This window comes from Salmo salar, chromosome 03 (genome assembly GCF_965601325.2).
Source record: "Salmo salar chromosome 03, fSalSal1, whole genome shotgun sequence".
NCBI classification, from domain to species: Eukaryota; Metazoa; Chordata; class Actinopteri; order Salmoniformes; family Salmonidae; genus Salmo; species Salmo salar.
Window position 1 is genome coordinate 59,883,205 of NC_138293.1, and position 69,296 is coordinate 59,952,500.

At 41.2% G+C, this 69,296-nt stretch overlaps 6 protein-coding genes and 2 long non-coding RNA genes across 18 annotated transcripts in view; 2 read left to right on the top strand and 6 right to left on the bottom strand.

Annotated features, from left to right (window-relative positions):
• Positions 1-2,589: 2,589 nt before the first annotated feature.
• Positions 2,590-5,400, bottom strand: LOC106600836 (homeobox protein Hox-B2a). Its single transcript, XM_014192545.3, has 2 exons — positions 4,789-5,400; positions 2,590-3,850 (listed from the first exon to the last, which is right to left on the bottom strand). The coding sequence occupies exons 1-2, from the start codon at positions 5,207-5,209 to the stop codon at positions 3,441-3,443; spliced, it is 831 nt and encodes a 276-aa protein (XP_014048020.2). The 5' UTR covers positions 5,210-5,400; the 3' UTR covers positions 2,590-3,440.
• A 2,747-nt stretch (positions 5,401-8,147) lies between these two features.
• Positions 8,148-50,143, bottom strand: hoxb3a (homeobox B3a). Of its 11 annotated transcripts, none has more exons than XM_014192395.3 (5): positions 50,014-50,143; positions 33,083-33,286; positions 17,550-17,616; positions 11,195-11,795; positions 8,148-10,409 (listed from the first exon to the last, which is right to left on the bottom strand). In XM_014192395.3, exons 4-5 carry the CDS (start codon positions 11,685-11,687, stop codon positions 9,646-9,648), a joined length of 1,257 nt encoding a protein of 418 aa, XP_014047870.1. In that variant the 5' UTR covers positions 11,688-11,795; positions 17,550-17,616; positions 33,083-33,286; positions 50,014-50,143; the 3' UTR covers positions 8,148-9,645. The 11 variants fall into 11 exon arrangements, with proteins under 11 accessions (XP_014047870.1, XP_014047869.1, XP_014047882.1 ...); XM_014192394.3 differs by lacking the exon at positions 50,014-50,143 and adding an exon at positions 41,740-41,875; XM_014192407.3 differs by lacking the exon at positions 50,014-50,143 and having other exon boundaries at positions 8,148-10,406; positions 33,083-34,650.
• Positions 15,341-17,382, top strand: LOC106600838 (uncharacterized). The gene is made up of 2 exons (XR_001327905.3): positions 15,341-16,910; positions 17,002-17,382. It is a non-coding gene; the product is annotated as an uncharacterized LOC106600838 (long non-coding RNA).
• On the bottom strand, positions 35,824-38,109 carry hoxb4aa (homeobox protein HoxB4aa). Its single transcript, NM_001141908.1, is given in 2 exon segments — positions 35,824-36,502; positions 37,490-38,109. Coding segments are annotated over 2 exon segments (753 nt in total). The 5' UTR covers positions 37,914-38,109; the 3' UTR covers positions 35,824-36,173.
• A 230-nt stretch (positions 50,144-50,373) lies between the features above and the next one.
• On the top strand, positions 50,374-60,705 carry LOC106600839 (uncharacterized). Its single transcript, XR_001327906.3, has 2 exons — positions 50,374-50,510; positions 60,019-60,705. It is a non-coding gene; the product is annotated as an uncharacterized LOC106600839 (long non-coding RNA).
• Positions 51,779-53,763, bottom strand: hoxb5aa (homeobox protein HoxB5aa). The gene is given in 2 exon segments (NM_001141673.1): positions 51,779-52,178; positions 52,862-53,763. Coding segments are annotated over 2 exon segments (831 nt in total). The 5' UTR covers positions 53,445-53,763; the 3' UTR covers positions 51,779-51,930.
• Positions 56,208-58,935, bottom strand: hoxb6aa (homeobox protein HoxB6aa). Its single transcript, NM_001139575.1, is given in 2 exon segments — positions 56,208-56,714; positions 58,074-58,935. Coding segments are annotated over 2 exon segments (684 nt in total). The 5' UTR covers positions 58,501-58,935; the 3' UTR covers positions 56,208-56,457.
• A 6,540-nt stretch (positions 60,706-67,245) lies between the features above and the next one.
• hxb7a (Homeobox protein Hox-B7a) overlaps positions 67,246-69,296 on the bottom strand; it is a 5,457-nt gene continuing 3,406 nt past the window's right edge. The window contains exon 2 of the mRNA NM_001140910.1: positions 67,246-68,121. Within this exon, the coding sequence (NP_001134382.1) occupies positions 67,862-68,121 (260 nt within the window). The 3' untranslated portion in view covers positions 67,246-67,861. The remainder of the gene's footprint in view (positions 68,122-69,296) is intronic.

Consider the following 69,296-nt stretch of genomic DNA (forward strand, 5'->3'; position numbering starts at 1 on the left):
CCTGTGTTTACTGATCTAGTAAGGGCTTCGGGGCGTGACTTTTGTTGTCTAAACAATGGCCGGCGTCTTCCTTGTGCTTATGTCCAGGTTTTGGTCTGGTCCCAGGTAGAGTGGACTAGATGTTTCACATGAGAAGCTGAATGAACATGTCCATTCCCATAGCGACTCACTTCAGGAGATTGGGGAGTGCTAGCTTGAGCTAGCTGAAGTTGAGCCAAGAAGTGACTCTCTGCTGAGATGCGGCACTGAGGATACAAGTTTCGACAGTTTAGATGGGCTTTCTTTTGGTCGATAAGACACCCCAGTTGCCCTTTTCAACCTTAAACTTGACATTAATCGTAATTCTTCACCTTCCACTAATGCTAATGTTACGTTTACTAATGCTAATTTTGTTAACATCTCACTTTGTCACAACCCATGTTTCCATAGCCTTCACGATGTATGTTGATCAGCTGATATATCCTGGAAGGATCAAGTGATACACACCCTTGTCAAATATGAACACACACCACCTCAGTCCCACTCTCCTCTATCTCCGCCACATACACACACACACACACACACACACACACACACACACACACACACACACACACACACACACACACACACACACACACACACACACACAAACACTCACACCAAGGTACACCAGTGAACTGAACTGACCCCATTCATTCCATTGGTTATTTGAACGTTCAATTGATTCATACCTGTCACTGCTAGGGTCCCAGGGTTGTGAGTGTGCTCTGCCATTGACGAGGCGGATAGGGGCCTCTGAAGTTGGGATCGATCAGGTGTCTTTGTCTTTCATGGGGGGGGGGGGACGATTCCTGCCACACACACTAGTCTTGGCTGAACCCTGTCTGGACCACTCCACTGTTTTTCCTGAAGGCCCCCTGAGTCTGATGACTCCAAAGGTCTGTGACCCGGTTCTAGTTCTCAGTTTCCTCTCCTTAAACTTGATTCCATGCACACTAGGAATCCATTCTGGGTCTAGCTGGTGCACACTATACATTTGGTTTCCCCACCAGGAGCTCAATGTAAGGGCCATTACTTTGGCAGAGACACAGTAGGCTAAGTAATTGCAGTATGAAATAATGATAGTATTCATGTTTGATATAGGAACTTAATATCAATGTCTTTAATAAAATAACTCCCTCTAAGTACCATCATAAAAGGGAATATTGGACTAGCTAGTGAGTTATGTAGTGATGGCATAGTAATACTGCTTTATAAGATAACATGTATGTGTGTAGACTATGTGATTATGGAGAGGCGGGTAGACAGGCAGTGGTAAAGTTGACAAGGAGGAGAGTGCTTATTGGAACACAGATCCAGGAGATGCATTTTAAATAGGTACAGTAGACAGGCTGAGTCAGAGAAGAGCTTAATTTATGTCTTAGGAATACACATTATTCATTGTGAATTTTAGGCCTACTATAATGCATGATTATTAGGCATATTAGGCCTACATAAACAATGCAGTACTGCACATAATAATTATTAGTATTATTATTATAATTTGTATTATTATAATCATTCTTATTCATATTATTCTTATTATTATGTTATTATTTTGGTTCTGACCATGTTAATAATTGAGGTATAAACCAAACATAGGTATAAATAGTCAGTAGTGCTAAATACTCCAGGCCTATCTCATTAACATAAGGTACGGTTCAATTACATAACTGGTTTATTTTGATCAATTTGGCTATAGGCCTATGTATTACCCAGTTATCATTGAAAGTGTTGCAGGATGCTGGGCTGTGAAGCCACATACCCCAAATGTCCTATAATGGCTGCCGCATTATTGTTCATATCGCCCATTGTGTTCTCAGCGCCATTTTGCATCAGCATGACAGCAGCCATGAGCGCCGTTAGCTCAGTCATTCCATCATGCTACAATGCTAGCTAAAGTAAGCTAAGCTAGGTCGGCTAGCCTACCATGCACCACAAATTCCCACCAGGCTAGGCTAGACAAAAACAATAACTTGGCCAACACATTGTGTTCTGTATCAGCTATGATTATGAGGATTTATCTTGGCTAACGTCTTTACCAAAACAGTTGTATTATATGTGTTGTGTTTATATTTGCACAGAATTAATTCACAATAATGCATTTGCACCAGCAATATCTTATTGGAAGATAATAATTAAAACATTTCAATAATATTTAAAATAGCAAATGATTCGTTTTTGTTTCTTTAATACCCCAAAATCTGAAACCAACGAGCTATACAAGCTTTGGAGATTTCATGTGTTGCCATATAATAGATGAAACCATCACAACATAATTGTGTGGAAATAATATTAACGACAATAATAATATTACTTATTATTATTAATATTATTAGAATTATTATAACTTGCTGCATTTTGAACATATCAACTGTGCAATAGCAAATTATGCATTTGCCAAGACCAGTGACAGATATTTGATAAACCAATACATCTCAAACAATCTCTATTTGCAATATTTCTATATGTTTCTTATCTGAAATAATTGTTTCAATTATCATCTATCAAAAATAATTGCACTTTCCATTTACTTGTAACTACATAATCAAAAACACTTAGGCCACATTATAAAAGTTTGTTTTTATTTCAACTATGAAAATAATGTACAATAAATAATTTGAAATTTACTATTAAAGAATCTCAATAAATAAACTAGTTCTAAACCTCATCAACAGGATCAACGCCCGTCTCGAGAGAATTTCTAAACGCAGTTCAACTATCCTTTAGGCTTATATATCTGATAGGCCTACATTTCCTGAGAATTCAAAGATTGAGCTGCACTGAACAGTTTTGAAACATTAAGGAGACAGTGTAGTCTATTACTGTAACTGCCAATTAATACTGTCAGAAAACAAGAAGGCAATAAATACCTGACATTTGAACAAGGGGAAATCCGTATGTGATTTTGATGGATTAAACCAAAATTATAATGCCAGGGAAGGACATAATAGCTCCTTTGCTATCTCAGGTTCTATGTTATCTTCAAAATAAACCCAAGAATCTTTTTCATAAATGTGTTTCAGGACTGTTGCCGAGAAGCATTCATACCATTGTAAGACGGTGGGACATTCTCCTTAATTCGATTGTTCTGTACTATTCTTGTTAGAACTGTAAATGTTGTAAATCTATTGTACAAAGTGTGCTCGTAAATAAGTCAAAGTCCGCCTCGGAGAAATCTACCGGGCTGTCGAGCGAGCTCTGCAAGCTGGGCGATAAAGCGTCAGAAATCTGGAGGCAGGAATCAGCAGAAAAGAAATTCAAATCGGGCAGGGAGGAGGCGTCCTGCTGCTCTGAAAAAGAATGATCCGGGCCAGATGCGCCACCGTCGCCCATTGTTGCGGGGTTATCTGCAGTGGGCGTTGGGAACGGGGTCGACCGCACAGTTGTGTCAGAGACTGATGCGGGCTCCTGGCAGCTCAGCTGGCCCCCTCAGGCGTGGGCTGGTTATTGTCACTGCTGTTCGTGTAGGAGGCTGCCGAGTTACACGTCTCCTCCTCGGACGCAGCCGAGCCCGAGGCTTCCAGTGGCTGGCTCGAGTAAGGCGAGGAAGCATCGGCACCTTCCAGGGGCTCGAACCCACCGGGGTCGCCTTCTTGGCCTTCACTGTGGTGTGTCGTTTGCCGCTTGTGCTTCATCCTCCGGTTCTGGAACCACACTTTGACCTGTCTCTCGGTTAGATCCAGAAGGGCAGCTATCTCCACTCGCCGGGGCCGACAGAGATATTTGTTGAAGTGGAACTCCTTCTCCAGCTCCAGTAGCTGCGTGTTGGTGTAGGCAGTCCTCAGCCTCCGGGATCCGCTTCCGCTGTCCAGTCCACCCTGCGCCTCTGCAAGAGCCCAGACATAGAACATAAATAAGTCCAAAATAGCAAGCTAATGGGGTTGAGCCTAGACATTTGGCACGCAGCTACTGAAAACCATAAAAATGAACGAGGCGTATCAAAATCCCAATAGGCCTACCACACGTGCATTGTTTTCAAATGACTGCAGTGCTTCTCTGATGTCAGTGTATCAGGTTTGCAGAGAACACGCGTTATTCATCTAAGCCCCATATTTTGTTTTGTCCCATTGCCTCCACGTTATATACTGACATCCAACATGGCTACCCCAAACCTCGAGACATGGTTATGAATATATATCATTAAGACGGCACAGACACTGACTGCGATTAAATCGTTATTCTAGGACAAGATTTGCAATCTGTATCTTGAGAAATGCAACTTTATCAGCAAGAATACACACACACACACACATCCGCATTATGCATAGAATATCTGACACATACAGGCATTACAAAGACTTTGCAATATAGCTAACATATAGCCGATTATGTGTAGGCTATATCAATGTTTATATGCCTGACATCAAATCACGCAATGCAAGATATGGATATGTTACAGTGAAATACAATCGAAAGTTGTGTAATAGATTAGTAATAGATTAGTAATAATAAGGATTATGACGGGAAATAGCTCATGCAAAGCAACACTGCAGCATAATGCAGGTCTCTGTGACTCCTCCATACACACAACAGAATGCCACTCATATTTCAGAAATAAATGCATGGTTCTTGTCCTTTTATTAACATCAACGTGAGAAAAATGCCCTGCAACAATAATATGAGAAAGATTAGGCTTTCATATCTGTTTCTATGGGGTGCAGTATAGACCAACATGCAATGGAACCATGCAAATAAAGAAAAAATGGAAAAGAAAAGAAACGGCACATCAAATGTATAGCCTTGTCTTTTACATCATGTACCGACCTGTCGGTGATTCAAGTCCTGCAGTGGCGTACCCGGAGGATGCCGGAGAGGGAGAAGAGGAGGCTACCGTGGCATTCCCAGATTTGGGTCCCTTTTTCGAGGATTTCTTCTCTTTCATCCAGGGGAACTCGTGTGCCAGCGGGCCAGCCGCGCTTGCCGGCGGGGCTGGGCCCTGTTGCGGCTGTGGCGTCCGAAGCTGGAGGCCATTGGAGGTTCGCTTTTGGTTCCTCGGTCGCGCCTGGCTGCTTGTGCAGGGACTCAGGCTGGGGATGGTGTGCTCGAAAGGAGGAGGAATTACTGTCGAGTCCTTGATTGATGAAGTTTGAAATGACTCCAGGACAGCGGGAAAAGACGTCAGGCACTCTGCAAGGGAAGGCTGGCTGTTTATGAACCCAATCTCCCTCTCAAATTCAAAATTCATAGCTTGTCCTGGTCCACAGGCGGACGGCGAGATCAAAACGAGCAAAATAAAAACAAAAACGCGTGAATATTAGCTCCCCGCTATCCCGTATTTGCGGGCTTTAATAATTGTGTATATTGGTGATATTACTAGCGTATGGGGACCTTGGTCTACTAAACTGAAGACTATGGGCGAAATTGCAGCCAATTCCTGGTCACATGACAAGATTCAACCAATGGAAAGCCGGGGCCTGGTGGCTAAAGAAAGCATTATTTTTCAGCAAATGCTCAAAAATACCATAAGATATTGGTTTGTGTTAGCAGGGGGTATTATTTTCGAGAAGAAAAAAAAAAGTGTTCGGTTGCCAACTGTCTCACCTCGCTGTTTCGAGTGGGAGGTTATGTGAGGGCCTTCATGTCAAACAATGGAGATTTGCATGCAGAGATTCTGCCTGGACCCTGGTGATGTAATCCAGTAAAATTTGGTTGTTGTTAAGAGCACATTTACAATATGGCAAACGGCGTGTTTATACAAAAGAAGCCCATTAATCTTAAAAGTTTGACAGGAGGAGCAGACTTAAGGTAAAAATAACTCCACCCAACCTAGATGGGAGATGTCTCAACAAGAGGCTGAGATTCGCTTGGCAAAATACTGAAAAACGGTTTCCTAGAGCCTAGCATGGTAGACTGCTATATTTTTGTTTTCATAAAGGGAAGCTACAGAGTGAAGAGCCAGGTCGGTGTGTGTAAGTGTATAATTATATTATGTTATCTTTCTATAACTGCTAGCCTAGCTCTTTATCACCTTGGAGAGAGATATGCTACTAAATGGTGTGTGTGTGTGTGTGTGTGTGTGTGTGTGTGTGTGTGTGTGTGTGTGTGTGTGTGTGTGTGTGTGTGTGTGTGTGTGTGTGTGTGTGTGTGTGTGTGTGTGTGTGTGTGTGTGTGTGTGTGTGTGTGTGAGTGAAAGAAATGGTCCTAAAAATATGCAGCACAGCAAGGCCTTCCACTGACTGCTAGCTTGGAGTTTTCTCTCACAGTGTAAAAAATGGACGGCTTGTTTACTGAGCCGACTGACTAAAGTTCACAGCGAGGTCGCGTGTACAACTGGGAATCCTAGCTTCTTAAAAACTGAAAACGAGGTCTGTGTTTACACTACGAATTTGTTGTTATCGATAAGCAAGAACGTAGTATATTGCCTATAGGGCTAGGTTACATGTATTGATTTGAAGGATATTGTAGAAGTTTAACACGGATAGTAGCCTAGCTGCTAGGATATTTTTGGAAACGAAGAATTAGTGAAAAAAAAGAACTGCGGTGATCAATCTTTTCCCAGGCAAAGCGCTTGACAGCAACCAGCCTCAAGAATTCTTCTCTTTCCTTCAAGATCGCAACAAAGAAACGCTCTTTCTATCCCCCAGAATCTAGGCCTATTGATTTTAACGCAAAAGCAAGTAGTCTAACAACCCAAACGCAGGCCTAATAATTGTTTTCCATTGCGCATAAAACCCTGTTGCTGAAATAAGCTTCAGCATTATCTCAAAATAGACGAAAAGGGCCAAGATTGCAGTGCACTATTCAAATCCGTTTGACTTTTAAAAACAACGACGGGAGAAATGTGCGTGGGTGTTTGGCCCATTTAAAGCTAAATACAAGGCAGTGAGTAGGCCGCGTTTCTCCCATACATGCAGGCTGTCGAATATGGAAAGGAGGTCAGCTCTTTGCTTATATTGGAGCTGACTGTGCAAAAACTGGGACAACTGGGGAGTATTTCTCACCATCAGGAATTGTATTCCCATTTTTAATGACTATTTGTTTGGACTTTTTATGTGTTTGAGAAGCTCTGCGTTTTGACATGTGGTTTGTTTGTGCCACAAAAATCTTTACGCTTGACAGAACATGGACTTGCAACGTTATTTGTTTACTTATATATTTATTTATTGGGAATCTGCTCTTTTATATTTGGAGTGTGGTGGGAGTGTGCTCTTTTTACATTTTTTTTTTTTTTTACAGCTAAGCAAACAATTCGATAAACGATTAACATTTTTTAACTACTGTTTAACAGACTATTAGCTAGGCTATATGTTGTCTTTTTATTATTCATGTTGGGTGATTAGTGTTTTCACACATTTACAATTAGGTGTAAGTAGATTTGATCATTTTAAGACAAGGCAAATGTGTTTTGAAGTAGAAGCATAGCATAAACCGTGTATTTTATTACTTATTATTATTACTATTCCGTCAGTGTTATTTGTGTTAGTACTGCTATATTAATCAACTTCCTCAGTTGCAGTTAGTTTTAGTAAGAGTATTAGTCTTGATGGCTGACTTTCAATATTTAACAGCATCTGAAAGGGAACTTAATTGCATTTTCAACGATAATGAGTATTTTCGGTAGCAATCCAAGCTATTAAACTATATTTTCTTGGATTTCGGTATAGGCATATTCCAACATCTGTGATCTGCTCCTTTGCTTATTTGCCAATAAATGTTGATTTCTATTCAAATAAATGTTATTTTCTATACTTTGATTGTCTTCATACAGTAGGCCTACTCTCGTTAAAATAGGATTCAGGATATGAGGCGATCTATGTGTAAATGATGTACTAAACTATTTAGCTTTTTGGCAAAGATTGTGTTGCCTTGGACCACGTGACCAACCCAAGCGCATACCCGAGGGCTCTTTCAGTGGTCTTGCACTATACCACAAGGAAAGATGTTCCCAAGAAGCTGTGTGCGTGCTTGCGCGCGCGTGCGTGTGTGTGTGTGTGTGTGTGTGTGTGTGTGTGTGTGTGTGTGTGTGGCTGAAAGAGAGAGAGGGGAATAGAGCCAGCGAGGAAGCAATAGAGTTTGTGCACATGTCTTGTGCACATGAATTAATACCTCTGCGTTTTTTAACAACTTTAAAAGTATGGACCTCGTTTTGCCTTAGGTGAAAACTTGAAATGACCAGATAGAACTGAATAACATAACATTTTATTAAAGAATTGTTCAACAGACAACTCTTAACAATGAAATAAAAGGAGCTACAAAGGACAAAGGAAGTTCTCCAAAAGGGTTTAGCTATATTTCGTCTAATTCTCGACTATGCAGGAACGGTCTGATTCCGTCCTCGCGCCCCCTGTACAAGTCAAGACATTATTTATGTACAAGGGTAACATTAAACTATTTATTTCTAAAATACAATAACTAAAATTAATTCCTTACAATGACAAGAACACAACGTCTTTATAACAGGTAAATACTAAAAAAAAGTACATTTTTTTTCTTGATATAAATACATGGGGGATAAATAATACAAAAAGAAAGTATTTAAACTGGCTATAACAAATAAATATATATTTATGAATGTTCACTTGAACATACATTGAGAAAGACGCTGATTGGAGGTCTTCCGTTTCCGAAATAAGATGTATTTTTTCCTTAACCATCAAAATGTAAACTCTAAGTGCAACAATGATGCCCAGACGAGAAAGCTATAGTGTAAACCTACACTTCAGCTTGGTTCCCGGACATGCATTTTGTTCAAATATACCCTGTTTCCACGTTAAGTCAAGACATGAGAAAATGTGAGCCTTTCGCATTAGTCTTGGCTAATGTAAGTGAACCATATCGATTGAAAGAGAGAGTAGGGAGAGCGAGAGTAGGGAGTGATAGAAAAAAGAGAGAGAGTAGGGAGGGAGGGAGGGAGGAGAGAGAGAGGGGATGAGGGGGAAATGAGCCTATCATAGTTTTCAAGAGTTTTCAACTCCTTTTTACCCTGTGACGATGATATAACAACATAACAAATACCTATTTTATGTCCTCCTGTGTGTGTTTGTGGATGTTAGCTAGCATAGCATAGCAATGTGAACCCAAACACCATAAACCCAGTGGGGGTGTAGGCCTACTATGCATCTGTGTGATGCTGAAGGGGCTCTTCCCTTGAAGCCACAATGTTTGGCGAGGACATGTAAAAAAAAATGTCACTGGACAGTGGGTTAGTGAGACATTTCCAAAGAGAGGTAATATGAATAAGGGAAGTAATCTAAAACAATCCAGTGGTTTGCTTGCACCAATTGAAGAATGCATATTGACGTCAGTCAAGCTTAGCCATTTGTGCTGACTGCAGGGAAGCAGGCTAAGCATAATTCCTTGTTGACATAACATGTGTTCCATCGAGTCAAAAAGGTCTGACAGTAATACATCTCCCACCTTGTTAGCTGTCCATTAAGCCCAACTATTACTATTTAATTACTTGTTTTCGAGGGGAGGGCTCCATATTCAAGGAAGTAAACCGTTAATCAAAACGCAATTCAAGTGAATGTTACTAATACGCACAATGATAAAGACAACAGACAATACTTTTTTGGCCATGGCAAGAAACCACTGGATCATATTTTTTTTCAACCCCATTGCAGCGTCCCATGGGTTAGTTATTTGTAGTTGTAATTTAGTTTTTTTCCCCCAAACCTGCTACTACAGATGAGTTAACTTGGGAGCTTCCTGGATTCTACCCTGAGAAGGATGGTGCGCTGCCAACTCTGTGTATGTCGGGTGGGGGTCGCACGGTCCGTGGTGTTGGCTTGCTGACATCTGCGTGGCACCGTTGTAGTCCATGTTCCCAGCCTGGTGGTGTGGTAGATGATTGAGGCCGTACATGGACGGCCCAGAGGTGGGCATCGACTCCACGTAGTTTCCTCCCACATACACGGGGCTGCCCTGCATGTTGGGAGTCCCATAGTTGCCACTGTTACCCTGTAGCCCGTGCGGGTCGTATTCTGGTGCTGTGTTGGCATACTTCTGTTGGGAGGGGCAGTTTTTCATGGGGTTTTGGTAGGCTGAGGACATGGCATATGCGTTTTGATGGGACTTGTTAAAAGATGGCGGGGAGGGGGCATCGTAGTTGCCTGCCATTGAATGCATGGAGTTCATGAAGCCAGCTGAGGACTGCATGGGTAGGGGTGGGCTTCCGGTGGGAGAGGGCCCCCCTGATGACGAGCCCAGCCCTTTACATTTCTGATCCTTTTTGTACTTCATACGCCGGTTCTGGAACCAAATCTTGATCTGGCGCTCGCTGAGGTTGAGCAAGTTGGCCATTTCCACGCGGCGAGGCCTACACAGGTAACGGTTGAAATGGAACTCCTTTTCTAGCTCCACCAGCTGCGCGCTCGTGTACGCGGTGCGCGCTCTCTTGGAGGCTGCGGAACCCGGGGGGCTTTTTTCACCTCCGCTGCTCTCTGCTGGGGTGGGAATGAAATAAAACATAATTACTACACACGGAAATTGAATGCATCATTTCCTAATAAAGCAGAGGCCAGGAAACAAAACGTATCCCCTAGATATTAGTTGTCAACACTTCCTAACTTTGTCATTTATTAAGAGATTGGAGACCCTACATTGACCGTGTACGTAAATTGCATCATAGACAAAGCCCAGAACTGTAGCCTACTATATTTGAAGGAGCTGCACGTTAACTGTTTTCACTTGAATTGTGTCACACATATCTGAGGTTCAATGAATGTACATAAATTGGTGTGTGTTTGTGTGTGCGTGCATGGGTGCCTGTGTGTGTTTGTGTGTCAATATGTTCATATCAATAATATTTGACAACCTACAGTTTAGATTAAGCATTCCTCTTATCTACAAATAAACAAGAACATTGGGATTCCAAACGTATCCTCTCTGTCTGATGAAAAGATACACAGTGTATGCCAAACACTGCCATGTTCTAATGCAATTGTGTCAAATGCTCATCAATAAAGAGAATGACTGCTTCTATTTTCTGTGAGTCCAATTAATAGAGGTCTCACTTACCAAATGAATGTGATTATGACTAGAGGGCTTTTCCTAACGACCTAAACTAGGAAAAAACCCAGGTTTTAAATATAGAAATAATAAGTTAGGTTATTAGATACAAATCCATGATTATGTATTGTAACTGTGCTGTAGTCAAGCTATCCAGCTTTGAATGTGTATATAAGGGGCATGAACAAGGTGACGGGCATTGGGGAGGGGGGGCACACACCGTTAGCTGAGCTTGCGCTTGGAGAGGTGTTTTTTTGCTTAGTATTCTGCCTCGACTCTTTCATCCAGGGGAAGATCTGCTTGTTGAGGGTGGGGTTGTTGGACAGAGTGTACGTCTTGGGCGCTGATTTGGCGGCCCCACCGCTGCCTCCCGGCTGCTGCGCGGTGGCACTGCTGCTGGTGGCGGTGGCACTGCTGCTGGTGGCGTTGGCGGGGTTGACCGGAGGGGACACCTGGGGTGGTGGTTGGTGTTCAGGTGGCAGGCTGGGCCGCATGCAGCTGCCATTCAGCTCTTTCGTCTTGGCATGCTGCTGGGGAGGAGCGCTGTTGCCACCGAGGGACTGCAGCGAGCAGGCCGACCTCTGGTAGTCGCCTTCGAGGTGAGCCGTGGACTGGAAGGCCGGTTGAGGAGCATCATAGCCAAAGCCGTTGGCCCCTTGGTACGAGTAACCTCCGAAAAGCGTCGAGTTGTCGTAGTAGGTCGTTTTCTGCATTTCCAAAAGTGGAGTTACCGGCTACCAGGGTCCTGACGACCTTCTGGAAGAACATTGGCACCAGATGTCACGTGACGGTCTCTTTCCAAAGGCCTCTTGGAAGCTGACCTGAAAGGTTATAAGAAGCACATAATAAGAGAGGCGCAAAATAAATCCATCTTCTGCCGCTGAAAGGCGCCATGACATGAATAGCGCTTTCCCACAGCACGGCTTGCAGATGCCATGTCAGGCCACAGTGCACTGGGCCTACTCTATCTCACTATGAGCAGCACTCCCCCTCTCCCAACTCTCTCTCTCTGTCTCTTTCTCCTTCTCACACACACACACACACACATACACACAACAAACAACATCCACCCAGTCACTCTGCACTCGCACCTGGGAGCACGGACACGATTGTCTTCAAGATGTTGTCCTTGAATAAATAACGAATATAACCTCACAAATATGTGGTGATTGCATTATTTGGGTAGGTATATCCCATTACTTGTGCATATTGTCCGGATTTTCACATTATAACATTCTGAATAATGTTTCAGCGTTGGCCTTTGTTATTTCTACGATAATAAAACGTGTTTTTGTTATCATTCTTTTTTCATACATTGAAAGTCGTTTGAATTGCGATAGAGCGATGTGTTCGTTTTCATACGCAAGGTTGTTTGTATTAAAATACTATCTTAACATGTCTTGTGTTATGGTTGTAATAGAAAAGTCATATTTATTTGCACATTTGAAAGATAAAGACCTGCGTAAAGACGGTGCATTTCGGTGTTAAAAACAAGCTAGGCTATATAGTGGCTTGTATTCTCGTTTGTCTTAATGAATGAAAACGAGCAATATACAATTAGGGATGTTTAAAAAATAAAAATAAAAAAAAATGCTGTCTGTAAAATGCTATCTAGCCTGTTCAGAATGCTAGGAAGGGGTCTTTGCCATGTTGTTGGGGGAAATCAGTGCATATGTCGCTCTTAGCTCCATTTCCTGCCAGGTTTTCTCAGGTTACACAACATTGTATTTGGGCAACATTAAAACCCAGAAAAAACGGCACTTGAGACTCCGTTGTGAACGTTGTTGCACGTCTCCATAGAAGGAGAATGAGATAGCGTCCCGGAAGCTTCAGGCGAGTTTGATTCATAACGGTCGCTCGGCCAAAGAGGACTATAGCCCTAAAAAAAGCTCGAGACCTTATATGTGCTAACTACTGGGGTGGCCAAGAGGGCAGTGTGCGTGGCCCCTGCCAAGCACCTTAACGCACCTGGGATTAATTTCGTTTGGACGCTTGACAACCGAGATAAAACGTTGGAAAATAGATTTGAAAAGACCACGGAAGCTTTGAGGAATAGTATATTTTTTTGTTGTTGTAGCAGGCAGCCTTCAGTTGGAAAGCCAACTAGCAGGTTCACTTACATATAAGTCAAAACAAAAACACATGCTTTGTGTTTGTGGTTACACTTGGTATTATGGTGGCAAATTCACCCAAATAAACAAAGTCAAACAGTGAATATAGTTATATCAATGAAATGGTTCTATTATTAGGCTTTTTGCATAATAATATTGACATATTTAATGTTATTGCCTATTAATATTTACTATAAATAACCCAATAGCCTACAATTACATAAATGGTAGACGGAAATTGAAATTATATAATCACTAGAAAATCCATGGACAACAATAAAACAATACCATTGCCTAAAAATAAAAAAGACAATCTGAATAATCCAAAGAATAACGATTATACACGTTAAGGCTAAAATCAATTATCCATAAAAACAAGATCATTCTTACACATGCTATTCCAAGAAAATACAACGCTTGTGTTCATAAATAAATAATGAATCTTATTTTAGGTATATCCGTTGTGAGACTTATAGCTCATCTTAATAATATAGGCCTACCCACTAAAACGACAAAACAAAATGGAAAATGGAGACATTCTCCAATTTGAATAAAAATGTGTGTAAGAGGTAAGGATTAGGTCAAATGAGATGAGAGCAGTGCTATGTCTGAGAGAAGGAAGGGGATCCTGGGCTACAGCTTTAGGACACCAACTCTCACCACGTCACAAATGTCGCTCATTTATCTTTCCAGTAGACGGCTGGAATCCTAATTATTTTCTCTAAGGAATTGTTCGAGGGAGAGACAGAGAAAGAAGGGGGGGGGGGGGGGGGAAATGGCTACAGGAATAATATATATTAAATCATATCGCAATGCCATTAAATGGAACACGTAATGTCCTGGCCTGCTTGTAACACTAACACGATAACTAACTTTCCTATAGATTCGCTCTAATACAATTATGGGGTCCAGAGCGAATGGGGGCTGGATAAAAAGCGATCCCATACAAGGACGTCAACAACAACACGGAGACGAGCTGGACACCAGTTTGGATGTCCAATTTGTAGTTTAGCATGGATAAAATTACAAATGGCGCCTGAAATACACACACATAAAGACATTATATATTGAGACATGTGTTAGCCCATTTACAGATTGAGAAATGGCAATTATTGCATCAAAACAACAAACGAGTAGTGCAACGGTCTCTCATGTCGAGCCGTCTTCATTCGCTCCTTGCCTTCGTTCAATTAAAAACAATAGGCCTTGGACGTCTGAATGGCATGTCAAACGAAAAACACCTTATCAAAACATTTAGAAATATGGCCAGATAGAATACAAATGGAGATTAGTTTAGCACGGCATTCCAATAACATGAGGATCCATGCCTCGGTACGAGCTGAAAATAAACGCGTACCCATGTCTGAACATCAAAGCCCACGAAAACAGATAGCCCAACAATGATTTCCCCGTTGCTTTGTAAATAAATATAAGAGGGAAAAATGAATCTGTTGGAGAGAGATTCTAAAGGGAAAAAGGGGGGGGGGGGGGGGTACGAGCGTGGAAGGAAGCTTAAAGCATTGTGAACTCTTCTTGAACCGCGATTGGAGTCATATGGTCATAAATCACCGGGACACACTCCGCCATTCACAAACTGATAGCCTATTTCAGACCAGCTTACCTTAGCCTCTGACGAAGGAAGCACGGGCAGGCATCATATATTTTTCACATTCGGCCTCGATGCAATCAATAAAACGAGAGCTCTCCGCTTCCCTTCAAAAACTCGCAGCGAATGTAAATCCGCCGGTATCTCGAGGACTGCTGCCCCGAGCCTGAATCCGGGCGCTCCTGCACGGATCCCCTCGGCTTGGGAAGGGGGGAGACGGTCTGGCATGAAAGATCTGAGGAATGCTAGGGGGGCTGCGAATGGACAGGCAGCAAGTGCCTGGCTGCCCTGTCGACTGGTACGCCCTGCTCGCTGATAACAATGGCCTCAGATTTCCCTTTCTCTCACAGCGCAAACCTTAACATCATAATCCGAGCAGAGCCGGGGCTCGCCGCGAAATTTCCCCCATTGCATTTCCCCCCCATGCGTGTGTTTCTCTCGGTGGTTATTCTCGCTCCTCGTAGCTCTTTCGGTGGGTTATTGTATTGTCAACACAAGGCCTTGGTGCAGCTATTCGGATATAGCGGGGTTGACTTGGAGCGCCAGTCGCGGCTGTTAATCCCCATCAAACAACGTCACCAGTGAAAAATTATGCTAATTGCAGACGTGCTGGACAGGACAGGGGCCTACAAGCGGAGAGACAGCGCTAGTACTTTTTGATGATTCACGTGTTTCCTGGTTAGGTGTCAAGCCATGGTAATATTGTTAAGTATATGAGAGGAGCCTCTGTTTTTTTACCTCCACTGGTGTAGCCTATATTAAATTACCAGGAAGTGGGTTTCCACAGCCGGCTCCCGCTTGGCTCGAGGCAGAAACCGAGTTCTCCCTGTATTGTTAATGTTTCAACACATCTCTCCCAACACACACAACTAGTGTAATAACAAATGGACAAAATGAAAAAGGGAGGCTGGTGGGGGGCTCAGGGAACAGACAACAGGCGCACTTGAAAAACAAGGGAGGGGTGTAAAAACAAATCAGTAAAAGGGGAATAAGAAGAGAATCTGTGGTATTTAACAGCTAGGACAAGCCGGTGCCACACAAACTTCTTAGAAAAACGTCGATAGCGAGTCCGTGTTAAAAAATAGAAGAAAGGACTTCCTGTGTTTTTACTGTAGGCTATGTAGGACTTTAACACCCAACGGGAAGAGAAAAGTAAATCAACAAGAAGAAAAACTGAGAAGGAAACGAGGAGAAATGAAAACACGAAAACACGAAGCCGAAGGTGTTTTACAGGTTTTATATTCTCTCTTCACTACCTCTCACCATCTCTCCCTCCCTCCCTCTCTCTCTATTTTTTATTATTCAGGACACTACCCCCCTTCGTTTATGGCTACGTAAGATTTATGACTTCTACCACACAGGACTAGCTGTAAACAGCTACTTTAAAAAGATGCATTTCGTGTGGGAACTTGAATAGAGAGGATCACCAACCGTGTAGGAAGAAGGTAGGAGACAAAAATGTAGGTGTCTGCAACTTTATCTGCCTGACATTGTTCTGGATTTGCAACTACTGCTAAATGGACAAATGCAACCCACTTAAAATATTACTAATTAACTAAAAACCCAAACACTCCAGTCTTTTGTATCTACAACTGGTTTTTTTTTCACGACTAAGTACATACCGGGAGAAGACAAGTTCTTTTTTTCTGTTAGTTATGGCAAGAGAAGAGTCTTTACCAACATGATTTTTGGGATTACAACATGCCGGTGCTTGTTAGAAGATTGAGGAAGAGTATTTTCGTTATTTTCATAGGATGACAAGAGATGCATCGTCTTCCTGATATATTGGAGTTGACTGAGTCATGGATATACTATTTCAACGGTGGAATATATGGACAGATTTGGGGTGCCAAGGTTTTCCTTTTTCCTGCAATGAACATTGCAACCAACATATTACATAAAGAGACTACAAACTCCAATGAGAAATTTCGTTGGGATTTCCTATTTTGTTAAATGAGAAGGAAAGCTTTTTAGGGGGAAAGTGTTTTGAATGTTGTGTATTTTTTTTTTTTTCAAGGGTAAATGCTTGTGATTGTGTGGTGAATATGCCATTGAGTGTGAATATATTGCATTTAAAATGTATTCAGCAATTGTCTACTGTATTCATATGACAGACCCCTTACATTGAAAGACATAGCCTATCTATTTATATATATTGAAAGTGTTCGTTTTCTATTTTGGACAATAGGACATTGCCACCTCTGTGCCTATTTGACTATGTGAGTTACCCTATGATTTTATTGCATGGCTAATCTACATAATGCTACACGCCCATACCTTCATCATCCATAATGTTTTTTTTCTCTCCAGATATTACACTATGGCATTCATTGAATCATCGAAAGAAGAGAGCACAAGCAAGCACAAGGACACACACACACACACACCACATGCACCACCATTTTGACAATGATTTTGATTCATCTGTGGTGCTTTATGCACATAGGCAAAGAGATGTTTATTATTTTATTTTTTTAAAAGCTCATACTTATATTCCACTGCCTCAAAAATATATCACAAGCCATTCTCACAGGCTACATGCATGCCATACTAGAGAATATTAGAATAAACACTCTTGGCATAGGAAATGTTTACCGACTATGTGAATGTCATATGCAGACCAAATCATCATTGTTGAATGTATGCGATGTATGCATACTTCATTCCAATAAAAACATATTTACTTTCAAATATGTAAAAGTATGTTTTCTTATGTTCAAAAAGATTATTTCAATGGGATAATGAAGCTATTAATTGAAGAGATTGCATTCAATCACACATCCGTTTTTCATTCATATTCATAATAACGAGCAAATAGTCATTTGCAATGCTTATATACTTGTCATAGGGTGACTTACCGGGATTATGTTGTTTCTTATCACTGGATTTTATGCAAGAATACAGCTTCCTGAAGGCTTGAGGGAACTGCAGGGGGGGGGGGGGGGGGGGGGGGAGAAAGATGCAATCAAAGGAGGTCATAAAAAATCCAATACAGTGCATATGACCTCTTGTCTACAAATCGAACACACAGGCAACCTGAGAGTTTACCACAGGTGACAGATATCGTTAACCTTAAATTAATCCCGTGGAATCACGGAATAAATGCAAAGCCAAAGGATAGAATCCAGTGTGTTCTCATGAGCCCACTGTATTGATTTCAATTATCTATCAGATTACATATCATATTTCTCATTATTTGTTTTTGAGATTCTGTAATCTCGCGCAGTAGACCTACATATGGAGCAAGTCAATCAATCCACACGGCAGTGAGGTTCATGTTGAATAAATAAATATAAAATGTAAAGGAAATTGTGTGGATACTGATGTAATCATGTTATAATCATCCATAATAGTAGGCTAGTTGTTGCTATGTTGACATTGACTCGTTACTATTAATTTAGCAATTAATAATAGCCTACCAATCAAGGCAGTAGGGATCAAAATATTTTCTAATGACAATCATATTCTAATAGACTAATAAGAACAACAACAATAATATCCACAGGCGAATAATAAGGAAAATAATGAACACAATAATAATAGGGAAAAAATGATAATTATTACAATAAAGATAGCTATAAAGGTGAGAAATAGCTTACAAAGTCCCAATAAACGGAACAGTTCAACGAATGAAATCGAAAATAAACGAAAGTGTAGCGCCCACTGAGAAACACGGTAAATAAAAGCCCCACCATTCTGGGAAAATAATCCCAAAGTCTAGGTAAATGTTGCACTATATCCAGTTTCAGAGTAAAAGTAGACAGAAAATGGCTTTATCCAGAGACAGGGCCGGAGCAGAAATGAAATCAAATGGCCATGATGGTCTGCATAGTAGCTCTTATTAAAAATGGAATAAAAACGTTGGACGCTCTCGTTCGCCGGCTCCTGACAGCTACCCCAAACACATAAATCAAAACGAGGATTCCCCGACCTCCCCGACTTTGCGGCCTATAGCGATATAAAGTTATTTATTGCATCCCCGCACTCACGCACAGCATTGGCTCGCTTCCATCCCCGTTGCCCCGGTTTTTACTCCACTGCTACCCTGGTAGTTTTGAAGATTTTCAGCACCGATAGCTCGCTCGACCCGGAGACCTACTGGACTAACGTAAAGTTACCTACAAAGTGCAGGGTGCTACAGCCCCCGCAGCTAGCAACGCTGCACGCTCAGAACAAAGGGAGGAGGCAGCTACAAGCAGAAGAGCTGATGAGCCAAAAAAAAAATTGTGGAAAAAGGTTGAAAGGAGCCAGGGAGCAAGGAAATTCAGAAGAAATGACGACTAACCAAGGACTAATTCAACGAAAATCATCCAAAAAGCCTGGCATTTGCAAAGGGCTATCGGAATAACGGAGACAAACAACATAGGGATTTGGCTGGTTCGTTTCTGCACGGGTTGCAACAAAGGGCTCCTGAATAATTTATCAAAATGCATATTAAGTGGATGCACAGGCATTAGGGGAATGGGGAATGCTTGCCTGCTTGGAAATTTTCTATGAAATCTACGCCAATGATCAGATCCCACAGCCCTGTAGCTCCACACTAGAGCCCTGGTACACAAACAGTTTCTGTCCAACTTTATTATCAAGCCCCCCCCCCCCCCCCCAACACTCCGTTAGCTGTCCGTTCACCAGCCTGCGTCTGGCCATGTTTCCCTCACACCCTCCGTAGCCATTCGTTTACCGAAAAACGGTTCTCCACCATCACAACTTCACCATGTTTATGAACACGAGCTGGGTGCAAAACACGCGAAATTAACAAGCATGCAGCGGGGCTACATCTCGATGTGACGGATTGGCGTTCGGTTTTCCAAGTGACCTTTGCGTTGAAGAGCAATAACTCACCAGATTAATGATCAATCAACGGAAGAAGTCTACTTTGCAGTCCTCTCTTAATGTATTATATTTATGTATTAATCCGGGCCTTGCTGTCTAAGGCTTTCAAAGAGGCCGCATGGGCTTCTGGAAGTCAGCGAAACGCCGAAATCCCATTTGTTGTGTAATTACCAGGCAGTTGTTAACAGCAGAGTTAGTGACTGGGCGAAAACACAGCCAGCAAGCAACAATATAAGGTCCTTTCCAAATCCAAAATAATGCCCCGGTATCATGCGCTCACGTGATGCGCGTACGTCAACATACTCTGGTTTTGATAGAATTGTGGCTACTCTTCCCCCTTGTTTGATGCCTCCAAAACGACGGAGAAATATATTTTCCTTCACCTTTGCCGGATTGGTTACTTCTCTGACTTTTGCCCCATTTTGCATGCCCCCCCCCCCCCCCCCCCCCCCCAACTCCAAAATGTCTATTTTTCTCCCAATCTCTGTGAGGGTGTAGTTTTTATAGAGTCCATTCGCCGAATTCTGCCACCTTCAAATGCAATGAGATCTAACGACTGGCATCCCAAATGGCAAGCGACGATTTGTTCTAAACGAGGAGAGACATGATGCATCTTATTTTCTCTCCCATTCCGCCGGATGACGTGAGATTGTCAACACCACGGACTTAGTGAGCGAGACCAGTGTGTATGCTAGGCCTCTGCCTCCAATCTTTGGGTGATAAAAGGGCTTTCTGCACTGCTCACTGGGCGACTGGTGGAGCAAGTGGGCTTGGTTTTACACCCACGCAGATAGCCCTCTACTAAAGATTTCCAGATTACAATTAAACTCCCATTTGAGGCCCGGTGACCTGAGCGTTATGTCTGTATCGATCCCCGTGGAGCTAGCTGTCATTGTGAAAGAGAACCTACGCAAGTTCAGAAGTGGTGTGCTAGTGTTGGAATAAGACATATGGCCAAATATGTCTATGCAAGATTAGCTCTTTGTGCTTTTAGAGTGAATGTCATTAGATTACGTTCTTATGCTGGCGTTATAGCTAATTTTACTAAGTGTTTATTTAATTTTGTTCACCTCCTTTGTTGAAGGTGTGAATGGAGAGAGAAAGGTGCCAATGGGGAGGGAAGAAATGGATGCCTTGCTATGGCATCAGTGCCACTGACTTCTCTGCATATGAAGGACTTCAGCATATTGGCTTTTGGTTGCAGAACATAGATCATCTTCATGTTCTAAATGCTCAACAAGGAATCCCTTCCATCAGCTAGTTTCATTGAGAGATCAGGGTTAATCTTTATGGGAGAAGGGCTCTAGGTGGTAATCTTTAACCGAGAATTCAAAAGAGGACGCTGACTTGGAGACGGTTGGTTGGGGGCCTTATAGGTCACAGTACCCTTTCTGCTTCAGAGAACTAGAAAGTGCCAACCTCAACAATATGACATGTGAGGATGGGGTAGGGGACATGACCAAGCTTTAGGTAATTAATGGTTGAATTTCGTCGGCTGTACTGGAACCTGGACCTATTTTCAATATACAAACGACTTCAATTGAACGTTTAGATTTTCATGGTACCTTTTGATATTTCATTTGCTTTAGAGATGATGCTAATGACTGCTGTGTTGCAACGTGATCCAAGGCGTCTTAAGCAGATGCCACTATAGGAAATAACTTGCATAAAGGTCACATGGATTCTATCCAAAGCTGTCAGATATTATATACTGACACACAGTAGTTTTACTTTCCCTTTTTTCCATTGGAGCTTGCCTATATTGTCAGTGATGTATGATAAAATCAATTAAATCATGGCCACTTAGACTTTTGTGGTTTCATTCAGATTTCCACCCCATGACGCACAAACTGCCAGGTCATGATTTCCACCGAGCTATCCAACTACTGGTTGATATGCAGTACAGCCTATAGCCTATAGACAAAGTTAGTCTATAGAAGTAAATGTATTTTATGGAAGTATAATGGTATTGTCAAAGCATGGTCGTCATGTAGTGAGATAACAAACCATGTTCAAATAAAATCAAAGTGTACTGGTCGCGTACAGAGGTTAGATGTTATGGCGGGTGCAGCGAAAGGCGTATGTTATTAGCTCCTAACAATGCAGTAAAATGTCAAACAGGTTCACAAATAATGAAATACATTATTTTTTTAAACCACAAAGAACAACAAGAACAACATATGTGGGTGTCTTGTTTGGTTTTCCTTTACGCGCAGCTACTTATTGTGGGTTAAAGAAGCTATAGTTGGCATCATCGGTTCCTATATGGTTGCAAGTCCATGTGCCTTGAAGATGTCTTTCACCGACATCTTGCTGGTGTTTATCTCCAGGGTCGTCTAGATAATGTTTGCATAGATAATGTGTTTACAATGTGTACTTGCAAAATGGCAGTTGCAGATAATCGGTTTACAATGGTTTAACATTGTGCAAAGTTGACATTGTGCAAAGTATGTAATAGTATGGCTTCATTTACTGCATCTCTTGCTGTACAAAGTCCCCTTACACCGTTTATTTTCATGTTTTTGTAACATTAGAACATGTTAGTGAGGTTGTGTGCCATATGCCTTTATCTATATCTCAATATTTCACGGATGGGTCACTTAGAATAGAAACAATATATTTAATCGACTCAAAGGTATTTGGTGTTTGCAGATGTACAGACCGAGATGCATGGGAAGCAAAATTAGCAATGTGGGTATAGGCTCACTGAGGGCCTATGAATGACTATCTTACTATTATCAGTGAGCTCTCGAGGTCCTTTGAAGTCAACATTTTCTATTTTTACTAGAACACCTTCTATTTTACACGCCTAGAGGTTAACAGTTATAGTATGAAATACAAGATCTTTCAATGTCCCATGAACCTCCAGGTCGTGTTAGAATGAATAGCGCTAATCTCCATTACTTGACATAGCCTAAAACGCCATTTGTAGGTTTGTGTGGCGCACCAGTTGTTCCACAAACAGCAATATTGAAAATAATAACAAAGAGAGCCCGTAGTGACGGGCTTGATAGTATATTGGGATTCCTGGGGAGAGAGAAAAAGCCGAGGGTAAATTGGGAGCAGCTAGAGTAAGCAATCCTTTCACACAGTCATAAATCAGGAGCACATGCATCTTCTTTTTACACCTAGCCATCAGATCCATTCACGGCTCACCCCACACCGCGAGTCCCCCACTCCCCTCTCTTAACATTTGATGCACCGCACTTTACGCAATGAGTAAACTTTTAAATGGGGGTGTGGGAGCCCAGATATTAATGCTTGACAGAGAAGTAGAAAGAAGAAGAAGGGGGACAGTCAGGGAGAGGTAAAGAAATGCACTGAGAGGGTGAGGGAAAAGAGAGTGAGGGCAGCGAGTCTCCCTTTAGCCCTCCTCGGTTACCTATTCGAAGGCATCTGTCTTCGGCTGTTCGAAAACACAAAAGTTTGCGAGCTCAGGCACACCCAAAGATGGGTCACACAACGGATAATTAATGACTTGTCTACAGAGGAGCATAGGACACTGGGAAGAGCCCAAGCATCCGGCGTCAGTAGATGCCTGAAAACCTTACCTGACTTCCAGCACTTCTCTGGGTCTCACGAGCCAAGCTTGGCCAGCGTTTGAGGGATTATCTATTGTAGACGCGCCTGGAATATATCTTTTTTTTTTTGCTTTTTGGTGACCTTGGATGCGTTGTGCGTAATTTGGTAATGATATCTTTCCACTAAACAAAACAAAAAAGGAAGTCTACATGGCGGCTTTGGAAAGCTATATATCCTCAACCGCGAGCAGGACGGACTGCTCACAACACATGCGCGCGCGCACCCATCAACACGAGCGGGTCTTCCGAGCCCGAGCACTCCCGAACACGGAGCCCCCCTTTGCACTTCCGAACTCTTCGAACCCTGCATGCGATTCCTTCGGGCTTAGCAGTCAGCAGCAGGCGATAGATTCCACCTCTACCCTCTGCCTCTTTTTTTCCGCCTATAGCTGCTTGCATGGAGCGGGGTGGATTGACAAGGTGAACTACTGAACCAGTGGACTGACAGGACACACAGGGTGGAGAAGGCAAAGGGGTTCGTCTGTCCAATAGGGATCTGACTGCACGGCTGCGAGGCCGACACGCGGGCCATATGGCGATTACAACCTGCGGGCTTCTGCAGGGGTGAACGTGGTCAACCTCATTCCGATACTGCCATTTTATTGCCAGAGTTAAATTCATTTTTAGGCTGGGGATGGTTGGCGGATAGCGGATAGTATGTTCTTCACGAATGAAATAGGCGTGCGTCATAGCAGAGGGCTAGTAAGGGGATATGAAAATAAATTACCTCTATGTTGATGTGTTTAAAAGCTCTCACCCTGGGACTGTTTTTACTGCACTAACGTTTGTAAATGTAGATTATTACGTTTTAGAATTTGTGACTAAGTCGGATGCACTTGGCTTTGTTTCTTGGTCGATTCTTTTGTGCGTCTGAGTGTTATCTGCCTACGCTCAGACAACACAAAGAAACACACACACGCACAGACAAACACACACAAACACACACACGCGCACAGTGAGAGAGAGAAATAAATTGAGAGAGGGATAGAAAGAAAGGGGGAGAGAGAAGGAGATAGAAGGTAGGGAGAGGGAGGGAGAGGTACCCACACGAATAGTGGGAAATTCAATTATACTGATGCAAATGTGCCACGATAGTATCCGAGTTATTTTTAGTCCTGCATGAAAAACCTTGCCTTTCTTCTGAACATTTCCGGCTTAGTACTCTTATCGCTCTCCTGCAAGCTCTTCAACCGGGTGAAAATTCTCCTTGCAGCTTCTGGATACGGTTTCACCGGTCATTTTTCATGCGCCTTTGAATTGCTGCTCTTGCAGATCATTATAAATTAGCGCGGGGCTTCATATTGATTTATTTCCGAAGGGGTAATCATTCCTGCATTACTGAAGGCCGGGGAAATACCTACCTGGCCAACCAATACCTACCTGGCCCTCTGAACACAATTAGGAGTTTGAAATAGACTACTCACAAGGATAATAATAATAATAGAAGTAATATAACTTGGGGGAAATAACATCTATTATTTTCAACTTTAAGACTCAAGTTTAAGACTAATCTGACCACTAGATTGATATTTTAGCTGTATTTTCACCTGGTTATAATAGATGGTTTGAGGAGCTACATTATTGTGTAGCTTTTGGGCAAGTCATTGAGTAACATTATATCGAAATTGTATTAGGCTCCTCGTAAGCTATTATGTAAAATTTCTGCTTAATATTATGGCTAAGGGTGGTCAATGTGACTGAAATAAAGAGGACACATATTACGCTTATGTTTTACAGGCATTTGGATAAGTGCAAGATATGATAGATGGTTAGATTTCCATTGCGTAAAAGTTAACCTAATGCTTTCGATATTTGTTTACAATGAAAAATATTGCAAATATAGAGCTAAGTTAGATCGAGGTAAGGACAGGCTTTAGATGGAACAATTATCTATTGTTTGGATATATTAAAACAATCCCATGGCGTTTTGTGGACCTTTTGTCCAGGCTATTATTTGGTGGATACATGTGTTACTTATTTACGCGTAAATGAATTATTAATGGTACGTCTTTTGTTCTTTGTCCACAGGAAAAGTGTCGTGTTCTAGTGAATCTTTTATCGCCTGCAGTGTTATGTACCATGCATGCTATTTTACATAAAGGTTCCATTATTGTTTTTATACTACAATGAGTGTGGTAAGCATTATCTATTTATATCTATTTGTATCTATAATTGTAAAAACAAAGTGCAACAATCGAATTTAAGCTAGCTCCAAAATACTAGTATTATAAAGCCACCGTTTTCTTTATGTAAATATAAAAACGGATGGAAATACATTTATCTCGATATTTTTGCTATAGCACTACAAAACGAATAGTTAGAGTTAAGCGAGAGAATATTCCGGAGAAAAGGGACTATGCTTATGAATGGTGTATTATTGGAGGGTCGCGCCTTTTTGTGAGAGAAGGGCTCAATATGGCAGCCATATATTTGTATTGTTCCCAACGCTGTTGAGCGGGAAGATGCGCTCTTGCTGCCTCGTCTCCTATGCGTGGGATTCTAACGACCTTGTATGGGACACAAATGATAAACAATAATCCGACACACTTACTGCATACATACATAGAGCCCTATAAAGATATACATATACAATATGGACGCCGTGAATCAGTTGCAGGTTGTTGAAAGGTTTTGAAGTGCAATAGCCTATCCTATAGAATCGAACCGAAGTGCCATTCAAACAAAGGGCCCACTTTCAGCTTTCAACCTCTAGCTAAGGCAGGGAGGGTAATATAGAACATTTGCAATAGTATTATACTGATGCTATTATAGAAGCCTCATAACCCACTGTTGCTACCATTACATGCTACTTACAAGTGTTACTGCTAATCTATTTGTAGCCTATTTACGTGTATTAGAGCTGTGCGTAATGCTAATAGTTCGTTTTTTACTATGATGATGATGCACAATTGTTTCCACCCAGAGTCTGAGCACCCAGCCTAGCTACCCATCTGACTGGCATTTGGAATAATTCTTCCAACGCTGGGCTGTCATTGAAATCAGACACGAGGCGGTTTCTGTGAGCAACCGTGATCTCTTACGCGCACAATGTCCCCTTCTCATCGCCCCCTGAGCGTCCACCGAAATGAGCTGGAATATTGTTTTTGACACAGCGCCCGAGAACAAGTAGCGCCGCTGGAATAGACATTTTGAAAAGTGCTGCCCCTCGCTGCTATGCCCATTAATATTTGATGGGAGCCACAGAGTTGTTCTAATTTTGTTACACAAAGGTTTACACTAAGCGAGGCGAAGGGGAGGATTGTGGAAGGAGCCAGCCATGGTATTGACATTTAAGCTGCTTTTGTATTCATGAATACAAAAAGGAAGCACTGTATTATAAATATGTTTTATTATCATTATTATTATTATTATTATTAGGCCTATTATCATTATCCTACAACATACTGATTTCATTATCTGTAACGTCATCCTTTTTCAAACCAAAATGTGAGTAAAGCATTTTCAAATGGGAAACTGTTGCAGTCTTTGTCTGTCTTTGTAGTTTTCTCTTTCAACAGCATCAATGCAGCATACACATATGTTATGTCCACACCAAAATAACGTTAACGCGTCATATACGACACTGACTACGGTTAGCCCAGAAAATAACATATCCCCCCCCCCCCCCCCCCCACTCCCCCCAAAATGCCACCACAACCAATAAAAATGACGCCTGTGCTATTCTCACAACCCGCAGACATTCGAGACGGCATAATGGACACAATAGTACACCAAATAATAACAAATACGATCTTCTGTTTGCTAAACACCACCATACTGACATAAGTTATCGAATGTTGCATCATTTCAATGGTCGAACAAAATCCACAGAAAATGTATCGAAAAGATATGTCGGAAAATATTCTAAAAATGAATCATTCAGTCCCTTTAGCTACAGTGAGTCGATGCTATGCTCGTCATGCCACCCCTCTATACAACACATCCCATCTAGCAGAATTATAGCCTACTCTTCTCCTACTAAGTTTGTATTCCAATTAAGTTGTCTATCTTGTCCAAAAAAAGGTCTGGAGCTCAGGTATTACACCCCTGGCTATGACTAGGCCTATGCCGGCGAGCTCCGGCGCTTTTATGAGATTCACATGGCGACGAGGCGTTCCCGTTTTGCCAAATTTAAACAAATCTTCCCTTAATTGGTAATCGCATATGCAGTAACTCAAGACCTCGAGCTACTTAGCCTTCATATTAGTCGCTGATCCATTGCCGTAAATCGCCCGCGATAATCAACTGCGGGGGGGGGAGAGAGGAGTGTGAAAAAGGCAAAAGCTTTTCTCGACCGGCGAGAGACAAGAAGCACCGAAAAAGCCAGAGTGAGAAACGAAGATCCAGGAATCTCTTCCTCATTCCCGTTTATCATCACTCGCCAATCATTTTCCCCGAGAAATGATTTATCGTGGAGACGGCCATAAACAACACAACTCCCTTACAAACACACAATGGCAGCCCGCTGCCGCTGACACACATATCACTATAAATCAAGCGAAGTAGCTGGCTGAAAAGAAGAGAGAGGGAGAGAGAGACATGCAGACATGAGGAAGACCGAGATGGGATGGGGGACGGATGAGAATAGTAATACGACTGCTTTTAAAATATATACATCGCTATCAATGCATTGCAATACAGTGCAGTACTGTGACATGTAAAGGCGACTATTGTTCATGTAACCAAGGCTGAAGTCAAACGATGGGATGATGGGTGCAAACACATGCATGATGTCAAAGTACGGCAAGATTAGTATTTTTGACATATTTACCACAATATTACAAACAGCATATAATTCATTGACTCGGGTAAGCCAACGGCGCAGCAATGCACTTGCGTGGAAGTGGCGTCCCCGTTTCCGCTATACTCACAATGTCCACACGACGAGAGGCTCCCGTCCAAATTTGTTTTATTGCAGCCTCTGTGTGTCTCTCCCCTCTCTTTTTTTCCCTCCGCTATAGGGCTTGTTTTTAAAAGGACAGTTGAATTTCACGTCAGACACAAGGAGACCATGTCTGCGATATTCCTGACGAATACATATCTATTCTGCAACCTCTGCATTAATTATTTAATGAATCACGTGACCAGGAGGGGATGGGGTACCTCTCCTTGCACGCTCCGGGGACCACTCTGACCCAACACTCCAGAGCCCACGTTCTAACTTAAATCTTTTACAGAAATATAGAATAAAGACTAGCCTATAGGCCTGCACCGTTTAATCTACAGCTCTTTGTGAAAGGGAGAAATACGTCTTATGCTATGTATGTGCTATGTAGGCTACTGAAAGAAGTTATGGTAAGTGGCCATATGAGAGGGATGACATGATACGAATAGAGGAGGATAGTGAAACACTTGGGTGCGTTCGTTTGGTCTTTATTCCTTACCACCTCTGTTTATGTATTTCGAGATAAGGGTGTTTTTATTTCGATTGAAAACAAGCAATCCTTATTTATATATAGATTTATGCACAGAAGGCGTACACTAAAAGCCAATGTTGTAATAGCTAAACTTGTTTGCTTGGTCTATTGTTGATATTATTGATGTCACGTTATTCGTTGAAGTCCTTGTTGGTTTGCACAAATCGTTTGTTTACACAATAATTAAATACATCTTTGGCCATTCTGGAAGAAATGACATGATGCATACACTCTTTCACCCACAGTCAATTTCATAATAACACTATCGTTACTGATGGTGATTCAATACGGCACAATTGCTAAAAGATCAAAGAAAACAACTACCTTTTTGTGGTATCCTTGTTTTCGAATGACTTCGATCGGAGTTGTGAAGTGATGGCACACATAGCTGCGCCAACGAGATCTCTAAATAGCAGGCATCTAATTATTAACAAGTTTGGTGGAAGCCCGTGGCACGAGGGTGATTAATTTTTACAGGGACCGTTATGGAGCGAATAAAAGACAGGTAGCACGCGGCAGAAAGGAGAGAGTTGAATGGGGAGAGACCCTGCCGCAAGCACTTAGCAACAATGGTACCAATCCTTTGGTGTGCTCTGCCATTGCACTCACTCAGAACAATAGACCTGGGGCTGTGTCCAACAAACCCATGCAGCTATGTCTAAAGGAGACTCCTGAAGGTCAAACAATAGCAGGACTTGGTGCTGTGCCTACGAGTAGCAGAGAACAACAGAACACTGAAGATGCTTCCCTTTCCCCCAGAAATATCGTAAACAAGAAATTAAACAGCTTGAAGGGAAAACGGCACAAACGGGTTTGATATCAAACGTAATTACCCCGAACTATTTAGGAAAGAAATCAACGCTGTGTAGATGAGCTATTTTGCAGCTATAACTTTGCCCAGCAGGTTCTTTGAAATATTTGCGGTCGGGGGAAAATGTGAACAATGCACGCACGATAGGTCCTACATGCGGATGGCAGAGTAGAACAATACAATTGTGCATATCAGATAAAAATCGTTATTGTATCATTATTGTAGCTTTGCTCTCTTCGATAAAAGAATAGGGGAGACACAAAGGTACGACTGGGAAACATAGAAATCCAAAAGTGACATCACATTTCAACGAGTTCCAAAAGATTTCACACATAATTTAAATCAAATATTTGCAGGGGTGATAGCACTATTAATGATGGCTATAAATTATACTAATCACAGTAGGCCCATATAATCGCAACAAAGATGACCACAATAAGAACAACAAACGAATACTACTCACAAAAGAATGACACCATATTGTGTAGCCTAATTATAATAATAATATTGATATCAACAACAACACCAATAGCTTAATGAGAATAATAGTGATGATTATATAGGCCTAATAATAGCCTATTTTCTTGGGGGGGGGGGGGGGGGGGAGAGAAATACATTGCAAGAAAAGGTCTAAGAAAAATCCGTGATCGATGGGAACACCCAAAAGCCTTATCCTTGTAAATGATTAACCTAATCACTCTAGAATTGAATAAAACTGCACTTAAAAACTGAAGTGTCCATAAAAAAAGCAATTTAAATACTGTGTAAATAAAGAATAGCCTATATGTGGGTTACTTTTGCTTACAGAAGACATCATAATAATAATCATCATCATAATAGTAATAAATAGACAATCAAAACAAATCTACAAAAATATCAAACAGCAGTCCATGAAAATCAAAGCTGAAGTTTGCCTATGTAAACACAACGTTTTGCTAAAGGCTAGGTTTATATGTGGTAGCAGAGATTGATTTACGAAGCCCAACATCCCGGCCTTTATTGGGGATCGTAAATCTGTCAGAGCCGGCAGGACACACACAACCTTTTTCAAATATATTCTGCGACGGACATGGACTCCATAGGACAGCATCCAGCCAGCATGTAACATAACCCGACATTATACTATAGTTATTTTAGGTATGTTTCAATCAATACTGTATGCTTCTGAAAACAATTCTAAATCTATGGAAGCCAGTCTGAAATATGATAAAACATGAAGGTAGGCCTACATGATGAACGGTATCAAGGTATTGGCGTTGCGATCATAATTATAAAGATGAATTATGGATGCTGTTAGTGTATGTACTGTAGCCTTTGTATTGTATTTATGTACTATGTAGCCTTTTGTATGTATTTTCTGTGTCTGTCTGTCTGTCTGTCTGTCTGTCTGTCTGTCTGTCTGTCTGTCTGTCTGTCTGTCTGTCTGTCTGTCTGTCTGTAGGCCTATCATTATTAGTGCTATTATCATTAGTAGTATAATTAAAGTAGTAGCTAGTAGTATTAGTAGGCTATAATAATAGCAGTATTCATAAAGTAGTAGTAGCTAGTAGTAGCAGTAGCAGCTAGTGGTAGTAGTGGTAGTAGTAGTAGGCTCTAATAATAATAATAGTAGTAGGAGGCTAAATAATAAAGAGAAGTAAAGAGATTAGCTAGAAGAACGCTATAGATAGGAGCAGTGCTATTATTCATTGCATTATCCATTATTACCATGCATTACTACCCTTGAAACCAAAACCTATTCGCTAAAATAGTAACATGGAACTTTACTTCTATTTGCACATTCCGCATTTGGTGATTTATCTGATGAAACAACATCATATTGAGCCACACATTCAGTAATAGCCCATAGGTCCACAATGAAAAGGGAAACGACTCCAAAGAGAACCACCACTATTCTAGGTAGCTTACGTTATACTGTACTATGTATTAGTGGACAGTGGGTTGCTGGCAGCAGTAACAATGGTGCTTTGCTTTACTTAATGTCTCCTTTAAAAAAAAAACGCTTCCAGCTTTTGCACACAAAGTGCGCGTGCGTTAGCTATATATCTATGTGACTACATGGCGCTGACCTCCGCTCCATGGCTGTCCACAATAATAATTCAGCAATGCGCGGAGGCTATTTGTTTCGCAATTAGCGGTGTGATCTGAAACAGGCACCACACCACCGCAGCTCTCCGGGCCAAGCGGCAGAGGCTTCCAACAAATCTTGGAGGGGTTTTAGGGCCAAGGAGGGAGGAAGCGGGGCTGGAGAGGGACTGAGGGAGCATGATACAATGCAAGGCGTTGGCAAAGTCGTATCTGGGGGAGGGGGGGGGGGGGGGGGTATAAAGCCCCATGACTTCCTGTGTAAAGCTGAAGCTGCTGAAATGTACAGTCTCACTCATAGCGAGGCCTATCAAGGAGATGTGAGACACAACTCAAACGTCTCCTATAGCAACCAGAGGCTCAGCCTATATATTTGTGAATCTGAGGGGAACGAGAAAGCAAAAAAGAATCCATGCAGCTAGATAGCTCTGGTGAAGGGCACCGCTGTCTGTTTTCTTAAGATAGCACCGTGCCCCGAGGTTACAGTGACCAGGCCGCGGTGTTATGACTAACTCGCCCGGGGTCTTTGTTGGAAATGTAACATGGAGCGGTGTCCAGTCTGCGAGGGGTCAAGGGGTACCAAGGGTCAGTCTGTGACTGTCCCCTGGTTGAACTCGCGCTCGGCCAGGCCATTCTGTTGTCAATTCCACCCATCGATTTTTTTTTCTCTCTCTCTCTGCCTCTCCCTTCGATACCAATCCTTATATTTTTACCATTTGTTTCTGTTACTTTAACACGCATCATGCCACCCAGGCCCGCAGAGGGAGCAGAAACCATAGCAGAACCTTTGGACTTTTTATATATATATCCACAGAGATTGATTTGAAGGAGTCAACCAGCAGTGAATGCACTTCTGAGGCATTCGTGCTCATCTAAGCAAACTACTAAATGCAATTGCGTTGCAGAGATGTGCTACAAGTCGTTTATTTCGAAGTAAATTCTATTTAAAGCACTCGGTATCCCCCCATGAATCGTTCTTTGGGTTTGACCAATTGATCATCTAATTACTCATAGCCAAGCCTCTGTTGCATTTACGCACCTGTATACGAACGATAGGACTTAGCCTTCATATTCAAATTCAAATCTAACTGCAGGTAACACTAAAAAAGTAGATTCAATTAGAAAAATATAAATAGCACAGCATTCTAATCATGTAAATAGCCTAACCCTGGAAGAATGCAGTGTCAAGCTTTGAAGACAAGGATGCTATCCTTTCCAAAAGGACATCATTATGCATGGGTGTGCAGGCCTATTACAAAGCGTATACAGCCATATCCATATATATATATATAACGTACTAAAAACATAGGCCTATTGAAATAAGCAACAAATAGAGAGAGCGAGAGAGGAAGAGGGTGAGCGAGAGAGGAAGAGGGTGAGCGAGAGAGGAAGAGGGTGAGCGAGAGAGACATCTGACCCAAGAGAAGTAAACAGTTGCACAAATTCTCAGGAAAACGCAACTTCATTTCTACCCTCCACGCCGATCATGGATACACAGCAGCAGGGTTCCAGAAGTCCCCACACTATATCAAAGCGACCATAAAACCTACCTAGCCTTCCCCCCTGTCCTCAACAAATGCGCGCATGTTACCCGGCTGTGAAAGCAAGGGCTATAAAGCAATAAAACTCCAACAAAAGCATACCAACGAAACAAAAGTCATTACCTTCGTCGCTGCCATCCTCGGTAATGCGAAGATTCTCAATGCGTTGGGATTCTATGGGGATTTTCTTCAAGAAAAAAAGTTTTCTTGTGGCAAGACTTGGTCAAAAAGAAGGTGGTAGGTTGAGAAGGGGGGGGGGGGTGGTATCTTCAAGTGTCTTCCAAGACTCCTCTCCCCTCCTAGCAGAAGGTCCGTGCAGTTGTGCTGCTGAATGACAATAGAGGAGAAGAAGTGTTTAAAGAGAAGAAGTGATTAATGATTTTTCTGTATAATTCTCACATTTTTCTTGGCTCTGTCCGCAAATAATGGTGGTGAACTTTTGGGGCCCCTTAGAAATCTGTTCGCTCCTATTCACCCTCCGAAAGCAGAAGTAAAAAAAAAATAGAATAAAGGATAAGAATAGAATTCTAAGGTGCATATTGTATGTGATGTCACACACAAATTCATTTATTTTACTATGCAAGTGCTTGGGGGCTTTTTTTTTGTGAAGACACATATGCGTCGGGGACCAATGTATCTATTCAAATCAACGACGTTTGAACTGTTGTGAATATAACAACATGTGGACATAATATCACTTGCCATCTGAAAAGTATAGAGACATTGCCTAAGGCCCCACATGAAAATCAATGGTGTGCCTCTATGTGTGTGAGCTATAGTGCCTACCATCGGTTTCACGCGAAAACACATTTAGAACTTAAAAAAAGAGCGCATTCAAAAATACTGCGAACGAATTCAATAGTAGGCCTATCAACATTGTATGTATTGCAATGGTACCATGTGGGTATCTTTGACTGGACTTGCTTCAGTATCTTGAGGCATAGCATAGGCCTGTAGGACGCTGGTGGTTTTCAAAAGGCATTTCATAAATATATGGTGAGAAATAAAATCACATAAAGTGATTGGAGGAGGCTATATGGCACAAGGGCTTACATCAACCAGCAAGTAATAGAAAATCGTCTCTGTTCCACAGAATGCGAGCAGACCAATTTGAGGCCACACTTTTGTTTAAAGTTCAACACCCAAACGGAATGTTATTTTCTCCTACTCTATATTTTCGATACCTGCTCTAAGAGAAGAAAATGAAAATTAATACAAGAGCCGCGCCTTACAAAAGAAGCCATTTGTCTTCTTGATTATCTATTTGGTTGTCAGGGTTTGAGCTATGGCACCGACCCGCTCCTTTGTAATATAAAAAAATACACAGCGAGCCAGCAAACACCGAGAAACTGTTGTGCAAAAATTAGACTCATTAAAGCATTAAAAGCCCACGAGCCGAGAACCTATTTAACATTTTTTTTTTTTAAACGAGGATCCATATTTTCAGGCTGTTTTCAGCACCAGCGAGCAGCGGGTGTGTGAGCACCGTTAAATTAACGAGAGAAGAGAGTGAAACGAAGGGGTTTGTGATTTAAAACGAGATTACAAGGCATAATGTACCAGGATCACTCATGACCATAAGATATAAATCACCACGGAGATGTTCAGTGATTTTTTTTAAAGACAGGCTACATAGAAAGGCAAACGAAAACCCACCATGGGAGGACGAAATTAAATTGAATCATTTTTTTTACACATCCCTTGCTATTAAAGGAGCTGGTCTGAAGATAGCGACATATCTCAGTATCTTTTGGACCCATAGCATTGGTGAAACAGGGAAAGGAGGAGGGAGGGAAAGGAGGACACAAAGAGAATAGATGGATGCTTTTTCAGCCATTTATTAAATTTCTATAGCTATTTACAAATAATAGGTAGACACTGAGGAGAATAAGCAGAAAAAGAGCAACATTCAAATATGAAGGAAGAAAAAACTAAAATTTCGACATTATCAGCGACAGGACTGATCTTTGGAATGTAAATAAAAGGAACACATACAAATAAAATACCCAAAATGGCACATGGTGAGAAGAAAGCGAGAGAGAGAGAGACAGAGAGAGGGCGAAAGAAAGAGGGAGTGTGTGCGCATGTTTGTGCCAAGAAAGGATACCAGATAGAGAAAGATAAAATATCAAATAAATGTGTATTCAGTCATGCAATATACGCACCTTTTTTTCTCTTTACAACCCTGGCCAACAAAATTGCTTAAATTACATTTCACTTACAAGAAATGAATATGTTCGTATTGCAGATACTTGCCACAAAATTCAAATGAGCTTAACCTGTCACTTCATAACACAAGGCAAGAAAATAATGAACATAAGTACAACTGAGGTAATTATAATAGCTAGGTAGTACATTGTAGTGCTGTGTTTATAATGCTTAGGTAGGTTTGTACCAGATTTTGGTTCATATATGTAAGTATTCTATAAGTCCAGCTCCATCATTCCACTGCGACGACTATCCTTTGTTAATACCGTGATTTGCCATCTTTTGTTCATATGCACCCTGTCTTTGCTAGAAACAAAGAAGGAAAAACGAGTCCCTGTAAAAATGAACAAGCAACGGACCTCACAATCGTTGTCAGTCTTAATATATAAACATAGAATATAACTGAGATTCAGCTATATTTTCTCTTACAAAAAAACTTCATGTTCGGAGAACATATTCGGTGTATTTTTTTAGTATTGAGGAGAGAAAAAGGAGTAAGAAAACGGCTCTTGGCGAAACAAGGGGGCTATGTATTAAACACAACGTTGGACGTCGAGGTAATGGGCAGGCCCACGGTTCATCCTTTGTACTGCAGAGTAAACATGACAAATGGGGCCGAGTTTGGCATGATTAAAGATGAAACACGGATCCATCTTCACCAAATCTGAAAAGTATCTGCCGCCTTCTGTTCTAATGGAGGGGGAGAGAGAAAGAGAGAGAGAGGAGGAGAGGGGCACGGGATAAAAAAAGGGAACTGGATCAGGTTGTGAACACATCATTGGAAGTGTTTGTGTTTGAATCTTCTCCCCTTCTACATTTTTTGAGATACACATGTTCTCTTCTTCGTTTTTTACTCCCCCTTCTCTTTCCCCCAACATGTTCTATCCCTGTAATTGAATTGAAGAGGGGAGGTAAAAACATGGTGGAAACCATGTATCCCACTCCAGAAACGGAGGTTTCAAAGTGCATGGTGGGTGGGTGGTGGATGGTTAGGGGAGGGTGGAGGCTATAGGCTCGGTGGAGGCCCGCTGGTTCGGTTCTGAGAACTCCCCAACGCGAGCCCGCTGCTTTGCGAGTTTGTGTTGTTGGAGTTACTGTTGGAGCGGATCTTTGTGTTGGGCAGCTTGTGGTCTTTCTTCCATTTCATCCGCCGGTTCTGGAACCAGATTTTGATCTGGCGCTCGGACAGAACCAGGGTGTGGGCGATCTCCACTCTGCGTCTCCGGGTCAGATAGCGATTGTAGTGGAACTCCTTCTCCAGCTCCAGGACTTGCTGTCGCGTGTAGGCTGTCCGCGAGCGCTTGGGCTCACCCACCCCTGTGTAATTTGGATTCACTGTGGGACAGAAAGCTATATATTACAGGCCATCCCCAAAACACACACGTATTGCATTTGTAGGCCGAAATATATATTATTAATACACAGCTCAAAACATTTTGAATATTATATTAAATCGGCCTCAGAGCGTCACAAGGTAGGCCTATATAGACATAACCTTGCTGGATTATGTTATGCAAAGTTCTACAAGTAAACCCACGTCCATGGATGCCCATTGTACTTTCTTTACGTTCACTGTGAATGAGGGACGCATGAGGGTGTTATTATAGTCTGAATGGGTGCTTCAACTAATTCAAAACTAGACAAAACACAGTGGATAGTACCACAAAAAGCCTAATAAAATACAAACGTAATAACCTATCTAAAAGTAAGGCCCCAACTCCTTCATTTTGAATTTCTGGCGTATGGCGCTGGTATTATGCACAGGGCAAAGTCTTTAAACAGTGACTTTACAATAGTCTCATTTGTCGTTGTCTGAATGCATGCTCTAGTTCTCAAAGCACACACTCTAATCATTGCAGAATAGTTGTGTGGGTCCATAATAGAGTTCAACTATTTGACTTACCATCAGTGTTTTATTGTAGTCTCCATAAATATGAATATTTTAGCTTCCATAAAAGTTTTCCATGAACAATAGAGAGGTGACAGAGGAAAGTACACGTTTGTACATCCAACCACTTAAAATCCAATTACCAAAGCATAAAACTTAACTTATGGGATAGTCGAGTCGTCATAAAAACCAATCTTAGGAAGAAATGAGAAGGGCTAGGTTGCATAGACTTCAAAGGTACTTGGCGAAGAAGTGCAATAAAAATTTATGGAGGATGTAATTATATTGCCCTGCAAACAGCCGATCGTAAATCTAGACCAAGGGTTACTTCACGAGGGGAGAGAGATTTAGCACCGAACACTAAGCTTCCCACCTTAGGTAAACTGATTCAGGCTCACAAAGACGCAGAGTAGGGAGAAGTTAGCAGCACTTACCGATGTTTACGTGGACTTTTTTCATCCAGGGGTAAACCACGGGATCCTTGCGAGAGCTGGCCGTGGAAGGGCTTTGGTTGAGGGGATTCTGGCCACAGGCGGGTGGAGGGCTTGGAGTTACGGAGTCGCAATGGTGGCTAGGCTCCGGGAGAGGGGTTGAGAGTCCGGCTGGGGGGAGGACGTGACCCCGTGGAGATATCACCACCGTGGGCTGCCCCGGACCCTGGCACGTTGTGTAAGGCGGGTCGGCGCAGCCCGACCGCTGGTTGTAGATCGACTCATTCTGAAAAGCAGGCTCTCGCCTCTGGGCGCTGTAGTAGTCCGGAGAGTGACTGGGTAGGTAGTCATTCTGTGAATATTCCTCGCAGGGTGGAAACTTGGGGTCCACATAGTTGGAGTTGATCAAATAGGAACTCATGGCCATTAATTTCTTTGAATTGCACACAAAATATACTAAAATTTATATCTATCGCTTTACTCGTTTTCCTGTTTCGTAGAACCCTCCTACTTTCTGTCAAGTGAACAAAGTTAAGAATCCATGTGACAGCGGGAGCCAATGGCGTGGATCCTGACGATTCCCGGATAAGGAAATAGGATTAGGCATACCCGCACATCATCTGGGCATAGTTTGTGGCATTCGAATGTTGCATACTTTTTTTGCACGCTGGCACGCTCGCGAAAAGCACGAATCAAAACAATAACAACCTGAAGCAGACACGCCAGAATTACATACCACCGGAGTTTTCAAACGTCTACAGAGCAGATCAACTAACCAACCCCCTCACCTGTCCAATTCGTGATACAGTACATAAACAAGAAACGTGTTGCGTCCCAAGCTTGATAGTTAAGCCATATTCACTCACTATTTTTTTTCTTCTTCTTTTGGCTGGAGCTTTTGAAAACAAGGGCTGGGAAAAGTGATGCCGTGTGCTCGTTCTTGCCAAGCTTTTAAATGCACTCCCTAATAACGGTGAGAGAATGCCCTGGCGTGCGCTGCGTGCAGCAGAAGGCTGTCAGAGATGAATCTAGGCTTGTTTAGGATCGATAGAAAATTCATCAACTAATTCAGGTTACAAAGCCTCCTAAATCACAGCTAGACCTTTGTATTAAAGCGAGTTCACCGTCAGTCCCCCCTAAACACCACGTTTATCCTGCACAACAATTTACACACCTACCTTGCATAGTAATTGAGACCACGCGCCCTTGCATTGCCAACCGAATAATAGTTGTGGTCCTTATCAGGACTCCATTCTCTAACCCATGCAATGTTATCGTTGGAATAAGCCTCCATGCATGGTGAGTGAACATGCGATAAAACTCCTTTGTTGTCCAAATTGACTGTTTGTCAATCGAAATGGTGGCACCGTGAAAACGCTTTTCAGTGGAAGACAAGCAAATCACAGCACTTGACAGATTAACATGGCAAATAAAACTCATTATAACTTTCGGTTAACCTTTTCTACTGAAATTATCAACAGTGAAAAGCAATAACAAAGTATCTCACCCCATTAGCCTACACTGGGATAATATATCATAATGGTACAACACAATTCAAATAAACATCAACTGGCAGTCGTCTGTATCCATCGATGGCTTGTAGTGTATACATCAACTACATACTCCCTTAGATATGAATTTGTGACCGTGAGTCTGTTCACACAAATCCGGATCTACAGGGTATATATAGATGACAGGTATTCTCCGGACAGGTATTGAAAGGGGCTGCTCACCTTGACTGCGTCATGTGAGGTATCAACGTGCTACGGCCAAAGCAAGCTTCCTTCAAGTGTGTCAGCAATGTGCCAAAGCACTACTTAATGAAAGGTGCTATGCTCGCAAACATAGCTAGCTGGTGATGTGCAGGGACCAACTTTACAAATTCACATTTGTTTCTTCCATGCATTTATGTTTAGAAAAATACATCATATCATGACTCACCAAAATATATTGCACAATAGGTGAACGGCATTGTGATTTTCGGTAACCACAAAAGAACATTAAGAGCAAATCCGTGTAAATAATTGGGTTTAAAAAATATTCATCTTCAGGGGGAGACTGAAGCTCACCCTTCTACAGTTAAAAGAGAAAGGGGAGCTCGTTTATAACCGAAGCCAGTCATCTATTTGACAATGCAGAGCGAACAAAAGCCAAGTGAATAAACTTGAGGGTGTACGGGATGATAAGAGTGCCAGCTGTTTATCGACTACTGTACACAATATTGACAAGCAACGATACACATAGCAAGAAAGATCAAGTGAGTCAAACTGCAGAAAGGTCAACCGAGGCTCGAGCCCAGGCTGTAATACAACATTTGTTTTTTATGACAGGTCATTTTTGTTTACAAGTCACCGGCAAACACCACTCAAACGGCGATATCCGGATGTAGGGTATATAAAACAATAAAATATGCACGAAGGAAGAAGTGGCCAACTCCTCTCACATCCTTAAAGCAGTACAGCAGAATTTACGACCTTTTTAACAAGTTTTCCCCCTCACAACAAGCACAGAGTCTCTCATTTCGATTTGAAACGTCCTGGAAAAAAACACATATACTAATTCTGGCTACTCAAGACTCCAACCTTACGAAGAAGCAAACATATTGACCATATAAAATATCATCAATACTATCAAGGTAAGACCTGTGTACGACAGCATTTAGAACCACAACAATCTACCAGAGTAGACCATTTGATGTCGACTTCATTGTGAGAGCTAAATGTGTGTTATTAAATGTGTTGTAAACAATACCTAATAGGAATAGGTTGCGTTGGCATTTTATATCTGTAAAATCTGTAAAATGACTTACAGAGTTATATTAACATGCGTATCAAACGATGTTGAAATATTTCGGATAAAATGTGTGTACAGGATACCTCTGAGAATGATAGGCCCAGGCTACATGTGAAATAGTCTCTGAGTACAGTTTTTACTTTCCAAAAATAAAATATTGCACATACGCATTCGACAAAGACCTTCACCTCCAAACAACCTCAAGCATGTTTCCCAAACCATCCTCTCTGTAAGAGGCATTTCAAATTAGATTCACATGCAAAGGTTTTGAAATAAATTGCAATAATGAAAATATATTTTTTACATATTCAAATAGGCTATTTATTTAATGAGGAAATATTATTTAATAATCTAACACGATACCAGTGATAGGCTTCTCATATGATGGAGAATTAAAATATTTTGAAATATCTTATATTGTGCCATTATTTAATAGGCTACCAATAAATTAGAGCGGTAAAACAAGCAAAAGGTAGGCATATTGATATTTCATAATCCCATGTGTCCATTTTAGTCTAAATATATATATATATCAAAGTGTTCCTATATCAATGAGTATAGGTTATTCTTTGGATGGGTCTTTGTTTAGAAATCGCAAGGGTTCTTTGTTATGGATTTTGGGACCAAATTCAATTTAAGAAACTATTACTGGGCAAAAGCCAACGTAATTTCAGAAAAACGAAAAAATGGAGATGGAATCGAAGTGAACCTCTCTATACCAAAATTCTCTTTGTTCATTTCATACTTTGTAATGAGGAAAAAAATAATCTATATTACGAAATCTTTAGCACCCCTAGCGTTTACATATTCGTTGGGCTGCTTAATTCACAAATAGGCCTTAACAATGTCCTGAATACTCAAATCGTCCTTTTCTTGCATTGTCTCACTCTGTTATTTCTTACTCCTCAAAACAGCAGGAAGTCTTTATATCACGGCTGAATGAATCAATATACAATGTGGACAATATGAACAAATAAATCCAGCTAGTCTCAATCATACCTGTATAAGAAACATATGTCATGCGATTCAATTCTAATGCACAAAAATAGGACCTTATATGTTTTCATAGCATAAGGGAGAAAGTCCAGCCCTCGTGCCCACTCTAGCCATTTCACCCCCTGGAGTCCACGACCTCGCCTTCACCCCCTTTAACCATCCCATCTGAACGGCATTGGGACCCCTGAGCCATCTGCCCCTTCGGGGGTTAATGTGTACACCGACAGGCATTCAAGCAGAGCGCCCACAAACTATAGCCAAGGTAAATATTCACCCCAAAATACCACACGGTGCTCAGGGTCCTGCGCCTCAATGGGTTGAATTAAAGTCATAACTACTCCGAATATGAAAGGAGGGGGAACAGTGCCACTCACCGCAGTGCAAAGCACGTGGTCCGCCCAGGCAAGCACCTGCTCTATGGAGAACACCGCGATATGTAAATGAAGCGCCAATTTCTTACTTACTTCTCTCCTTGGCACATTTCATCTCGTCTTCGATTCCCTCCTTTCCCCATCTCTCCTGCTGCACACAGGACGCGGTCTTTGCTCCGGCTATTGTCGATTCTCCAAGCCTTTCTTTCTCTTTCGCCGTACCGTGAGCCCCGAAGCCCCCTTTTCCTTTCTCTAACGCTACAGGTTTAGCCCGTGACCTCTCCGTGATACCTTTCTGCGTGAAACTCCCTCTCATTTCCGCGGTGTTCGCCTAGGCTTCACTCCGGTAGCATAGGGCGACAATGGGCAGGCGGACATTAAACTATCCAAAGGGCGCAAGCCAATCTCCGACGCGTAGACTACACATACTGTAAGAGGAAGAAAATAATTCGATTAAACAGCAGGAGACCAACTTCATCAGTAGAACGAATGCGACATAGTCGCTTTAACCTTGCGGTGGGCGACAAAAGAGGGCTAGTCTATCCCCCCGCTCAACACCACCGCATGCCACCTAATACATCTTAAAAAAATAAAATGCACATTACCCCTCTACTGTTGTGAACGCGACAAACCACCGGGTGCTTTAAGGCATTTTTGTTGTGGACTCAAGTTTTCGTATTAATCTCGCAGTTTGGCAGTCTTTGTTAAACAGCAAGGCGTGTCAAGAGTCCGAGGACATTTTAATATTTGTTAGACGTGCTGACCTGCGTTTCACCCCTTCTTTGGGTCTCTCCCACACGCAACTTCTATAGTAATGTATGCATAGCTTGCTCGGTCATATAGAATTGTGCCCAGGTCATTACTTTGAAGAAAAATGGACTAGGAAGGGGGCTCATTCAAAAAGGCTTTCCAAGCCCGAAAAACAACTCAAGCATACTCAAGCATCTCCTGTGCACAATGGGGGGAACCAAATGTGCAGTTAACAAACCGTGATATACAATATTGTTAATGTAGAATAACATTTAGAAATCGATCTTGTTTAAAATATTTATATGTTTTGTTTAACATTTTATAAATTATTCAATTGATTGTTAGTTGATAGCCTATATTTCACCATAAATGCACTAGGCTACTTGTCGATTTAAAAGTATTAAGTAAATGCAGTTGAGGATATTCGATACCCTTTCCTTACACTAGATTTATTGAGTATTGTGGATCTAACATATGTGCTCACTTTTAGTCTTATTTTCATCTAAATATATACTAGGCCTACATTGGACATTTTAAGGACGCACGCGTCGTGTTTAGGCTCAACAGAAATGAAATAATCTTTGCTATCATTCGATGTTAATTCTTTTGACGTACTGAAAAATGTAAAGCTACGATAGCTACATTTATTATTGTCTTTCTCTAGCCATGTGCAAACTGCAGATATTAATATTCACGGCAATACCCTGCTAGGCAACCGCACAAGCTACAATGGAATTGAAATTAATTCAGTGAACTCCGGATGAACTCCAATAGGGATATGTTCTCTAACACAATTATTCACCACTTATGCACTTATTTGTTTGCCAAAATACCGACCAACCAGAATTATATCATCCTAAACTCTACCATTAGGCCAAATGTTTGTCAATAACGTAATTATTTATTTACTGAATTATCAATTTTCTCGTTTCTCCCTTCTCTCTTTTCTCCCCCCAACATTAAGCATACCCCAACAATATGTCCAAAGTCACCCATCCAACTTCTCGACGTAGATAAAGAGGTTTACGTAAAGAGGAATGGAGGCCTATTTGTTGATGACTTTGCTGAAGGGTGGTGTTTTAGGGTTCCAAAGGTCAACCAGATTGCATGATAGCCTTATTCCAGGTATTTAACTTTGATATTCTTACTAGGGAAAGTTGTCACCATGTGGACAAAACGTTGTCTAAACATCCCTTTTCTGCCAACCACTATCCTTTACCCATTCTTTCGCAGTGAAATGAAAACTGTTGTTTTCCTCCGGGTGGGGGAATGGGATGTTTTCCTTGTATTTCCACTGTTTACTGCAGTTCTTTGTGGAAGTGACACGTTTACTTTTTCAACAGAGAGGGTGATTTCCTTCTTTTGAATTTTGAAATCATCTACATTGCAATACGCCTTTAGTAGCCTACAGACTTTGTTGTGTTTTTAAATTGTTACAGGGGTTCCAAAATACATTATCTTAAAATAGACATGAACAAAAACAATCCAACACATTTGTGAGGGGAAAACCATCACATGCAATTGTAGCGTCTGGAAATATAATGAACCTGCTCAATAAGGATTCCAGCCGTAACATAAACCTTCTAAAGACTCGTTTTTCAAGATGTCTCCGTGCACATTATTTTTGAGCGGAAAATCAGATAAGGTGAGGGATTTTTAAGATGGTAAGCAAGATAAAGATGATTGTTGACGGCGTTGCGCTGATAAGCACAGAGAGAGGAAGGGGGGGCCCTGGGGTCCATAACCGCAGGTCGCATACAGAGATTTCAGATATTTCACTACATTCAAGTTTAACACAACTTGTATTATTAGGCCTGTACTATCGCCTATTATTTGTATAATTTGACCTCCACCATGGCAGTAACACTAACACCATCATTATTTACCGCACATCACAACTGCCAGCTGCTGCTACAACTACTACTAATACAAGTATAATAGTTGCAGTTGTTGTAGTATTAGAAGAGTAGAATTAATAACGATGAAGAAAATCATTCATTTTACTTTGTCCTTTCCCATATTTTTCCAACTGACAAGTGTCCTCATACAGGCCTATTATCTAAATGTCTGACAGTGAAAGAATGCAACACAAACGGAAATATATAGGCTAGTGTCAATGAAGTGTGCTTAATTGATAGGCCTATCATTATTTGGATTATCCGATGCTGGAAAGGGGGAAACTATAGAATTCTAGACCTAGGCCTATATGTTGATGTTTTTTAACACGCCCACGAATTAACATAGGCTACGTGTGTGGTTCTATCATTTAATTGCAATACGATGAAGAGCTATTTTAGAGAAAATGATCAATATTCCTCATCATACATTTTATGTATGGGTAGTTTACTCTCGTTCTCTTCGTAATGCTTTGCCAAAAGGTAAACTAGACCACCACAACAACAGACAAAATGTTCGATTCTGTTTCGAATAAATACAATTCTATTGCACGAGCCATTAGATATTTCCCGCTGTCCCTGTGACAGGACGTTTGGGGAGAGCAAACAACTGCATTGTGCGTGAGAGACCCCCAATGTCACCAAATCCTTCCGTTTCTTCCCTCAATCTAAGCGTCCATTTTTCTCTCCGTCGCGCGCTGGGGCTTGTTTTGTTACCACGAAGGTCAGCCCTTCACCTATCCCTCTCCTCTCTCTATCATTTCTCTCATCTTTGCGCATGAGACAATCTACAGCCCCCTCCCTCGCGCCCCCTCCTCACTATCCCTCCCTCTCCTCTCCCACTTTGCCATTGACACCAAGCAATTGGTCTACAATACAGAGTCGACAGCCGACTGCAGAGTCACGCACGACGTAAACTTTTGACCCCTCAACTGTTTGACCCCATGCAGCTATACAGCCATTCTACCAATACTGTATTCAACTTCCTTTATGAGCTTCAGGGGAGAAGAGAAAGACCGGGAGACTACGATGCTTACGCTCTTATCTCAGAACTGCTTTTAACAGACACTACTGGTTTATTTTCTGGTTGCCTTTCCAGCTCTTCGTGTAGTTAACAAAGCGACGAAAAACAGGGAGATAGACAGTCTGACGTGAATTGTTGTTTGTATTGTAGTAAGACTGTTTCGATTCGTGGTCTCCACTTTATAGAATCAAAGTTTAATTTGACGCAGTTGAGAGGGCTATTTTAGTAAAGAACAGTGTTTAGGTTATCGACTGTTACGTTTCAAATGGTCAAAGCGCTGGATGGGTAGAAGATAAGCGGACTCACAACTCTCTCTTGTGGCTATGAACTTGGTCTAAAGCGGGCTCTGCTGGCGACGGGAGAGAGTTGCATTTAAAGTGTAAAGTGAATATTCCTTGGCACAGATCTAATTGTGTAAAAATAACTACAAGGGGAAGACATCTAGCTTTTTGTGTTTGTGGTTTAAGGCCTTCTCCAGAAAATATTTCGCCTGATGGAGATAGAAATAAGATATTTAGTTGTATAAGTATTTTTGAAAATAGGTAGGTCTACTTAGTGGTGGATGGTTAGATTATGGTAAAGTGGTTTTCGAGGAAGAATAAGATCACCATAGTAAACTAAACTTTATGGGAAAATACAAATGCTTTGTAATGCTGACATCAAATGGTAAAAGGTTGAGATTCGATATGTATTCACATGAAACAGTCCTGTATATCGTACTTGTCTTTCACACATTACATTTTGATCAGTAATGGCCCACTTTCATTGTTAAACTATAATACTACTTATTGTTATTGTATAGATAGAACTGAAAGACGCAAACCATTAGCATCTAGTTTAGAAGTGAAATAAATTTTACAAATCTGCAATATGCAAAACAAAAGCACATACATAGGCCTACATAAGAATTAGAAAAGTTGCACAAATATAACTTGCGGTTTCTGGAATGAATTAATAGCCCGTCGAAGGTAATATGTTGAAGTAATGAAATGATGTACAGATTCCCTTTCCTCCAGTTATCAGTAAACCTCAACATGCATGGAATACACATCCAATATAGGTGATATACAACCTCAAATATTTGCAGGAGGGTGATCCCATTATCATAAATCTTAGCGAATATTAACAAGGATTTGGCGTTATCAAGTTCTTATCTCAACGCAAGGAATATCAGATTTGCTCAGCCTGCAATTGCAAACAGATTTATAGTAGTACTCAGCGCGTTTCCGTTGAAGTCCTCTCTCAAACGTGGAGACTACATGGCCCACGTGCAAGACACGTTTAGGATATTTTCGTTGCCTTTGCCCCCCCCCCCATTTCACCCTGAGAATCGGATACAGAAGCGGGTAAACAATAGGTAAATAAGAACAACTTACTTCATTCCTTTTCCCCCTGTCGGTTGGTAAACATGGTACATAGCTGCGCTTGATGGGCTTGCTGTAATGTGGTTGCGCCTGCGCACTCAGAGCTCGCTTTGAATAGTTCGTCTGCTGACCTCGCGGTGACACCCTATGCATTATGGATGAGATATGCGCCCAGATTACCCCTATCAATATGCAAAACACATTACGCGGTTTCAAATGGCAATTTAAACGTTCGAAATGTGGCACACGAATGTTCCAGGTCCTGCATCGAAAAGACCGGAAAGATCTTGAGGTTTTTGTGATACCAAATAACAGTCGAGACACAGACAAAAGGGAAAGTCGTGCTCATATGGTACACAAGCAACAGCAACTCTCCAAATTCCATTTACAAATTTCAGTCATAATTCAAGATTATTTAGGTCAGTCATGTTCTCTTTAAACTCAAATGAAATTGACTATATACACGCCTCAAATTGAAGGCTTGTGACACACAACAGAATTTCTGTTAAAACCACAATACAATTTGTCATACCCGTTTACCGATACGCTTCTCTTTGCTCTCTCATGTTGTGCCTACACATAACCAAAACACACCCCACACCCACACGTAAAAGCACACACACCTTGCAATGAAAAAGCTGTCGCCCAGTTACTCACCCACACATCTACAAACTTTTATGCTCATGCTAAGCCTCTGACTGTTCAAAAAGTACATGTAGCCTACATAAACGGGAAACGGATGATGAAAAAACTAAGCGGTCGACATCGTGGGGGTTTAGGTCGGTGAACCCGTTTGACAACTTTGAAGAGGAAAAAATGCATATGTCGCGCACTACTTCTGTGACCGGCTGAGGCCTCTGGCCAGAGCCCTTCCGACTGTTGGCTATCATTATAAAAAGGAAGCCAATGAAAAATGAAATGGAAGCCCTAACCTCTCCTCGCGACCAGAGTTTCGCCTTCCTGTTTACTGGCTGGAACTTCCTCGGTCTGTTACGCGCTCACACACACACACACACACACACACACACACACACACACACACACACACACACACATACACACACACACACACACACACACACACACACACACACACACACACACCACGAGCCAAGAGTAAAATAAACCGGAAACCCAATATTCCTTTTTTATATATATAAATAGGAGGATTGAGAGTTAAAAAAACACATGAACTAGGCCTAAGATCCCACTGGACAATATTGGATTTTCAAGTTGTCTACCGTATGGGACGCTTCCCAACAGCTGAATATATGATTGATTTTGCATTGTTGATTTTGATCATATTTGTGAAAAGAGAAAGTGGAATTAAATGTAGTCTCAGTGAAAATAATCTGATATTAAACTAATTGGCAATTGCTATTGTAATATAGGTATTCTTGTGAAACTAAACATTAATAACGTGTTTACATATGTCTACTCATAGTTCGATATGCTGTTATTCGTCATATGAACAGAAGTTCAAATAGGCCTCATAGAGAAGCCTATAGTGGATTTTCCATTTTCCGATTATCAAATGCAAAAGTTGCCATTAGACATATAAAACCTCATATCCTTGTGAATTAATTTTGGCCTGTCATGAATATGAATAATGCTAACTAAAATTGCTGTTTCTGAGTAACTTTTCTGGTAAATATTCCACTGCGTAAAGAAGTTTTTTTTCTTAATATTTTGCATTATGTGCACGCACAACTGTCCTTACAAACAACAACTGTCCAGACGGTTGAAAATACTAGAAGAGGGCCAGTCGTCGCCATATTGAAAATACATTGGGATAGATCTGAGAGAAAATAATTAATGACAGTTGGAGATGTGTAGACGAGTTCTGAGGAACTTCCGAAATAAAATCCCTCCCTATTAGCAGCCGTTGATTCGCCAGGCTATCTCTGTTGCGGTTGGGTAGACTACATAGCTATTAATTGTTAAAATAATGACGTCTGTATCCTCTGTTTTTTTTGAACGACAGTAACTGCCAGAGATTCCACGATAAAGATCTTTACACAAGGACATGTAATGATTTAGAGTTTAAAGTTTACAGTTCAGCTACAGTTGGTCTCAAATGTAAGTGTCGCTTTGACACAACTATTCAACAATTTACATGATTTAATCATACGTCATACAGAAGTGCCATTTCCATGGTATTGAATATATCTCAAGGATTTTAACTCAAGGCTTTGTTCCTTGAAATAGTCCTGCCTACATGGAGATTTTGATACAGGGGTCGAATGTGAATGTTCGCATCCAGTTTTGTTATTCACACCCTCCCTGCTTGAAAATACTTGGGCAGGGTACGAACAAAGATTTGCTTGTACCTCTAGGACGCATATCATTATTGTGTGTGTGTGTGTGTGTGTGTGTGTGTGTGTGTGTGTGTGTGTGTGTGTGTGTGTGTGTGTGTGTGTGTGTGTGTGTGTGTGTGTGTGTGTGTGTGTGTGTGTGTGTGTGTGTGTGTGTGTGTGTGGTCCTATGAAAATCATGGAATTTGGCATAGTGGACTTGGTGACATTTTCTGATTGCTGGTATTGATATCCATTCCATACACTAAACCAGTGTGCGTAAAAGTAATCTATTGCCCACTGGATAATCCCAATAGCATATCTGATCCTCCAATCAGACAGGTAGAAACAATGTACAACCATAATCACGCATATCACGCTCATATTCATATTAATAACCACTTTGAACTTTTCTCTTTTCTGTTCACAGCTCTATTACTGTCTAAGGACCCATCGCCATGACCGTCGAGTAGCCTATGCTGCAATCTGTCTGTGGCTGAAGCAACTCCACTCCAGGTTACCAAGCACCTTAAAAGCCTTAGCTTTTAAATGTATTAATACGTTATGAGATTATTGACAAGAACATTTCAATACTTTTATATCTAATAACAATACTTCCGAATCAGGATGTCAAAGTGTATACCACAACAAAACTTTATTTCATAGATGCAAAATGACAATAAAAAAACGACAGGCTATATGTCTAAGTAACCTCCCTCAACAGTTGAGTCTACATGAATTCCTTCAGAGGCAGAGGTCAAGGTTTGTATAGTTACATCCACAAATACACAACTAAAGCATATACACAAGCACACATAAACACATGTATCTATGACGCCTATATCACATGTCCCCACACATAGCAGATAGGCCTAACTAAAATACCCGAAATATATGAAGGTCCAGAGATTCAGCACCATATTAATACCACTGTTGAGAGTAAAATAAATGACAGTCATTACACACGATGCCTCCCCTCTCCTTCCTCCCTTGCCCCTAGGCCTAGCCACCAGCCAAATAAGCCTTAAAACTGGACTTACTGTGCAGTTGGTGCATTCATACAGTCCACGGGCTACATTTTCCGCATTGAAATGGTTCGAACCGGAGCGCTGACATTGTGTGTACCAGACAAGGGCACGGCAGTGGCCTACTACAGAGCTCTTGTCTAACTACTGACCCTTTAGAATCCCTCGGAAGCAGTTAAACCGTCACTTGCATTCTAGAATGTGAAATATATATTGTCAACTCCCCAAAACCATAAAACTAACTTTATGGACCCCACGTGACTTTTGAGAGCCAGTAAGGGGTATCTGTCGGTGGCCTGGGCGATTTTTACGATCTAACTTCAAGATAAAACCCTCATCCGTTTGACATGTAAATGTCATAGCTTCTTTTGGTATAGTTTGGCCAAAGGGGAAAGCAAATTTTCAAAACGCAATTGGCCAGGCAACGCCGGGCAGATGGGGCTTTTTGGCAGGACCTTTACTCGGCTCTAAAAAGTAGCGTAGGACCAGAAACAACGGTTGAGAACCCACCGGTAAGTTTGAAAGTTCAGTGCTTGTTTACTGAAAGTGAGACGTAAACTAATTTGTACAGGAGGGGCACCGTTTAACAATGAGGAAATCATTACAGAAAAGTGCCAAATTCGTTCATGTTTTGGATGTCAACGTTTGTCAACAAGAGATGGGCCAAGAGTGTGTGCTCGGTGTGTATTTTAGTTCAGTTTCAGTTTTTTGTCGTTGGGATTGCCACATGTCCCTCAGGTTGCATTTTAAACATGAGAATGACTGCAGTAGTGGCCATGTCCTTGTGCGTAATGCGTAACTGCGATTGTTCAATTTATGACTTAACTCCAGCCTATCATTTGGCCGACTGTATTTCTGGAAGACATATTCCCGAAGTATTTTGATACGGTTTTGAGACGAATTGACAGCTGATGTCGTACAAAGCAGGATACATGTGTACCAGGGTTGGACAGTGGGTAGACATGGGGTCTAGGAGTTTGATGCGTGTTTGACCCCAGCTGGGTCGTTTGTGAGGTAGGCAGGGGGTAGAGAATTACAAGCAGTGTGCTCGAGGGGTTTGGTCTGAGTATGAGGAACTTTATTTTGTACTCCAAGGTAAGCTACAAACAAATACAAAAAGCTTATTGGCAAAATGCTTACAGGCAGGCAGTCCGACATGACAATTGTCATTTTCCCCCACACACTTGTCATTCACTCTGCCCAATACAAATAGCCAATTGGTCACATGAAAAATGTGTAATATATACATCCTTTCTGGAACATAGGCATGATCCAATAATATACAATTACATTTTGAATATAACTATACACACGTATGAACGGATACGGGAATTCTAGTCACGATTTTGTATATACAAGTTTCCCTTTTTTCAAAAAAATAAATGAGTAATTTAAACACATGACACAATAATCCAAAGATATGATTCAAACAATGGTATGAAAACATGAAGGTGATCATATATAACACACGGTGACTCCTCCTAAAGCAATACAGGGGCCTGTCTAAAACAGCTTAACTTCATGTTTGGGCAGAGGAGTCTCTAAAGCTGTAAACTCGTAAAGTATATTCGTTATAGTTTGTAAATAAGTTATAACATTTAAGAGCTCACATGCCAACTTTCAAGAAAGCAGTAACATAGCACTTGACACATAAACGATATTTAGAACAATAACAACGGACGGCATTTATATCTATTTTTCTTTTTCCCCCTCCAAACAATAATCACTGTTGTATTAAAAAGACAACAACATATGAATATGAACTGTTTTTATAGAAGCAGTACCACAGTATAAGTTAAATTGCCCTAAAACATCAACAACATGCCAAAAGATGCCGCGCTGTACAGTACTCAGTTATAGTGTTTTTAAAAACTATTTTGAACGTGTGTATTCTTTTCACCCCTCGTAGTGTATTATTTACTTGCGTGACGTCTATGGCTGGAAAGCGTTACCTGCAGTAGCCAGACTCATGCTCTTCAGTTTATTGTCCTTTTTCCATTTCATCCTTCGGTTTTGGAACCAGATCTTTATTTGCCGTTCTGAGAGGCACAGCGCGTGGGCTATCTCTATTCTCCTCCTCCGGGTAAGGTACCTATTGAAATGGAACTCCTTTTCCAGCTCTAGCGTCTGATAGCGAGTGTACGCTGTTCGGGCCCTTTTGCCGTCTGGTCCAGTCATATCTGAATAGCATGGATAAAACGCAAGGGGATAAACATTAACGAGAAAGAACCACCAAAAGCATAACACAAGCAAATACTCAATAACTTTGACCAGCACACGTTTGTAAACACAACACACGACCGATATAGGCTACGGCTATCACTGCACATAAAACTACCCCAAATGGTGCTTACACGCCTAATCCGGCTGTATTAAGGTATTTTTGTGTCTTTTTTTTAGGCTATCAATGCATTCCTTTCACTCGGCATCTTATTCCCCATTACAAAGATCATGCTTGGTTACAACATTACTATTTTCTTTTCCTGAATAGCCACTGTCCTTAATACATCCCTCAACTTTTTCTCTACTGGCTTTCTCCGTTCTCCACATTTTATTGCCGTTCTTCTCCCCCCCCTGCAGTAATAAAGTTCCCACACGTAATAAAGCTTAACTTTTCAAAGGAACAACAACTTTTACATCTTCCTGCCGCTTTGCCCTCTCTCTCTCACCCCGTTCCATTCCCTAGCCCTCAGTTTGCGAGGCTTACCCTCTTGACAGATTTATGGTGCTTTTGTGGAATTTGCTCAAATAAAGGCACCGTCAGGAGCAACAAGAGGAAACGCTAACGGATAAAACGAACACACAAAACACAACCTTTCTGGTATCAAAATGTGTAAAGATAGACATCACGTAGGCTATATACCATGGCTAATGTGCAGTTTCCGCATCCAAGGGAATATCTGTGGTGCTTGGCCATCGCTCGATGCCGTGGTGGTGGAGGTTGCAGTGGACTCTTGCTTCTGCTGCGTCCGGGCGGCGGGGTTGGCGCTGGCTCTATGGGTGCCCTCCTCGGTCTCGGAGGAAGCGCTCACCTCGTCTATTTCAGTGAAATGTGTGGTGTTGGTGAGGTTACTGCCCGTCGTGCAGGCGCTCTGGTCGGAAGGGGGCGACGAGCATTTGGGTCCCAGACTCTCGCTGTTGGAGCACGGCAGCGGCTCCGGGGACGCCAGCGAGCAGCTTGACGGCTGCCTGAACCGCGTCTCCGGAGCGGGAGACTGGAAACCCCGGGAGTTATCCCCAACAGCCCCAAAGTGGCCAGTATTGGATGAACGATTGACGGTCAGGTCCATCCCATTGTAGTTGTAGCCGTAAGAGCCCGAATGCATGGTGCCGGAGTCCCTGTACGAGGCGTTCATAACGCTGCTGCTAGTTCCATAATTTAGTAACTGATAGTCGGGGCCATTTGGGTAGCGCCCTGAGAACGAGTTTACAAAGTAAGAGCTCATTTAGGTTGTTTTAGAGGGCTTGATTTGTAGATCTTGGTCGTTATAACGCTGTGCTTCACGATTTATGATGTATTAATGAATTATAGCAATGCACTGTACTTCGTTTTTGCTATGTATGCGGCCAAATATGGGGGTGGGGGTGCGTTTGAGAATCACGTGCTTTTGTTGACCAGTCGTAAATTCTCACTGATGACTTCAAGAGGTAATTCATGCTCTATGGTTACAAATGATGACGAGATGGGAGTCGTTAGACTCAAGTCAACGTGTGCCTCCCCATTGCAGGGTTGTGCTCCGTGTTGGCTGAGAGCGTCACCTACTGGGAATTTAATTTAATGCAGTAAAGAAGGACTTTGGAGAAGGAGTTTTAGTTAGGATGTAGGTCTCTTTTCGGAAAGAATAAAAATGATTTGTTACCCCATAACTTTCTTTATCGGTTGTTGTGATCGCAGTATCATTTTGCGTCTTTGCTAACCTTTTCAATGGGAGAAGAAGTGGGCTCGTGGCAATAAATGCACCATTAATAACTGAATATGAATACAGTAGACCAACACACACTACAGCTAATAACGTTTATAGCTATGATGCCGATTTTAGAGTCCTGTTCATTCGACCATCCTCAGGGGAAGTGTCTCGTAATATTTTAGTCACACTGGCTCTCCACACTAGCGGTTCTGGAGGGGGGGTAGTGCCCCTGTGACAACAATTTTGGACCCCCTTGTGTCCCCCCTAAATGTGGAGTATGAAATAATTTTTACATAACACATTTTTACATCCGTTATTAGACAGAAAATGCAAATACATTTTTTAATGATTATGAAAATTGTATTTTGCCTGCTAATGTGAAGAAAACGATATGACAACAATAACGTCTAATGTAACTGACCCCTCTAACAGTACAACTGGCCCCAGCTTGGCCCCCCAGTTGAAATGGTCTAGAACCACCACTGGCTCTCCATCATAGATAATAATAATAATAATAATAATAATAATAATAAATACCTGATAGATATTGAACACTGTGATATTAGTCATATTAATATATAATTCCCTTTTTGTTTTATTAATTTGAGGTTACGAGACTATTTTTAGGACGTCTGAAAGGTCTGTATTTAGAACATAGCACACACTCGGTCTAGACTCTAACGCGAATAGTAAACCTTCAGTCTAAGCTAACGGCACACCTGGTAATGTTTCTTACCTGTAAGTAAAATGTCGTCGGTCAGTAGGCCTAGCCGTGAAAGGAAATAAAGGCGTTGTTTCGACGTCACATCATTTGTGTATGTATTTTATGCTCTTTTCTAATGCACCATGCATGCAAAGTTATTGACTGGAAACGTGTTGCTGTTCACGAGAGGAATGCAAAGTCATGATCTACGGTAATGATTGATTTATGGTTTGTTGATTGAAAGGCGCAAGTTATTTCATGTAGGCTATGAGTACCATGATATGTAAACCCCACCCCCTATACAGAACATACATTAATGCTTACATATAGACCGGAAAAGGATATTTGAAATAGTCCAGACTATCTCCAAGGGGATACAGATTGACACTTATGTATTCTACGTATTCACATATCACACATGAGGCTATTTTAAGTGTGTGTGGTACATCTGTAACATGAAGCCTGGAGAATATCAGTCTACTCCAAGCAAGACCCACTTCTATAGATGTTGCTGTAGCTCACAAGTAGCCCCCATATGTATTTGTGATGTTTTCCTTCAAACTCCAAATGACAACACTGTGATGTCTTGGCTACTTTATGTGTCATGTACACTGGGGAGGTTGTCGGTAGACAATTTCCAGATCATTTGTGTGTAATTATCTACTAGGGAATACCAGGCCCGAGGGTTCTATTGAATATGAAATGTCACACTGATGGTACCTGGAAAGGGAAACGTGACCATTGAGAGACATGGGGGTCGTGGAATGGACACTTGAGTGTTTGGGTGAGTGTCTGTGCGGACAGGTCAACTTTCTCACCCAGCCATTCATTCAATCAGCCTCGCACAGTTTGCTGTCACTGTTTGAGCCTTAAGTATTCACTTGCATCGGTTCAACTTAAATTCGTGTGTTTCATACACCTGTGAAAGAGCAAACCTTGGTTTATGACCAAGTCAGTGTTTGCGCATACCTTTATAACTGTAGCAGATGGACGGTGCTCGCTGTTTTTATGCAGGGCCAAATGGTAGACAGTTCTTTAAAATACGTTTTCCAGAAAGGAATTTAGCTTTCCTATGATTTCCTGTTTCAAAACCTTATCCACAAGTTTTGTTCTGGACATAATTGTGAATTATATAGGGCTAGGCCTATTTCACTTCCTGAGCCAAATGTGTTCTAGTCTACTTATTGAAAATGGCGTTCTAAGCACAGACAAAATCTCAAAGACCTGTAAAGTATGCTCGCTCAGACCGTGCAAGACAGGTTGAATAATTATTACATTTTATTGAATGATTTCGTAAGTAGATACCTATTTGTGACAAAACCACAAACATAAACCACGTATAAAATCCATAAAATATAAACTTTTGACCCAGCCTTTTGGTAGTGTTGAATTATCAGTCCATCAGTTTGTTCTCCCCATGAAACTATACAACAAGTCAACAAAACAACTCGATCTGGCTGGGTACTTAACTTACAAAAGAAATACATTAATTCACCATACAAGGAGAATTTCCTTTTATTTCTATACAGTTTAAATATGAACACGAATATGACATATATTTCAAATAGTTTCGTTAAACATGACCAATCATTTTTTGGGGCCACATCCTAAATCAGCGCACAAAAACACTGCCATTCGGCTACCAGAATCATGATTAAAAAAAAGAAACATAAAATGACAATAACAATAACAAAAATAGACAGTTAAGTGAACTTCTGGAATGCTACAACAAATTTACCAAACACAACTTTACCGGTGGAAACTTTGGACATATGAAGGTAGTATCTTCATATGTGTAGGATATCCGAAGATGCCATAAGCCATTTTATGCATTTTTTGTCTTCTTCTTTACTCTGACCTCTTCTCTTCCTCTTCCTCTCCGCTGGTCTGAGAGGAGTTGATCAGTTTATTCTCTTTTTTCCACTTCATCCTTCGGTTCTGGAACCAAATTTTGATCTGGCGTTCTGTTAGGCACAGTGCGTGCGCGATCTCGATACGGCGCCTCCGGGTAAGGTACCTGTTAAAATGGAACTCTTTCTCCAGCTCGAGCGTCTGGTAGCGGGTGTACGTCTGACGACCCCTTCGACCGGGGTTACCGAAGGTCCCTGTCAAAAGAAAGGGAAGAGAGAGTCAAACATTAACTTGTGTTTATACCACTGATATAGACAGGCTGTGTCCGAGGAGAAAGAGCTTGGGGCGAATAACATGACTGGTACTCGTGAGCTTTTGCTAAAGATTTACGCCTTACTGGTAGACATGTGGTGTACAGTAGCATAAAATGATATCATTTATATAGTCCTGGAAGCTGCCCTTAAATCATATTGCACAGGGTTTAGGTCATATCTTTTTACAAATATGCACGATATTTGAATCATACATGGGTGTATTTTTGCGCCAAACAATGAACGCCAGCATTAGAAATAAGCAACTGAAATATCATGTTATTTCCTGTAGTTTTTTTCCACACATACAAAAAGATAAGCTATTCAGAGAAGGGGTGTTAGTTTTGACAAGTTTAATAACGACGTATTTTATCTTCATAAAAACATTCTAGCCTGCAGTAGGGGCAAACCATGGCGCATCATAACATTAAAGAACAAGGAGCTCTTTATTGATCATCATAATTCTAAGCATTCACTAATTTACCCACACTGCTTCTGGCAAGTCATACACAGCTTCTGCTTAGAGACAGAAAACAATAAAAAGCCTATACAGAAGGGTGCACTTAAAGTGATCATAATTCAAATGTTGGGATATCCGACAGTCAGGGAAGAGTAGCTCTCTCTCACTGTCTGTTAAGAGTTTTTTTTAGTTTTTTTTTGTGTGTCGAAACGGAATTCCTCGAATGTAATTTATACTGCTAATTTATTCCTCTATTGTTGTGTAATGTGTTTCCCTATCATATTTCATGCCTCGGACCTAATTTATAACTGTAACCCATAGCACTGTCACTATGTGTATTTGCCTTGTGATACATTTTGAACTTTGTGATAGTGAGAGTCTTTTTGTGGTGAATAACTAAGCACTAATAGCTGGAACCCTGTCAGAATAACAATACGAGCCATTTTGTGATAAGAACCCATCTTTGATGGAACTGCTGCTCCATTGTTGCCAAGGATGTGTTCGTGTGCCGTGCGATTTTAATCTAGGACGTGAATAATGTCAGCCTTGAGACGATAGGAACCATAATCATAACAGTTTATGGGGAGAGAAAACTGTACATATGGAGGACTCATCAAAAGTGTACATTTTATTTTGTATAGCATGCTTTGCTTCCTCTACTTTCAGCCTGGGTGTTAAGACACAACCAGAGCGACAATATTTCCCACTGTATGCTCTTCCGGCGCTATACAGTGCTGCTGCAGGTCACATGTAATAGGCGAGCTCTATGTATCAGCCCAGACAGGCAAAAACCAAAACAAACCGTAAGAAGAAAAAAAAATGACATGACAATGTGGACTCACCGTTACACGAGTTCATCCTCTGCATCCACGGATAAACGGGCGTCGAGGGCTTCTGGTCCTCGCTGTCCCCGAATATGCTTTTATTTTGCCCCGAGCAGTCCGTCTTGCGATGGTCTTGGCTCAGGACGAGCGAATGTTCCTCTATGCTGGCGAGGGTGCAGGCGGGGTCCTTTTCCCTGTAAAAGCTGGCTGCTGCGTAGTCGCATGCACCGGCGGCGCTGGCCCGGCCATAGGCACCATTCGCCTGCTGGTAATACGAGGATGGGTACGCCTTGTCTTGAACGCTGGTAGCGCCATAGGCAGCACCAGGATAGTGTCTTAAAGGATCAGTGTATCCGGAGGAGTATAACGGTATCTGTCCCAAGAAAGACTCTTGTCCTCCAGGCAGAGTCACTGGAAAAGTTGAGTTTACAAAATAGGAACTCATTGGGAGGGTACAGGTTCTTTTCCTTGGTTTATGATTTGTTGTGTTTTATAGTCCAACTGGTTTAGCTATTAGTAGTTTATCGGAGATTGGGTTTTAGTTGAGGGGGGGCGCTGGGTGGCGATGTGCCAGTGCGGGACAGAGGGAAACCATACCATCTGACCAGGCGCTGACCAATAGCGTGCGTCAGTGCCTGCAAAATAGCACCCTGGAGGGGGGGCTGTGATTGCATGCGCCGGGGGACCCCAGCGCAAACCCGAGAGCAGGCGTTTTTTTCTCTCCCATCTCTTTCGCCTTTCTCTCCTTCCAATGAGATTGCACAATACGAATCACACTGGAATTTTAAAGTGGTAAATTGAATACATAGACACTTCTCCCCCTTGTCTGTGGTCTTTGGTGAGCCATATACGGTAAAGGCCCTATTCACTCAAGACAACAAATATGACCCTTCAAATAATCCCCACATTAAAAAGGACTTGAACACGTAGATCATATAGAGACGCACCAATGGGAGTTTGAGTTATCTTCTGCATTTGAAATATTTTGTGTTTATATTTTTGGTGGTCTGATTTATTCGCTCAGTACAGTAGATATGTGATGACATATGTCCTCTCCCCTCTTACAGCACATTATCATCACCGTTATTTCCATAGCGATTTCCATCCGGGTATTTGACAATATATTTCAACATGCACGTGCTTATTATATTTATTGGAATTTATTGGAATATTCAGCGTTACAATTGCTTTGGGTTTTGCAACAGTTGCCTTCACTGAACAATATTCCTATATTAGTTGAATATGATACAATATTTTGAGAGCCCTGGCTTATATAAATGTTTAGAGCAAATTAGCTGCCATACGTTAGTCGATATGTTACCATTGGTTGTTTGTTGAACGGCTCTGGCCTACGTTGCGGTATCATACAAGTTCCTTATTACCGCATTTGTCTAGTCTGAGTATGTATTTACATGCATGCTGCCCTGACCACATTTCATGCACCGGTTTTTATTTCAAAATTATTGACTGGGAAGGTCATTACGCGTTCTAAAGCTTTACATGTTTCGCTGACTTTTCTACCACGAGTCAAGTCAGGTGTGGATCTGTTTTTCATTTACAAATGGCATTTACAAAATCATAAATTAGCCAGTCCCATAAATAAGTCCGGTCCTCATACAAGTGTTGTCTGTAGAATAGCGCCGGCAGCCTGTGTATTTTTACTTTCATTTTGGTTCCCTTTCAAACCAGGACACAGAGCTTCCTTTGGTTTGGCTTAGTTTTGTGTGAACGGAAAACCTCCATTGTGTGACCATTTGTTAAAGTACACAGAGAAATGGGCCAGTCTAAGTCTCGGTTAATAATTAATTAATAATAATAACTACCATAACACCATTTTTTTCAGTCTTAACAATGCACATTTTAGCATAATGATCTGATGATATGGCGCTATTATTGTGTAAAAACTAACTTTAATGTCTGTTCCTCTGAACCAATTCTCATTTTGCTTTTTGTCTCGTTGCAGGTCTCCTTATAACTATACGAACAGCAATGTAAAGCCAGCTGAAGTACTCTGACTTGGTAACTTTTGTGGACAAAACTGCACTGCAGAAAAGTTGTCCACAAATTGCATGGGAAGCAACACACTGGATACCAATTCATTGAACATTACAGAATATAGATGGACTATGACCGGAAATCCAAGTGAAGATGCGTCTGACTGTATGGAGAAAAAGTTGTGATTTGTTTATACAGACCAGGGAGGAAACACGCGCCTGTCACTTTTTGTCATGTTTCCCGGAACTACCTTATAGTCCCCCGAGTTCCGCATGACATATGCATATGTGAGTATGTGCTCTTTTCATGGTCTTGCATTGTTCTGTATATTTTGTTTATGTTGTAATATATGAATACATGTATGTATATGAGTATGTGTGTGAAACAAAGTCAAGTAGTAATACGCCTATATTTCCTTGTAAATGTTATGTTTGCTACTGTGGATAAAATGGGTTTTACGCGCAGCATTTTGATGGAAATAATTGTCTTACGAGTATATTTTGCACGATTAAACATCTCGATTGTTTGTTCTGCTAAGTTAATAACTGCGTATAATGTCAAAAGGCCAATTTTTGTCGATTGTAGATTTTCATCGGCCTATCTGTAATCTTGGTGATAATGTAGGCCTTTCATTAAAATACAAGAAAACTGTAAACGAGTTGTGGTGTCTTGTGTTTTGGAGTTCCTGTTTTATTTCACTGGGGAAAGTGTTTTAGTGTTTTATGACTTTATGGGGGCTTGTAAATTCACAGACACGATTGGAATTGAAAACAAGAGGTGGCAACAGAAGTTATAACAAATGCCCCTGGCTTAGCTCTTACTTTACTGTACATTTGTTTTAAGTGCTTATTAGATAAGTGCACTTAGCCTAACCATAACACAATAAACAATTCAGAAGTATTTAGAACCATTTGACTTCTATTCGCCGGTTTAGTGCGCACTTCTATTCGCCGGTTTAGTGCCCACTTCTATTCGCCGGTTTAGTGCGCACTGGCGTGCGTAGCCTAATTCATTCGGTTATCGAAAAGAAGCATCTGCTTTTGACACTTCTCGCCCCGTTCTGCTACAGTTGTCATAAACAGTAATCCCACTTTTAACCTGGTTGATTATTGAAAGTGATTATTGTGATTTAAGTATTCTACTTTTGAGTAAATTGTATTAAATTAAACCGAGGATTCACCAGTCTTATACATTTTCATTGCAAACACAGCAACTCGATAATTCTGAAGAATCTCCAGTTCTGTAAGTCTTTACATGCATGACAGTGTGTGGAAATATCCAATTAAACGGAGGTAGATAGCCTAAGTGAATAATGCATAAATTAAAGGTAACTCTAACAACCATGCTTTCCCGCACATGTTTAGCTTGGAAATGCATAGTTTAACGTTTAGAACTATAATCAAATATTAGCAAACTAATTTGATCAATATTAGCAACTAGTGTTACCGTAGCCTATATGCAGCATTGTGTGGTTTTAAGTCGCGGTGAATGACTTGTACTGGTTAATGATAGACAGGCCAGACCATTTCTTACATATTTATTATTGTTCTCCAGAAAGTGACTAGTCCTTCACGGACTTTCAATTCTTGTGAAGTCACTAGACTGTTACCTGATCAGCCTTCAGCCAAAAGCTTTGGACGCAGGTTACTCATGGAATATTTCCTAGCGTTAGTCTCATAGAGTTTCATATAGGCCTACAGTAGACCTAATTACTTCTAACACAGTGTATTGATAATATTCTGATGTTTTGTAACTTTTAATCATGGTTGTCAGTCAAAATCTAGATATTTAGTCATTACTGTATTCTGATATAGTAAAATACACACTTCAAAGGGAAATGATTATGTTGTTTGTTGTAACATAGACTAGACGGCCGGTAGCCTAGTGGTTAGGGCGTTGGACTTGTAAACGAAAGGTTCCAAGATCGAATCCCCGAGCTGTAAAATTTAATTTGACATCAAAACTAAACAATTAGCCAGCTCAATGTAATACATACAAGCTTGCACGCACCAACAAACGCATTCATTCATGTACACACACACACACACACACACGGTACGAAAAAAAATTCTCAAGGTGTTTACAAATGACTACCTTGAGTGTGTGACCCCACTAAACCAAATGATAACAGTGACCAAGGACAAATCCTGTATGCTTCCAACACACATCCAGCTCCATACCCCTCTCACTGTGTCTCCACTTCAACACGACCCTCACAAATAATAAGGCCAGATTGCATTTATAGCACGGTTGTTTCCTTGGGGAGAGAGCACAAAACATCACTTAATACACCAAATGACCAACTAAAGTCAGCCGCGTAATAACAGCCACTACACGCTCCACTCACTGCACAATGCAATAACCTTGGAGCGGTCATCCGCTTACGTCTTGGTGAAGGGCTTTTTAGAGGGGGAGAAGTGGGGGGGATGCACGAAATCGAGCCTTAAGGCTTGGGCTTCTGCATGTGTGCCACAAATCTCCCCCAAACGCAGGCACATCAAAGCGCGGCAACAGCAGCTCGAGAATTTACAACCTCTGCATTCTTTTACGTTTCACTGCCACCGAGCCCAACCCGCCCTTTACAGCTTTCCTGTTATCTCCTGCCCCAGCCAGGGCCTCGCCGTTTTGTTACACGCAATAGTTCAGAAGAGGGTCCAATAACACTGGAAATATCACATATCTGTTTGTCAACAGCTCACGCACTTAGCGACAAACACATTTCCGCACAATCATAGGAGCAAAATATGTACGTTTCAACTGTACACTATTACACTCGAACACAGAGACACACATACATGCGCACGCACACGCACACACACCAGACAGAAGGCCCTGATATAGGAGGCTTTTGGGCATTATGGAAAAATGGACGCTAGATGGCACCAAAGAGTTAGGAAGGAGCAGGCGCTGCAGCAACCAGCGACCTGCGTCACAGCAAGATCAAATCAACTGGCATTACCGCAAAGCTACAAGACTGCCAAGTCAGCTTATCACATTTGGAAATGAAATCCAAAACAAAGTCTCTATCATCGTTAAGTGGAATAGGATATATGTTTATGCACTAGGCTGCTACCGTTTATTTCTTTGATAGTTACTGTATCTGCATGGATGAACTTCTATAGTAGGCTGCGTATTTTGCTGACAATATGCGATACCATACCAAATGTACTATGCTATAACATAGTAAATGTATATCATAACATGTTGCAATTAAATACCATATCATCCAGTGGTCCTTTGTTTTTATCATGCCACTTTCTTATTGGATTTTAGTCTGTATTTTGCGGTACTACTGAATAAACTGAATAAGGAATTGTTGTGTTGTTTGTTGGGATGTCATATACTGAAGTGAGATGATAAAGAAAATAGATTTTGATATTAGAAGTATTGTGATAAGCTGTAGACAGACAGACACACACACACACACACGCACACACACACACACACACACACACACACACACACACACACACACACACACACACACACACACACACACACACACACACACACACACACACACACACACACATACACACAGATGGATGGATATACTTGCAGATAGATATATAAGCAGATAGACTGCCAGACCCTTGACACACAGCTAGAAGCGAATATTATCACACACAATTACGCATTATATACTACTACTAATAATAATACCGCTATTGATTATACATTGGAAAAATTATGTGTTATTACTTTGGTTGATGATTGGCAAGCAAGTATAGGCTATTAGTGGTAGTTGTAGTATGGTGGTACATTGAAATAAGTAAATAGTAGACTACGTCTGGTTTAAGGCACAGACAGAATGAAACAGATATCATAACAAGTGCACTGTGGAAGCAGCCTTTATGGTGGGTGTGGGGACCTTTTAATGATGAGGATACGACAAATGGGCACCAAAGGGTCTAGCGTGTAAAAAAATACCGGATGATGGCACAGAAGGGGGAATGAAAGGGGAAATAAAGCAATAAAAGTGGGCGAGATCACCCCGCAGACACATACAAAAACATTCTACACCGAACAGACGTACCAACTGTCCAGTAACCTGGAAGCGTTGTGTCGGTGATCTGGAAGTGATACGCTACACCACTATTTGTCAAGCCCTAGCGTAATGGAGGATTTAGAAAAAAAGACGGTCAGCCTCAATGCTAAACTCAAAAGATCATCTGCTATCTCTACAAAACGCCATGTTGTGTGCCTCGTCTTGTTTGCTTCTACGATTTAGGGAGGCGTACGAGAGCGAAGGAATGTTGTATAGCTCCGTGCTTTTTGATTAAGGATTCCACTTAAGAGGTGACCCAAGACTGTACATCAGAAATTCTATTTGCGTAGGAGCCGCTACATCAAACCTCGCCCTCGCAGCCCGGACACGGATATCCTTATACCACAAACCACATCAGCCAGCCACAAATGAGCATATCGAAATCGATATATATTTCTCTAATATGCCTCCGAGCCAAATACAAATTCGTCATGCACACATAACAAGGTAAACATCTCCAAGCACTTTCGAGTGACGACATCTTATAGAATATCATCATATAATGTAATATTTACTAAAGATTTATGCACACTTAAAATGTGAATATATGCATTGGAGAGAGCAGTTATGATTGCGTTTTGAATCATTGTTTTCAAACTTTCTGTGAAACGAAACAGCGTGAGTGTAATGACAGACAAGCACGCTTTACCTTTGTTGATAATCCGTCACTAAGTCCTTGGATAGCATCCGCGAGTCTCGCACAGCTCGCGGTACAGCATTCCTGTTGCCCTAGCTCGGTACGGTCATTAGCGCGCGAAGTCACCACTGTGGCTTTACAGTGTCGCAGGCCGCCTCCATGCCCTTTCATTTACATTAGTCAACAGGAATGAAGCATCCCGGTATGAAAAATTAGACGAGACCCTCCGGTGTGTCCAGATCTCTCACAGTCAGTCACTCTCTCCATCGCAGCGGAAATCCCAATCACAGTCGGCCACATTAGCATATCGCAGGGCGTGGAGGCAGGTCTCCCAGTTTCTCTGGAAACAGTGCGCGGGGGACAAGGTTCTTTTTTTTATTTCATACATGCGATTAAACAGCCTAGAACGTTGAAGGAGCACAGTGTTGCTACAGAAGGTGCGGTGTCCAAAAGATTGCTGCAATATAACCACTTGGGAAATCATAAAAAGTTCCCCGTTACCCATCCACATGACCATCCTCGGCCAATCCCAGGACCCAGGTACTCATAAAGTTCTATCACAAAGTTGTAAATTTTCATAAAACAACAAGGAATTTATTGCGTTTCTTCATGACTGCTTTAGCAGCAGTGGTTCCTCCATCGCCATCTTTTTTCTCTCAAATAGGAACAGCAAAGGGAGGATTTGTCTTGTGTTTCACATGAATGATTTTGTAGGCCGATCGTGTTTCTGTGCGCTTATAAGCAATTAATACAACTACATTGCTCAGATATTTCCTATCTAGTCTTTTTTCCAAAGATATTTGAAAAGGGTTATCTTTGTGTGCTATTGGCACAATGCGTTGGAGGACAAGACTAGGCTTATATTGACCTTTTCCAGCTGTTTGGTTATATTATCATTGTATTGTTGAAATGTAAAAGAAAATAAGTTGTATAAAAACAAGAACTACTTACAACAAGAGCTAATGATGAACCATTGAATAGTTGCATCCTCAAATTACGTCAATGTTAGCCATTTACGTTGGTTATAGGCTATCTACGCATTCTCGAGGCCTTTGTTCAGATGTTTGGGTTATTATTCGCATTAATATTGCTTGCATGAGACCAGCTGTATGTATTGACGGTGTATTGGTGGTGTATGTTCAGAACAAAACTATTTTCAGAACAACAAATATTGCACGGCTACGATATAGCATTGAAAACAGACTTTAAGGCGTGTAAACGAAACAACAAAGCATTCCAGTCTACCAAAATATCCAATAGGAGATACTTTGATAAAGGAGTTTTAATCCAATCTTGTGGAACAACACAACCATGGAAATATGCAAATATCAACATTCAACTGAACATCTATGCTGTAAAAGGCGTGCGTAAAATGTTTCGCACTGCGGCATATAATCGCCGCATTGTGGCCAAGGCCCAAATCATAAAGATATCTTCTAAGAAGGTCCTAAAGTGAATGAAACGCATTTGCATCCTGGTTTCGTTTTCGTCTAGTATACAATAACTAAACGATGCAAATTGATGCTTCCTGTAAGCAAATGAAATGTGTTGATTATTAACGAATATGAAAATGGAAAGACTAAACTCTGAAGACGGGTATTGTTGCAGGGCCTGCAACCCTGGCACATAAGCAGACGTTTCCTTTAGCGCCTGTTTCCCATTTTGTTGATTTTTTGGTTACTTTTACGGTGGTTTCCGGTCTTTCATTGATGCAATAAACGCATTAGTTACAACCCCCAATAGAAGCCTTCTTTTGGTCAGTGTTGTATGCACAGAAGCAAGGCAGAGACTATAGCCAACAATTCCAGGGCAAACGGATATATTTAACATCCATAGGTTAGCCTAAAATATATGCCACTAAACTAAATATTCAAAATAACTCAAACGCTTGCATCAATAAACTAAACAGGATCGAAATCATGATACTGACAGGCTTTTCATAGCAATGCCAGTATCCCTATATCAACAATATTAAACATTGGGCTGCATTAGAAATTAAACAGGTTAGGCTACCTTTATAAACATAGATTCAAAATAATATTCAATGAAGATTATAACACTTTGCTATAAGGCCTACAAATCAATAGGCCTATTTATTTATTTGACCAGACTATTCTGTCAGTGGAAGGCTAGCCTACTATCAAAGAAATGTGATCATGGGCGAAAAAAAAGAAAAGTTGACTAAATTCGGATAAGATTGTGGATAGTATCATGCTTTCACAAGTTGTGTTAAACAAAATGCTTAATGTGGGCTCATTTGGTGAAATGAATTTAAGAAATATCACCTACAACTGTACATGTAGCCTAGGCCTAGTGATTGAACCATCATAAATATTAACGTTTGTCTTTTTCGATCTTCGATAAGAATATTATTTCTGATTCAACAAATAGCATAAGTCTCCTCGATGGGCCATCGCATAGGCCTACGTATTACAAACATATAGGGCCTAAGCATTTAGGAATGTAGCACACACCCAATCCAAGAGAAATCCAAAACAAAAATCATCTGTAATTGATTACTTTTTGCTTTATTGACAGAACACTTGTGCAATTGCATAACAAATAGTTCCTCACAACACGAAAATATACAAATCCCTACATCTCGTAGTCCACTGTAGGCCTACATCTCAAGAAAACAAACAAAATACGTAAAATCAATTGACATAGGGGTAAAAGCCCTTACAACAAGTCATAAAATATACATCCAGAAGATCACAAGATGACAGAGAATGAAAATATAATAACAAGGATGATCTTGGAGTTGCCAAACTGCTGCAAAGCCGATCCCTTTCCCCGCATACAGGCTAGTTTTCCCAAACAGGGTTTTGCAATATTACAGGTCTATGCCAAAGAACTAGATCATATTTACCTAAATCAACATTTAAGCAACAATAGCTTATTTAGTATCGCTTAGAAATCATTGTAATTGTTTTCTTTATACAATTTCACTGTACTTTTAACAAAACAAGACGTGGCAATAGGCTACATGAATCATTAATCGTATAGGTAGTATTGTATGTTTAACTCAGTGTAAGAATAGGGGGGACACGGTTTTCCCCTACGGTTTTAATATAATATCAGTCTCGTGTAGTGCTCATTAGTCTTTTCACCGTCCATTCACCGTCGCTACTGGTCTTCATCCTCGTCCTCCTCGCCCCCCGGCGGTTCGGCTGCAGGGGAGCTCCGGCCGGACGTCTTGTTCTCCTTCTTCCACTTCATCCTCCGGTTCTGGAACCAGATTTTGATCTGCCTCTCGGTGAGACACAGCGCGTGTGCGATCTCTATGCGTCTTCGGCGGGTCAGGTAACGATTGAAGTGGAACTCCTTCTCAAGCTCCAGCGTCTGGTAACGCGTGTACGTCTGTCGACCTCGCTTCCTGTCTGCACCTGTAAATAACAGAGCTTGCGTGAGAACACTGAACAGACAGAAATCGCGCGAAAACACGTTTCATTTTTTTCTCAGCAAACTGAAATAGTAAAAAAACTCTATGAAATCGAATGCTCTAGATCGAATCTGTTTTTTGTTCTTGTGAAAGAGTAGGCCTATAGGCTATAGCTTGTCATTTTTTTAAACTAAATAACAAAGCTTTGATAAAGGTGCATGGAAAGTGCAGTAGTGGGAAATGTTGTGATATTTGCTGAATAAATGCAACAATATAGTTAGATTTCTGAAGATTATATGATTCGAAGGATTAGTTGTGGAGAGGATATTGTTATTATTTACTATCTTCTCAGAGGTTAAAAGGCAACTGGGGAAAATCTTTCTCATAGTTTGGAAATAAATTACATTTCTGAATCTAGCTGGGCCAAATGTAGTGCATCTGTTGTGCTACCTCAGTAGTGGCCTATGTTGTAAACACGACTTGCAGACCAAAATAAACACCTAAAAGTTACATTTAACGAGCTGTTTCCACTACTAATTTTAAGAGTGTACAGTAAACAGTTTTACAATCCCCGCAGGTATAACCGTGGGGTAATACGAGGGAAGCGGATGTATAGGCCTGAACGGAAGTGATAGTAATCTCCACACTGTTATTTTGTTATGGAATTCTAGTAAAAAGTATCACTTATCAGAAATATATATATATTTTTCATTAGTATTCCTGGTCAGATAGCGTTGACTGTATAGCTATAGGCCAACCACAAATCCTTAGTGTCATTTTGCCCTGGAATCCTGCAACGTTTCATGAAAATAATAAGAAAATAATAGTAATAAATAAGCAATTTGTAATGAGATACTATAGGCCTTTACATGCTTTGTATTATCATTTTAGGTAATCTACAGTTTTCCTATTCCATAATATGCATAATACGTTATATTTTGTAAAGTATCTAAACGAACTTAGCGCCACTTACTTTTCCATTGACATTCATGGTGCAATTACTAGAACTCTGTAATGCTATATGGACTGATATACAGTATCATTCAGTATCATTCAAATACAAGTAGGCTATAAAACCATAACATCCAGCTGGAAATGCTCAGCTGTGTATTCATGCATTTCCCTTTCGCACAAAATACCTAACATTCCATTGCCTTGGAACAGAAATGGGAGTTTTGA

What these genes read in the sequence shown, in the direction of transcription:
- LOC106600836 (XM_014192545.3), bottom strand. Translation starts at nt 5,209, where the DNA reads ATGAATTTTGAATTTGAGAGGGAGATTGGGTTCATAAACAGCCAGCCT. An exon ending in AGGACTTGAATCACCGACAG is followed by an intron (nt 3,851 to 4,788) that starts GTCGGTACATGA and finishes GGGCTCTTGCAG; the next exon opens with AGGCGCAGGGTGGACTGGAC.
- hoxb3a (XM_014192395.3), bottom strand. Translation starts at nt 11,687, where the DNA reads ATGCAGAAAACGACCTACTACGACAACTCGACGCTTTTCGGAGGTTAC. An exon ending in AAGCGCAAGCTCAGCTAACG is followed by an intron (nt 10,410 to 11,194) that starts GTGTGTGCCCCC and finishes TTCCCACCCCAG; the next exon opens with CAGAGAGCAGCGGAGGTGAA.